This window comes from Onychomys torridus, chromosome 4 (assembly GCF_903995425.1).
Source record: "Onychomys torridus chromosome 4, mOncTor1.1, whole genome shotgun sequence".
NCBI classification, from domain to species: Eukaryota; Metazoa; Chordata; class Mammalia; order Rodentia; family Cricetidae; genus Onychomys; species Onychomys torridus.
This window is the reverse complement of record NC_050446.1, coordinates 105,823,582-105,876,508: the sequence shown is the minus strand read 5'-3', so window position 1 is coordinate 105,876,508 and position 52,927 is coordinate 105,823,582. Positions and strand designations below refer to the sequence as shown.

The 52,927-nt window shown below is 44.6% G+C and overlaps 1 protein-coding gene across 1 annotated transcript; it reads right to left on the bottom strand.

The window, feature by feature from the left end:
• Positions 1 to 957: 957 nt before the first annotated feature.
• Positions 958 to 37,823, bottom strand: LOC118581894. The gene is given in 7 exon segments (XM_036184301.1): positions 958 to 1,221; positions 9,897 to 10,030; positions 34,123 to 34,375; positions 34,564 to 35,670; positions 35,727 to 37,089; positions 37,469 to 37,551; positions 37,689 to 37,823. Coding segments are annotated over 7 exon segments (3,339 nt in total).
• Between the last annotated feature and the right edge of the window lie 15,104 nt (positions 37,824 to 52,927).

Below are 52,927 nucleotides of genomic sequence, written 5' to 3'. Positions count from 1 at the left end.
TCTTTCACTAAAATGGTTGGTTCCTATGTCATCCCAAGGCAGTCACTGAGGTGATGCCTGGAGTCAATCCATCTATTCTAAGCCATATGGATAGAGAGTGAAGAAGAATTGTAGGACCCTGTTTACTAGCAGAAGGTGAACGGGCCCAGAGCTGTGTATGCCAAGCACACAGCAAGTTCCCCTCCAAGAGTCATTAAAGATACACATGTTCCAAATAAGACAGATAAGAAAACTCCACCTGTTCCTGGGCAGGTATTAAGCATTGTTAAAACTCTGTTTTTAAATTGCTATTACTAGCTGGGCATGGTGGCACATGCCTTTAATCCCAGCGCTCAGGAGGCAGAGGCAAGCAGATAGCTGAGTTCAAGGCCTGCCTGGTCTACAGAGCAAGTTCCAAGACAGCTAGGGCTACAACAGAGAACTGTCTTGAAAAACAAAATCACTATTAATAAGTTTTGAAGTTCTTATTGAAGTTCTACTGATGTTTGTGTTCTTGTCAGTTGGGGAATGTGGAGATTTTGCTCCCTAACTAGGAGCTATTGGAGTCTATCTTTATTGGATTCTTGATTTCTTTGAGCCAAAGCCTGCCACCAGTCAGACATCCAACTGGACTACCCTTGGGCCAGTTGCAGCTGTTTGGAACTCTCCATGGACACAAAGATTGCCCTGGTTCCTTGGCTCCTGAAGGCACAAAGACTGCAAGACTGCAAGACTGTTTCAGTTTGCAGCAGACTCTTTTGCTCTCTGAAGCCCAAATGAACTCAGATGATCCCACAATTATCTCCACCCATAACAGAGAGAGCACACTTCCCCTAGTGGCCAAGCAGAGGGACTGCCATGACCTATACTAGACCTGTAAACACAAATGTCCATTTGTGTGTTAAGTGTATCGTTGGTACAAACACAAACCATCATTTGTACATGAGACATGCTGTGATTGGTCCAAATGCTCCTTTCCTAGCTAGACAGCTTTAGTTCTTGATGCATCAGCCGAGAGACACCCTCCTGGGCGGCCTCCACCCCTGTTGCAACATTAAACTCAGTAAGAGGCTTCTCTCGAGTGGCTTTGTCTGCTTTTAGTGGGGCTAAAAGAAGCAGCAGAGACCGTAAGAGGCAGAAACTCTGGAGCAGTGGCAGCAACAGCTCAGCAATCAGCAGGCCAGGCTGCAGAGTGACCGAGCAGTTCGCTGCTTGACTGCTGAAGAAGAGGCGCATCAGCAGCTTTAGAGAATGGCCAGAGCAGGAACAGATGTATGATCAGAGTAGACAGACTGGAAACCCGAGGCTGAAGCATAGAAGGCTGTTAGGACACCCACGGCTCAGAAACTATAACACTGGCTGCTGTCAAGGACTAGGAAATCCCAACTTCTAATCCTACCCAAGAGATATATACTTGTATTAGTCAGGTTTTTCTAGAGTAGCAGAACTCAGAGAATCAATTTTCTCTCTCTTTCTCTTGCTTTCTCTCTCTCTCTCTCTCTCTCTCTCTCTCTCTCTCTCTCTCATAGATATAGATGTAGATATATAGATATATATGGTATTTATTAGAATGACTTACAGGCTGCAGTCCAGCTAATCCAATAATGGCTGGCTATGAACAGAAAGTCCAAGAAACCAGTAGTTGCTCAGTCCATAAGACTGGATGTCTCAGCTGGTCTTCTAGATATGCTGGAATCTGGAAGAAGTAGGTTCCAATGCCAGTGAGGGAATGGACTTGCCAACAAGGCGAGGACAAGCAGGCAAAGAGCAAGAGCTTCCTTCTTCCATGTCCTTATATAGGCTTCTGGCAGAAGGTGTGGCCTACATTAGATCTGAATTAAAGATCTGGATTAAAGATGTGTCTCTCCACCTCAAACATCCAGATTAGAAATAGATCTTTTCACTTCTTGCTCACAGGTGTGCCCTCTATTTTGGGGTTTTACTTAATTCCAGATGTAGTCAAGTTGACAACCAAGAATAACCATCACAATACTTGCAAAGCAGAAGGTCCCCTAATGCCCTGCAAGAGCACTGTAACACTATAGGGCACCACTTACTGTGTCTCCTACCTACCTCAGCTTTACCTATTGTTGTCAAACATGGGGGGGGGGGGGTACAAAAGCTGCCAAAGATCACAGGTGGAAGCCCTTACCCATGATTTCTCTCTGGGTAAAACAAAAGGACCCCAGCCAGAGGATGAAGGCATAAGGTGCCAGTACTTTTGGAATATTTGTCTATGTCTGAGGAACTTCCCAAGCTACATATCCTCCTCCACGTCCTTACTTCAAGGCCTGAACCTCTCTTTCCCAGGTTCCTTTGAAGCTAAGATGTGTTGTAGGATATTTCTATACTGTGTAAAAATGGATTGCCGTGACTGGTGTCAAAAAAAGCTGAACAGCTGTTGGGCAGTGGTGACGCACGCCTTTGATCCCAGCACTCGGGAGGCAGAGGCAGGCGGATCTCTGTGAGTTAGAGGCCAGCCTGGTCTACAAAGCGAGTTCCAGGAAAGGCACAAAGCTACACAGAGAAACCCTGTCTCGAAAAACAAAACAAAACAAAACAAGGCTGAACAGCCTAGAAAGAGGTTAAGCAGGACTTCCAGAGACAGAGAGGACTCTGGGAAGAAGGGCAGAGATGCCAGGAGATACAGAAAGGAAACAGGAGGTGTAAGATGGAAGAGAGGTAATGCCACGTGATAGAATGTAGATTAATATAAATGGGTTAATTTAAGTTATAAGAGCTAGTTAAAAACAAGCCTAATCTAAGACCAAGCTTTCATAATTAAGTCTCTGTGTCAGTTTTTTGTGAGCTGGCAGCCCAAAGAAAAATCCATCTACATATGGCATCCAATGTGGAGGCTCAAATATTCAAACATAGCGTCCGAGAAAACTAAAAAAAGTTCTGGACAAGGAGCCAGATGTGGCTTCCTAGTCCTGCAGTCTCCCAAGCAGGCTGGTGCTCAGCATACAGAGGCACAGCTATCGGCCACTGCCTGCCGTCTGGAGCTAGCCACCAGTGCCATGCGCCAGCACCATGCACTAAGCCCAGTCACTTGGTAGCTGACATGGCAGTTTAAGATTTGTCTCTCCAGCTGCCCTGAGCTAGTGGGAGCTCAGACTCTGGATTGACAGCTGGGGAACCTGCATGGGACTGAACTATGTCCTCTGAATGTGGGTGTGTTATGACCAGATGGTGGGAACCCCCAAAAGACCACCATGGAGATCAAGACAGAATCTCTATGTAAAAGCAGAGAGCCTTTATTTTCAAGCTCAGAGCTTGGGTCAGCTTATGGCTTTTCCTGGGTCTAGGTGTTGCTTCCAGAAGCTGGGTCTGGGTCTCTAAGTCTGCCATGGCAGCTGTGTGGTCAAGCTGTTTTGGGCCCCACTCCCCAAAGGTGACAGTTGTGTGACTTGGGCAGTTTGTAGGGTCCATGGCAGCAGGACCAGGATTTCTCCCTAGTACATGAACTAACTTTTTAGAGCCCATTCCCTATGGAGGGATACCTTGAAGCAGGCGCTTAGTAAAGCCAGGTCCAGACACAGAAAACCTCTAAAAAGGTACAAGATGTTTATAAATGTGCTTAGCTATTAAAGAAAGAAAAGAAAATTATTCTAGACAGTCAGAGAAAAAAACTAAATAGTTTAAAAATAATAAGTAAAGTCCCTAAAGAAAAAAAGCAATATAAAAAGAACAAACCACGTAAAGATAGAAAATACACAGGATATCTGGATCCTGTATGGTCCTTTGTTGACTTTGAATTTTATAAATGCTAATGTACAAAAACCGGTAGCTGCTGAGAGACATTGGATTATGGAAACTGCTAAATTAAGCCAGCCTGTACATTTTTAAAATGTCTTAAATTCAAAATGAAAGTCAGAAAATATGTTGCATTGGGAGAGAGGTTATACCTGTGCTTCCACAGGAAACAAAAAGCTATGGTTCTCTTCAAAGGTAATGAATGTAAGATAAATAAGATTTGATTGAGGGAGACCTTCTGAAAATCTTGGCTACAGACATAAAAAAGAAACCGAGAAAGATTACAGGACAGGTGCCTTATATGCTGATCCCTCCTCATGGGAACATCTCTGAGACTGGATAAGACATGATAAATCTTGGTTGGCTACAGAGTCCTCATGACTTATCATTACATGCCATCCTTTCATATGGTATGGATAAAGGTTTGGTTATACAGTCCAAACTTATAAAGTTAACAGATGCCTTTTATCTGCTCAAACATAAAACAAAAAATCATCTTTAACTGACTTGTGCAAACTGCACATTCCATGCTTAGAGATATATATGTTATCTTTAAAAGTTTATGTGTTTTCAGAAAAAAAAAAAAAAAGACCAGATGCCAATAAAGACAAGTAGTCCAGATGATCCAGCCTTTCAGTATGCCTCTGTTGCAGTTTCCTCAAAATTCTGTATCCAGAACAACTTAGAGATGGTCCAGCCTCACAGACTATACAGCCAAGACTTCAGATAAGCTCTACACTTCCCCATCACACAGAAACTAAGCAAAAAATAATACAGCTAGCTCTCCCAGGACTTGACCATTATCTCAATTTTCTCAGGGTCCCCTAAAGATGTCATTACCCCCAAACAATGGGAAGCAGTCTAGAGAACATGACACCCACATTCCCAACAGGTGGGGTGGGTGGGTTTGGGTCATTAAATGGATTATGGGTGTTTCTCATTGTTCACAGGGTTGGTTACAAGTTGTTGCTGGTCATGGTCAGGAAAAAAGCTGAACAAAAGAGATTAGATTCAGGAATCTCTTTCTGAAGGGAAAAAGAGGGGATATAGAATGATGGAATAAAAGGGTGAAGTGTTGAGTCTACTTTTGAGCAACCACTATTCTCAAATTCTTTCTGATGGTATATTTTTATATGCTGATACAAAATTAAGGTTATTTTTGTTATACTGTATGTGTTTCTATTCTTGTTTAAGGTATTGTACCTAAGCAGCTCATTTTAAAATGTAATGTAGTTCTTAGCTGGGCAGTTGTGGTACACGCCTTTAATCCCAGCACTCGGGAGGCAGAGCCAGGCGGATCTCTGTGAGTTAGAGGCCAGCCTGGTCTACAAAGCGAGTTCCAGGAAAGGCGCAAAGCTACACAGAGAAACCCTGTCTCAAAAAACAAAAAAAAAAAAAAAAAAAAAAAAAAAAATGGGGCTGGAAAGATGGCTCAGAGGTTAAGAGCACTGACTGCTCTTCCAGAGGTCCTGAGTTCAATTCCCAGCATCCCACATGGTGGCTCACAACCATCTGTAATGAGATCTGGTGCCCTCTTCTGGCCTGCAGGCATATATGCTGTATACATAATAAATAAATAAATCTTTTTAAAAAGTGTAATGTAGTTCTAGTCCTTAAAAGCTATTATTATAAACCACTTAGGACAATTCAGAAACACAGGTTAGTAGTTAGTCTATAACTACTAACAATCTATACTTATAGCCATGTTAGGTATATTTTCAATGTCATACAGAATTATATTTTAGATAAATAGATGAGCTCCAAACACTTCAAAGACATACAGATTATGGCATTTGAAATGTTATAATAACATAAGGCTTTTCATGACAGTGAGACATGTCTGCTCCTGGCAGCACCAATTTACTTCAAAAAAGAATGATGGGCTGATCAGTGGTAGTGCACACCTTTAATCCCAGCATTTGGGAGGCAGAGCCAGGCAGATCTCTGTGAGTTCAAGGCCAGCTTGGTCTACAGGTTGAGATCCAGGACAGGCACCAAAACCATACAGAGAAACCCTGTCTAGAAAAAAAAAAAAAAAAAAAAAAAAAAGGAATGAACCTCCATTTGGAGTCTACCTTTATTGTGGCCAAGTTATCCACTGGGCAAGAGACTTCCCTTGCCCTGACTTCTGACAGTATGTTGTCCAAACTGGACAAACAGGACACAAAAGAAGGCAGCTGCCAAACTTTGCCAAGACAAGGTAGGACAGCCCTTCAAAATCCTGCTTCTCAGAAAAGATGGCTGCCCCAATGTTGCAGAGGAACCTTGGGTGACTGTCCAGCCAGCCAGCTGTCTACATCATTTCTATAGTTTAGGAAGTTGCTTGCTCTACACTTCCTGGTACTCAATATTATATCTTTCTCAGGTCTTCAATGGGGTTAAAGACTAGATACTTATAGTTTTACAGTTTTCCTTGTTACCAAATTCCAAAAGGAAACTTACATAAGAAATGTAAAGTTTATAAGGTTGAGAAATGTAAAAGCTTAAGTTGTTTATCTAAGAAGATGTTTTTAGGTCTAAAACGATATTTTTAGGATGGTAATACAAGTTATGATAGAAAATGGTTTAGGTATAAAACTTCGGACTCATTAAGATAGAGATAGATAACAATTTCTCCAAATTTGACAAGTACAAATGAACTGGACATTGTGATTCTTACTTGATAGTTATTCTTATTATATATAATTTTACTGTATTAGAGTTAAAACCTTTCCTTTTTATTTAGACAAAAAAGTGAGAAATGTTGTGGGATATTTGTACACTGTGTGAAAATGGATTGCTGTGGTTTGTTTAATAAAAAGCTGAGCAACCAATAGTTAGAAAGAGGTTAGGTGAGACTTCTAGAGGCAGAGAGAAGACTCTGGGAAGAAGGACGGAGATGCCAGGAGATACAGAGAGGAAACAGGAGGTGTAAGATGGAAGAGAGGTAATGTCACATGATAGAATGTAGATTAATATAAATGGGCTAATTTAAGTTATAAGAGCTAGTTAAAAACAAGCCTAATCTAAGGCCAAGCTTTCATGATTAATAAGTCTCCATGTCAGATTTTTGTGAGCTGGCTGTCCAAAGAAAAATCCATCTACAAAGATGATCACACAATGCAGGCCCTGCCAATAAGAGAAATCATTGAAAATTTGTATGTAAAAGGAAGTAATATGAAGAGCCAGAAAACTCAGAATCTATTCAGAAGGCGGCTAGCAAGGTGTACCTGGAGGCTTTGGGGCTACACTGGGAGAGGTAATGGAGTGTTTGCCATAATAAAGGAAAATGCACTTTCAGGTGTCTATTACTATATGACTTCCCCAAAACCTAGTAGCTTAACAAAAATTCTTATTTCACACAGTTCTTTGGGTTAACTGGACAGTTCTGTTGCCATATGGTATCAATTAGACACAGCAAATTGAAATCCCCAGCTGCAGCCACACAGGATATCCCCAGCCGAACAGTCTAGACTTCCTTACAACATGGCTCTGGTTTCTCAGATGAAAACAGAAGCTGCCAAGCATCTTAAGACTCTGGCCCAGGTCCTGCAAGTAATCATGTCCACCACACTCTATGCCAAAAGTCAGAAAGCCAGCCAGGACTCAAAAGAAAGGTAAAAAGGGAGAAATAATGTAATTATAATCTCAAAATGGAAAGAAAAAATAAGAAATAGGAAAAACAAAGGTAAGCCTACTCTACCACTTGTAGTAGAGCTGAGGGTTCTCTAGGGTGCTCCATTATGAAATAGCACAGATTAAGTGGCTTAAATAACAAAACTCACTGTCTTAGAGTTGTCGTAGGTGGAAGTCCACTATCAGGATGCCAGCAAGGTTGGTGCCTCTAGGAGGGAGAATCCATTCACACTACTCTCCCAGCTTCTGGAAGGTGCAGGCGGTCTTTGCCATTTCGAGACTTCTAGAGGTATTACCTTGGTCTTGGCTATCATCTATAAATGGTCATAATAACTTCATTTTATTACATTTGATTGTATCTGTAATGAATAGGGCGAAGTGGCGCACACCTTTAATCCCAGCACTCAGGAGGGAGGCAGAGACAGATGCATCTCTGTGGGTTCAAGGCCAGCCTAGTCATCATAGAGAGTTCTAGGATAGCCAGGGCTATGTAGAAAGACCCTGTCTCAAAATAATAATAATAGCAATAACAATAATAAATTTCCAATTAATGCCAAACAATGTCAGGCTTGGAAGTACTAGAGAATAGGACTCCAACATATCATTTTGGGGAAACACAAGCCATCCCGTAACAAATATGCACACAGAAGTAGCGGGAGACCTTGGCAGCCATCTTTGCAGGTAATAAACAAGAGAAGAACATTCTCTTTTATCATCAGGAACAGATTTCTGGGGCAGGCAGGGTCTTTAAGGCCTGGAACTTTAACCAGTCCTTGCAAGAAATACCAGCGGCGGCTGAAGCAGCCATGGGTGTTGACTGTTTCTTCTTCCCTACCAAGGGAAGCAGGAGAGAAACACAGAGTGGATTGTCCCTCCTAGAAGGAAGACAGAACTGTTTGACATTTTCCCTTCATACTTGATATGCAACCAGGCCAGAAGACCAGCTGCCTGGAAACTTCTGGATGGCTGGAAATCCCAGACCTCCCTCAGAGTATTCAAAACCCCTCACCCAGATTATTCATTTACATGAGTGTTGTTTGTTTCCTGGCTTTTTGTCTCACAATCTTTGTATGTTTAGACCCTTGGACTCAGAGTTTAGGAATTTGGTCTTAGGCAAGAATCATGCCTCCTTGTAAATACCCATCACCACCACCATCTAACCTCCCATGGGCATACTCACTTCCTGCCATCAACCCAGAAATTTTCATCCACATACAGCCTAAGCAGTGACCATTACTCAGGACTTAGGGAAATTAAAAAAAAACAAAACAAAAAAAAAAACAAGGGCAGGTACCTCAGATCACAGGCATTAAAGAGAGTCTGAGTCAAGGGAGGCAGACAGAGAGGGGATGTGGGAAAGACACACTGGTGTAGCAGGCTCCTTCACTGCTGTGTACCTAACTACCTCATGAGAAATAGACACTGGGATGAGGTACCTTTCAGCATTCCCACACCATGCACAGCCCTTCTCACTGCTGAGACGTCCCCCACTTTCTGAAGAGCTGGGCAATGTGCCCTCACTCCGAAGGTCTGTTCTGAGTCCTGAGCCATGCCCAGGATGCTGGGTCATTGACGTGAGCAGCCCAGCTGACTGTCCCAGACATGGGTGCAGAGAGAACACTGAACCCCCTTGGCTCCAGTGAAACAAACAAATCTGGTCAGTGTGTATCAGCATCCTGGTCCTTCCCACACTGGGGGGCCCTGGGTAGATAGGTTTGCTGACCACAATCTATGTGTCAGCAAGGAGTAAACAGGATGGACTCATGGTTGTCTCTATAGGCAGATGCCACATACCAACTAAACAGGAAAGGAAGGACTTAGCCCACACGTGCTCCTTAATGTCGAAAGGAGAGGGGAGAAGAGGACAGGGGGACATACAGGGGCAGGTCGGGGTGGGGTGGGGAGTAGTAACACATGGAGAAGAAAGACAATGAAGACAGAGACACATGGGTGGGGTCCCAAAACCAAATTCTTGGGATGCTCTGACTGTACTTGCCAAGCTCCTCTGTCTCTCACTGGTCACTCAAGACCCTAGTGCTGAGTCCCTAAATCTGACCTCCTCGTATCCTGTCCCTGTTCCTTGTCTCCTAGAGACCCCCATATGTGCTTCGTCTACCATTTACCAGGCCTTGCTCAAGCTATAGATTATCCTGGAAATTCTCAGTGATTAGATCACCCAGGACGTCTCCCTTTGGTACCAGAAAGTATCTAGAGTCAGGATGATTCCCAGAGTCCTGGGTTTACCTTGTCTCTTTGGGATGGCTCCTGAATCTGCTACTAGTTTAGGTTACACAACATCCCCATTTTCACATGAGAGCACTGAACCCTTTGTCAGTCTGCCCAAGGCCACCAGCAAATCAGGAACAAATTTTGCCTCCTGAACTTAAGCTTCACCCCTCTTCTGTTTTCTTGAACCCACATCTAGTTCATCCTTTTTTGGCTCACGTTCCTGGCCTTGGTGGTAATTTTGCCTTGACAGGAGCACCACAGGGCTCATGACTCAGGTAGGAAGATAGAGCTGTCAGCTTCCTGGGAGAAGCACTTACCGGTAAACAGACCATGGTGTGAGTCACTAGCAGGACTGGGAGACTCTGAGTCATCCTCCATTTCAGCCGACAAGGAAAGCGTTCCTCTGGGGTAACAGCCCCTTCGTTGCTTTCTTCCCCAACAGCATTGGAAGCTGGAATTGAACCATATGGAAAGGTAGGCCAGCCTCCTAGTGCCTATCCTGGAAGGAGAAACCTGGGAAGACCAGTCCAGAGGCCTTTCAGAGCACAGTGGGCAAGGGTAAAGAGCAGGACACAAAGGTCAACGTTCAAATTCACACTCAAGAGACAACACAGATGGATGCATTTGAAAAAAATGTTACTTGTCTTCAACATACTTCCTTAGAAAGATTTGAGAGTTCCTTTACATGGCACTCCATTCCCCGTGTGGATTTGTAGATCAGGGAGAGAGAAGATTGCCCAGAGTTCAGAGCGCTGGGAACTCCTTCCTAGAGGGACAGCCAACCTCCCGCTTGCCTGGACTCGCTCGTGCATACATCCTTGGCTCCTTTCCCCACCACCCCATTCAGTGCTTCTAAGCTTTCAGAAACACTGGAGGGCTTTTGAGAAACTGAGCAAACCAGGCCTCACCCCCACAATTTCTGTTCCAGTGGGCGGGGGTGGGGCCTGTGGTCTGCCTTTCTGAGTTCCCAGGTTGCTGCTGGACCATGAACTAACGCACTTTGAGAGCCACAATTGTAGGTGGCTTCAGCCTGGGTTCTCTTCACATCCTCAAAGGACTGGGAAGCTTGCTGTATATTCAGGCCCCAGGCTTCCTAGAGCACTGCCCTGCTGGCCCACTGTTCTTGTCCTGGGAGTTGTCTTTCTCAGTTCCCACTGTGACTTCTTTTTCCTTTCCCAAGCCTCTTATACTCCCTAACCAGCCCATCTGGTGACCTAGCTTCACACTTCACTGAGAAAGCAGAAGCCCCTTGTTAGTGTTTCTACCGCAGTGCTAAACACCATGACCAAAAGCAACTTTGGGATAAAGAGGTTTATTTCATCTTAAAACTCTCAGGTCACAATCACTGAGGGAAGCCAGGAACTCAAAGCAGGAACCTAGAGGCAGAAACAGAAGCAGAAACCATGGGGGAACACTACTGACTGGCTTACTCCCCCATGGCATGCTCAACCTGCTTTCTTACACAACTCAGTGCCCATGTGCCCAGGGGAGTCATTATCTCTAGTGAGCTAGACCTTCCCACGTGAATCATTAATCAAGAAAGGTCTCATAGGCTTGCCTGTAGCCAATCTGATGGAGGCATGTTCTCAACTGAGGTTACACCTTCTCAGATGAGTCTTGGTTTGTGTCAAGTTGACAAAAATCAACCAGCACAGCCATCCTTTCCTCATCACCACATCTCCAACCTCACTCACATCAGGAACCACAGTCCCTTCTGGAAGGAACAGGGAGTGTCCTGCTTCCACCAAAGGTCCTTACACCACTCACGTTCCTCCTTCAAGTCTCTGGCCTCTCTCCTGCTTAGTCCATCATTTCTTCCCAGTAAGTCACTCCAGATATGCAAAGTCATCCCGAGCATGCACAGGAGTGCAAATCAATAAAAACCACTACCTGAGACCACCCTCAACCTCCTCATCAGCCTCTAGCTGCCACACCACTCTCAGTCCAGGGAAGAACTTCTTCAAAGATTATGAGGGGTTCCTATCACCCATTCCTTCCCAACCTACTTCAACCTGGCTTTCATCAGAAGCACTCTGCTGAAACACCAAACACTTTCACATGGCCACATCTGGTAGTTGTTATCTCCCTCAGTCCCCAAATATCTTCCTCCACTAACTGCCGCCTCCCCAGGGTAGGCTTTCTGCTTAACCCTATACTCTCTCGTATCCTCTTACTTCCTGGACACCGCTCCACTCTGTCAGTATAGCCTGACCACCACTTCCTCTTCCCTACATTCTCTCTGGCCTCGTGGTTCCAATACGGCACCTGCTCAATCTTTATTGAGAGCTTGGGTCCCTACCTGATCCAACTGCCTGATCATCTTAATCTTAGCATGTCTCAAATCAAACTTTATTCCCTTTCTGTACACATATTACGATATATATTATATTGGGGCAGGTGAGATGGATCAGCTGTGAAAGCCTGAGGGCCTGTGTTACAACCCCAGGACCCATGGAAAAGTAAAAGAAAACCAACTGAACAAAGTTGTCTGACAGATAAACACACACACCATAGTATTAACACCCCCACAATTATAATACTTAATAAAGTTATTTATATATATATATATATATATATATATATATATATATATATATGCCACATTAAAGATAACATTTCAAGTGTATAGTTCAATAGCATTGGATATACTCACAGTTTGGATAACTATTATCTCTACCCACATCTCGGTGTCAGCCTGCCTGACTTTTAAGTACCTCAAGTTCCACCATCCCCCAACAGCCCAAAAACATTTCCCCAGACAAGAAAATTAGCTTCTCTAAGAAAGTTTCTGGGCTGTTATTCAATTTTTTTCATTAGTTTCTATGTCTTTTTATTTTTTAATCTTTAAATAAAAAAGGGGGGGCTAGAGAAATGGTTCAGCAGTTAAGAACTCCTGTAGAAGACCAGGGCTTTGTTCCCAGAACCCACATCTGGCAACACACAACCACTTGTAACCCCAGCTCTAGGGGATCTGATGCCCTCTCCTGGCCTCCATGAACACATGCACATACAGAGACACACACAGTCATAGACAGACAGATACACACACACACACACACACACACACACACACACACACACACACGTACACACACAAAAAAAATTAAATTTTTTTTAATGAAAACAGAAAGAAAAAAATAATTCCCAAGAAAGACATAATACCCACTTGTCAGATTTGAACATTGCCGAATTTTATATCATTTGCCCTGTTGGCTATTAAGAATTTTTTTCTGAGAGTTGGGGGTCGGGAGGTCAGGATCTACCGACAGAGTGGAGCCCCAGTGTCCAGGAAGTTAAGAGAGAAGACAGGTGAGAACAGGGTCAAATTAGCCACAATCAGAAAGGCTGCCCTGTGGGAGGCAGTGGTCAGTGTACTGTTCGAGGGACTGAAAGGCAATAACTGCTAGATTTGGCCATGGGAGAGGGTTTGGTGTTGTATCAGAGTGCTTCCACCAGAAGCAGGTTGTAGCAGCTTGGGAAGGAAGGTTGGGTGGTGCAAACCCCCTAGTCCGTTTCCTGTGTGCATGTGGTTTGGGAGCTGACACCAAATGTAAGCAGAGATCAGCAAGAACGTGTGGGCGTTCCGGGGATCAAACTCAAGTCACCAGGCTTGCTGGCCAGGGCATCTACCACCTCGCTAGCCCTGCCTCGTCATGTTTGACCACAAGAGGTAAAACATTCGAAGTCAATTATGACCCCTTCGGATCACTGTTGCCGTAGTTTGATGTTTAATCTCACCAACTTGATTGGTTGAAAACTACCAAGGATATTAACAAAGCTCACCCACCTCTGGGTATGTAGGAGGGCACTGACCTAATAATACATCAATCCTTCTGTTGATTCAAAATTTAAATAGACTATTTGCAAGTATGAGAGCTATGGAAAGTAGGCCTGGGTCACAAAAAGAAGGTCAGTAGGGCGCGTCCCTGGGGACTGCATTTCGCCCCGGACTTCCGACTCTGCTTCCTGTGTGCTGTGCTGTGTGCTTCTCCACCATGCTCTCCCACCATGAAGGACGGAAACCACATGCCTGAGAAATCTTCCCTTACATTGTTTATGCTCTGTATTCTGTCACAGTGATGCAAAGTCACACAGAGACAATAATCCATCAAGTCCACATTCGCTCATTTTATTTTATGATTTAAATTTATACCCCATTTCGTCTAACATGATTGGTTTTATGATACAAGACTTGCCATTATTTTGAGGCCTGTTGAAAAGAAATCTAGGGGTTGGGGATTTAGCTCAGTGGTAGAGCACTTGCCTAGCAAACGAAAGGCCCTGGGTTCGATCCTCTGCTCCAAAAAAGAAAAAGAAAAAAGAAAAAGAAATCTAGTGGGCCAATAAGTTGGCTCAATGAGTAACACGTGAACACACACACATAATTTTTGACATAAAAAATATAAATATATAACAATAATTTTTTAAATGTTGTCAGTGAAACATGATACTCCACTGACTTTACCTGTTTATTTCGAGCATGTGAGTGTGTATGCATGTACATACTTACGGGACTTATGTGAAGACAAGAAGGTAACGTAGGGGGTCAGCTCTCTCTCTCCCTCCCTCATGTTGGCCCTGGGGACAGAACTCAGGCTGTCAGACTTGGCAGCAAGCGTCCTAAGCTGTGCAGCTCACAGCTCCATGACATGACCCTTACTAAGTTTACATTTTTATCTCATTGCAAGAACTCTTCTTATACTTATTTAAACAACTGTACCTCAAAGGATAGTGCATCAAATCTAAAATGCCTTCCAGTGTAACTTGCAGCCTCATTTCAGAGATTTTTAAAACCAGTAGACTTTTGTTGTTGTTTTAGAAGTTTTAGCAGGTTGTAGCAGCTTGGGAAGGAAGGTTGAGTGGTGCAAACCCAACCTTTTGTATAAGCAATATACAAAAATGAATAGAAAGTAGAGTTTTCATACACCCCCAGTTCTCCCTATTTTTAACATTCTTGCAGTGGGATGATGCATTTGTTAAAGCCGATGAGCCCAAGTTGATAATGAAGTCCAGTTTCTATGAGAGTTCATTCTTCATATTGTTGATTTTATGAGTTTTGACAAACATGAATAACAGACATCCAGTGTGCTGGCTACCCTCATGTCAACTTGACACAAGCTAGAGTTTCTGACGGGAGGGACTCTCAATTGAGAAAATGCCTTCATAGGTATTTTCTTAATTAGTGATTGATGGAGGCAGGCCCAGCCCATTGTGGATGCTGCCATCCCTTGGCTGGGGGTCCTGGGTTCTGTAAGAAAGCAGGCTGAGCAAGCCCTGAGGAACAAGCCAGTAAGCAGCACCCCTCCATGACCTCTACATCTGCTCCTGCCTCCAGGTTCCTACCCTGCTTGAATTCCTGTCCTGATTTCTTTGATGATAAATAGCAATATGGAAATGTAAGCAAAATAAACCCTTTCCTTCCCAACTTGCTTTTTGGTCGTGGTGTTTCATCATGGCAATAGATATCTGTCACTGTAGTTCTTACAGAATAACAGTTTTGCTCCTAAAATTCTGCTGTGATCCACCCAGCATGTCTCCCTACTTTAGAGCCCCTGGCTGCCACAGATCATTTCACGTCTCTATAGTTTTGCATTTTTCAGAATGTCACATAGTTTGAATCATGCCTTATCCGCTTGGCTTCTTGCATTTAGCCTCAAAATGGCTACATAGTCCTTACACAGTCCTGAAATGTCCTGATGTGCAGTTTCTGTTCATCCTACCAAGTCATGGTGCGTTTGGTAAACTTATTGTACTTTGTAATAGTATTTGAAGTTATTTTCCACACTGGAACGCAAACTTCCTGAGCTGTTTGGGGTTATCTTGTATCCTCATATTCGGGAGGAAGTTTGAGATGGGGGAGAGGAGGGCTAAATGTGTTCATCTGATCCAGTACTTAGCCAAGCAGGTGGAGAACTCATCAACTACCGGGAGCACAGGACTGAAAGGAACAGTCCTGGGAATCCCACTCGACAGCCACAAATGTATCCGGTGTGGAGTGAATGTGTTCGGGGGCAGGGAGGGGGTCATAAATTAAACTGAGCAAATGTGGAATTGATGTATTGCTGTCTGTGTGTGACTTGGCATCTCTGCAATAGAATATGTGTGTTTCTGTATCAGAGACTGGGACTGCATGAGACGGAAGACTCCTTCTTCTTGGGTTCCTCATTTACATCTAGTGACTCACCCTTTCAATACAGAGTTCCACAGCTCTCAGCACATCACACAGTTGTATTATTTCCAATGTAAGCATCATACAAAAGTTTCATCACCCCAAAAGATTCCCCTTTGTCCCTTTGTAAATACCCCATACCCTTGAGATCACAGAGTATAAATGGTGCCGTGCAGCAAGAAGTCTTTGGAACCTGGTCTTTTTCACCTAGAAAAGTGTGTTTGAGATTTACCCATTCTGATATGCCTGTTGGGAGTTCTTAGAGTACACTATCACTGAGTTAGGTCTCCAGCCTGTTAACAGCCTTAGAGTGTGAAGTAGCATGCAATTATCCAGATATACTGCAATTCATTCTCTCACAGCTGAACATTTAATTGTTTTTTTCCCAGAAGATTATGAGTCAGATCACTAAATATTTAGATATAGATTATGTGAGGATAGCAAGGGGTTTTGTTATTTTTGTTGTTACTGGTTTTTGTTGTTTTGGGATTTGGGGAGAAGGTTCTCATTAAACCCAGGCTGGTCTGGAACTAGCTGGCCTTGAACTCCTGATCTTCCTGCCGCCACATCCCAAATGCCAGGATTACAGCCAGGTGCACTCATGGTAAGTTTTTATTTCGCTTGGATGAATCCTGAGAGTTGATCTTACAGTTGTTATATGAAAATATAAATTATTTCTCAAACATTCATTAATACTCTTGAGAACATTAGGTCAGCTTTAATGTAGTAAATTTCAAACTATTTTGGCAATGGCTCATGTCAAGAAATACTTTTTATAACATAACCCAGTTCCACATGCAATCACATATATAACCACAGTAGACATTCCATCAGATAGCACTACAATAAATTCTATTATTTTCCTGTGTTACAATTGTTTTAATCCTAGACAATGTCACCAAATTGATTTAAAGGTTCACTAAGGGGTCACAAGTCTGTAAACCTCCGGCTGGACGTATCTTCTTGTATTAGTTAGATTATCTGTGCTGTGGCAGTTTCACATGTGTGGCTAATGCTTTCCTCCCACTCTCCCGAGCCTGACCACCTCCTGCCCTGTTCTCCCCTTCTCCCCATCACTGTTTCCTTCCTTTCGAATCCCAGAGTGGCAAGGGACCCTGGGCACCCAGGCACATCCTCGCTGTCCTACATCTTCACCAGTGAATTAAAACTTTTATCTACTCTGAGGGTGGAATAACTTCTTATCATCGAATTTTGATCATTCTTTTTCATATCTCAGGGTTTTTAAATGGAAGAGCCATGAAATGAATCCATCATTGAGTTTCTTTAGGCATATGGTTCTGACTTGGTTTCTGTCACAGATTTCAAAACGGTCTTTCGGTTGACAACTCAGGTTCTGGCCTTGAAAGTACTTTTATCTTGGAGTGTACGGTAGCAGTGGCTTCATTTTGCTCTGCAGAAACTCCCGAGAGTTGGTCAAGTAGCAAATCTATGGGGGGAGCAGAGGTATGTTTGGCACTAAGAGATTAAACAAAGGGCAGACACATCTGGAGCTCTCCCTACACACCACTTGGCACCTCAGCCCCGTTGGTGATCACTTTACTTTTAAAGGTTCTTCAGGCTGGGTGGTGGTGGCACACACCTTTAATACCAGCACTCGGGAGGCAGAGGCCGGCGGATCTCTGTGAGTTCCAGGCCAGCCTGGGCTACCAAGTGAGTTCCAGGAAAGGCGCACAAAGCTACATAGAGAAACCCTGTCTCTAAAAAACCTAAACAAACAAATAAATAAATAAAGGTTCTTCAGAAACATTTGTAGGACTATTTCATCTTCCTTCATTGAGATATAAATACTTCAGACTCCCCCAGACACACTGAAAACACCATCCTCACTCTCTCCTCCCTTCCACTACTAATCTAATAAAAATGTCTCTGTCTCCCCAGCACAAACCAGCTGTTCTTAAGAACTGGTCGAATAGGACCAGTGAGATAGCTCAACCTATAAGGGCACTTGCTGTGAAGCCTGAGGACCTGAGTTTGATGCCCAGAACTCTCATGGAAGGAGAGAACAGATTTTCCCTAAGCTGTCACACACACACACACACACACACACACACACACACACACACACACACACACAAATTAATAAATGTAATTTAATTTTTTTAAAGAATTGATAAAAATAAGCCAGGCAGTGGTGGGGCACACCTTTAATCCCAACACTCGGGAGGCAGAGGCAAGCAGATCTCTGTGAGTTCAAGGCCAGCCTGGTCTACAGAGGGAGTTCTAGGACAGCCAGCCCTGTTTGAAAACAAAAACAAAAACAAACATTGATACAATATATAAAACAAAACTGACAACAAGAAAACAAATTCATGAATTCTCTAAGAATAAAATTTTAAATGATTTTCATAATCAAGAATGTAGATTAAGTATGTTTAAGCAATATAGATTATTTGAATAATTCAGTTACTTCGCTGAAATTGAAGGACAGGTTTGTAATTTTGCAGCCATGAAAAGAAAACACCACCATCCTTCTTGAATGCCTACATGATATTTATAAAACTAACCACATGACGACCATATAATTAACCACATTAATTGACTAGAGAGTGATTTGCAGCCAGTAGCAAGGAACAGGCACCAAAAATGTTTTCTCGATAGAAAATAACTGGACTAGGGCTGAAGAGACAGCTCAATCTCTTCGTGTGTGTGTGTGTGTGTGTGTGTGTGTGTGTGTGTGTGTGTGTGTACATATATATGTGTGTATATGTAAATGTGTATGTATGAGTATATATGTGTATATATCTATATGGAGTTTCTTCTTAACTCTGAAGAATCCTGATGAAATCAAGGCCGTTTGCACTTTGTATGTGTTGATGTGTTGGCTGCCACAGTGCAGACAAAGTCACAATCCAGCCATGACAACTCCTGGGCTGTACCCACGAGTGGCAGCAGTGAGTTCCACGGCACAGTCAGGACAGAGGAGGTGGGCGGGTGAGAAGTGGAGAACACGAATGCCCATTCCGCGTACCTGGCGCTTCATGGCCTCGGCTTAACCCTGTTGAGTGTTCTGAATGAAGCATGAGTGGCCACAGACAGTGTCCCCAGCTTAAAGCAAGTGTGTTGGACTTTTGCATCCATGTTTAAGTCAATGAGTGGTTTTTGGATCACCATGTGAGTGACTGGCAGAAGCATAATCTTCCAGGTGAGGTGGCTGCCACCATTGACTGGGCAGCTCTCTTGAGCAGAGACAGTCATAAGCTTCTAACAGTAAACACTCATGGCAGTTAAAAGATGGCCAATGGCCAATTTATTACATGTAGCATGGCCAGGGCACGAACAGCAGCTACTATATCAATAGTTTGGGGTGTTGTTCTTTTGTCAAGACAGGGTTTCTCTGTGTAGCCCTGGCTGTCCTAGAACTCACTCTGTAGACCAGATTGGCCTGGAACTCACAGAGATTCACCTGCCTCTGCCTCCCAAGTGCTGGGATTAAAAACATAGTCATCATCTCACAAATAATATTTTTAGCTAATTAATTTATTTATATTTTAAGTTGTAACAGGGTCCCAGAATTTAGTAGGCCCCCAGATCTCAGCACAACTGATTCCATGATGGAAGTGCATTCAGGCCATAAAAGTCACATAGACATAGACAGTACCACCTGTCAAAATGGAAAACAAAGACCTAATCCGTTAAAGTCCACCGTTTCTGGAAAAGTCTCTAAACCCTGCATTTTGGCTTCTGTAGTTCTGCTCTGGTTAACTGTTCTTGTTAACTGAAGTATGTCAACCCAGGACATGGTTTTCGTACTTAAAAGCTCACCCTGAGAAAGGCTCAATGCTATACTAGGATCTCAAACATCCAGAATAGTCACCAGCTTTGTATTGGCTTAAACTCATGTCCAAGCAGTCTTCTCCAGTGCATACCCCACAATGATGTGTTTGAATGTTTGCCTGAAAGTATGGACACCTTGTGTTTGCAAAGCCTTGGGAGGCTAGAAGTGGGTGTGGAATCCCCTGGAACTGGATTCACAAATGGTTGTGAGTATAGATTGCAAACTTCCAAATCATTGTACTTCTTTTTTTTTAAAGACAGGTGTTAATCCCATTGGGGAAAAATATGACCACTACCACAAATTTGAGCCAAATTGAAGCAAGCTTTAATTAAATACTGCCAAGATGATGGACTCAAGCCAGGTCCATTCCGGGGTTCCTAGAAAATGGCAATGAGTCACATTTTGTAGAGGCTTATAAAGGCAAACCTATCAGGTCCAATCAGGAGCAGGCATGCATCCTGACATATTTCCTGCCTATGAACCTTCCGCCCACAAGTGATCAAGCACATCTGGTGCAGCTGGGGCAAACAAGCTTGTTTAGGGGAGTGAAAACATGTGACTTGTTATTCCCCATAAACAACAGCCTCCAGCATTTCAGAAAGTGTCTGTCCTTGGGCAAGAGGCTTACAGGTTAGAGGCATTTTGTTTTAAGGATCTCTTAGGCACAGTAATTAAAATTTACAACATAACTTTGGCTTTCACACAAGGTCTATGTAGTACTGGATGTTCCCAGAACTCACTATGTAAGCCAGGCTGCCCTTGAACTCAGAGATCCTCCTGCCTTGGCCTTCAGAGTGCTGGGATTAAAGGATGCCACCATACCAGGGCCTTTATACTTTTTTGGCTGCTTCTATACTCTTTCTCAGCCTAAAATATAAAGGAATCTCTGTCTCCCTGGTCCTTCTCTGTCTGCTTGAGGAGTTAACACCCAGCTGTCTTGTGCTTCTGTTTTTAAACTATAACAAAGACCCAGTGATACATAGTCAGAGGAATCCAGAGACACCTGTGTGGTAGTCTGGATGAAAATGGCCCCATTGGCCCACAGAGAGTGGCACTATTAGGAGGTGTGGCCTTGTTGCAGTAGTTTGGCTTTGCTGAAGGAAGTGTGTCTCAGCCACTTCCTGCTACCTGCAGATCCAGACGTAGAACTCTTGGCTTCTCTCCAGCACCATGCAGCCATGTTTCCCACCGTGACAATAATAGACTAAAACTTTGAACTATAAGCCAGCTCCAATTAAATGTTGTCTTTTACAAGAGTTGCCTTGGTCATGGTGTCTCTTCACAGCGTTAGGAACCCTAGCTAAGACAACCTGGAAGAGGGACACCAAAGCTGGACAGAAGGTTATGAAGGGTTCAGGATGGTGACATCTTGCCCAGGAAAAGAGATAGGTAGACATTGCCTAGTCTAGGTTGGGAATTCAAAAGCACAGTGAGTATCTCAGGTCTGTGTTATACTGCCTTTGTCTCTTCCTTTCTTTCTTCCTTCCTTCCTTTCTTTCTTTCTTTCTTTTTATTATGTATACAGTATTCTGTCTGCATGTGTCCCTGCAGGCCAGAAGAGGGCACCAGATCTCATTACAGATGGTTGTGAGCCACCATGTGGTTGCTGGGAATTGAACTCAGGACCTCAGGAAGAGCAGCTAGTGCTCTTAATCGCTGAGCCATCTCTCCAGCCCCCTTTGCCTCTTTCTTTTCTTCCTTTTGGATGTAAAAACATCACAGGCTGTGTATCAGCCTCACTGTGAATTAGAGAAAAAACTTTGAGGTAATATGGTATAGAGATGGGCATTTCATCTGGAGGGCAGCTCCTTCTCTGGTATGTAGTCCTGGGACAGGAAGGGACATGGCTTCAGATCTGTGGGACTTACTTCACATTTGACTTTTATGTTACCAAGTTAGATCAGGTTAGCCTCTGTATTTGAGATGTAGGATTTCTGCCTAGTTCCTGGCAGTGAGGTGGGGATAATGTCAGGCTTAGAGGCCACTGAGGAAGGACCCCTCTGTCCTCTCCCTCATAGTCTTGATCCACCTCTGTGCCCTGGCAGTCCTAGGAAGGAAAACATCAACTGTGCTACTTCTTCAGACTTGAAATTTAATATGAAAGGGAGAAAGGTGATGGTATCTGACCTTTGTTATTTCCTCAAAAGAATAGAATCTAGGTTCTACCCTCTGGCCCTGGACACCCTAAGCTGCCTCAAACATTCCAACTACTGTCCCCTCCCATAAGAGTTAACCAATCTAGGCCTGCCAATCATTCTGCAAAGGGACAGTGTTTAGTTGGGGTTTTTATTGCCCTGAAGAGACACCGTGACCACAGAAACTCTTATGAAGGAAAACGTTTAAGTGGGGCTGACTTACAGTTCAGAGGTTTAATCCATTATCATCCAGGTGGGTGGCATGCAGGCAGACACAGTGCTGGAGAAGGAGCTGAGAGTTCTATATCTTGATCTGCAGGCAGCAGAAGTAACTGTGTGCCCCACTGAGAGTAGCTTGAGCAAATGAGACCTCAAAGCCCACCCCCACAGTGACACACTTCCTCCAACAAGGCCACATTTACTCCAACAAAGCCACACCTCCTAATTGTACCACTCCTATTGCTAACTGGGAGGTCCAGCCTCCAGTCAGCACCAGGGTTTGCAAAAAAAAAAAAAAAAAAAAATCCACAAACTTTCTGATGGTAGCTTTCTCTTTTACTTCATCTTTAAAAATCCCCTCTGAAAATCTCTCTTGCTCTCTCTCTCCTGCCTCGCTACTAATCCTCTCTTTAGCACCCTCTGCACACCCACTCCCTCCACACACCCCAACACACACACACACACACACACACACACACACACACACACACACTCACTCACTCTTCCTTCTCCTCTCTCCCACAGCCAAACTCTGGACAAATATGAGTTACATTTTCAGGGTCACAAAGCAATTCTTGAGTCAACAATCAGAGACAGAGCCAAACTGATACACATAAGGAATCACATAGTTTCTCTCAGGCTAGGAAGGTCATATTGACTGGCCAGTGAGTAACACTTGGCCAAGCACATAACCTGAGTGGTTAGCATTCCAAGAAGAGAATGACATTTAAAAATTAGGACTTAACAATAACAATTAGTTGGCTGAACCTTGAGTGGTTGGGATACGTGCAGAAAGAGAATTGCAGGGGATTATGTCTGCCAAAGTTGTTTCAAGTCTGACTTTGATTCAGCTACAAACACCTGGAACTTACGTTTGTGTATTCTCTGCAGGGGCAGCTAGTCTGTTCTGAATTTGTTCTGAAATCTAAAATTAGCTGTCTTTGTGACTTAAAATACTGTTACTTTCCTGTGTCAGTTATGAAAAATATTCTAGTATTATTTCTATTCATCAGAATTATACAGCTTAAACAGAAATCATCTTCCTGACCATCCACAGCTATAAGTGTGCCCAAAGATGGAATATTTTTATGAGATAAACACACAAGCAGTGGGGAAAATACCCATAGCTGTTATGAGGGAAGAAATAAAGTGGCAGGGCTGGGGATTTAGCTCAGTGGTAGAGCGCTTGCCTAGCAAGCACAAGGCCCTGGGTTCAGTCCTCAGCTCTGGCAAAAAAAAAAAAAAAAAAAAGAAAGAAAGAAAGAAAGAAAGAAAAAGAAAAAAGAAATAAAGTGACACGTGAGAAAATTTACAGACAGAAACAACCAGTCATTTACAGTCAGTGACTCCTTAGCCTTGCCAGGTGGGGCTCCCTATCAGGTGGGTCTGGTGGGTCAACCTGTTGAATACTAGTTGTCACCTGCTGTATACTCCCACAGCCTCCTGTATACTCCCTCTGGGGCTATTTTCTTTCAAACCACCACAGACAGCCTCCCAGGAAAAAACAGTCTAAGGCAATGAGAGAAATAATTATCCTCTTAATGAGATATCTCCCAGAAGCCCCTCTAGTCTACCACCCAGGAAAGAAAAGGGTTTATCTGGTTATATGTCCAGGTAATAGTCTCTCACTGAGGAAAGTCAGGACAGGAACTTGAAGCAGAAACCATAGAAGAACACTACTGGCTTTTGCTTAGCTAGCTTTTTTCTTTTTCTTTTACATTGCATTTATTTATTTATTTATTTATTTATTTATTTATTTATTTAGTCATCTTATTTCTTTATTTCACATGTGTGCCACAGAAAACCTGTGAAATCAGAAAACAGCTTATAGAGATCTGGTTCTCCTACCACATGGGTCCCGAGGACTAAACTCCAGCTCTTCAGGTTGTGTGGCAAGCACCTTTACACACTGAGCCATTTTGTTATCCCTTTAGCTATATTTCTTGTATAACCCAGTATATTCCGCCTCCAAAAATGGTGCCACCCACCATAACCTAGACTATCCTACATCAGTTAAGGCAATCATGACAGTCCCTCACAGGGGCTGGAGAGATGGCTCAGCAGTTAAGAGAACTTGTTGCTCTTCTTGAGAATCCAGGTTTGGTTCCCAGCATTCACATATCAGCTTACAACCATTTGTAACACCAGTTCTAGGGAATTCAAACTCTCTTCTGGCCTCTGAGGGCACCAGGCATGCATGTGGTGCTCACACCTATACATGCAGGCAAAATGCTTAAACACATAAAATTAAAATAAATATTTTTTTAAAAAAGATAATCCCTCACAGACTGTCAACAGACCAACCTGATAAAGGCAATTATTTAACTGAGACATTTTTTCCTAGTATTTCTAGGCTGTGTCAAGGGGACAGATTCTAAATAGGACATGGTTCCTCAATTGCTTAAGAGATCATTACTGTTAGGCCTGACTGCCTCTCTGAGTTCTAGCTCAAAAAGCATAACTTGTAGATACCAGCCAAGAACCTAAGCATTTAAATGTGAAAGAAGATTCTATAGTTTTTTGTTTTGGTTTGGTTTTGGTTTTTGTTGTTGTTGTTGTTGTTGTTTGGGTTTTTTTTTTTGTTTTGTTTTGTTTTGTTTTGGTTTTGGTTTTGGTTTTGGTTTTTCGAGACAGGGTTTCTCTAGGTAGCTTTGTGCCTTTCCTGGAACTCACTTGGTAGCCCAGGCTGGCCTTGAACTCACAGAGATCTGCCTGGCTCTGCCTCCCGAGTGCTGGGATTAAAGGCATGCGCCAGCACCATCGGGCCGATTCTATAGTTAAGTAGCTGAAATATTTAATTTTCTAATGCTATAGGCAAAGCTCTGAAATCTCTTTTTAAAAATTAGGTATAAGCTTATCTTAAAACAGAAAGAAATGAGCCACTCAGTGAGCATGTGGCTAGTGGGTTTAACAAGATACCATTGCCACAAAAATATCATCTAAGAAACCTGGAAAAACAGACATTAACTGCTCTAGTCACCCATGCCTTTCAGAAAAACAGATAGTACCAAAAAGTACTAAGGCCTTACCTATCTATTCTTCCTCTGTATAACCTTCCTCTGATAACCCAGGAGGAAAAACGAAGCCACTTTTGTTTGACATAGCACAAAAGACAGAGACAGTCGTTAAAATAGTATGCAGCGGGCCCTCTCTCAGGAATGACTTCACCTTCAGTGCAGAGACGTTTGGCCTTGATAAAACAAGTGACCTCATTTGCCTACTTTTGACAGAAACTTCAGGATTTCTTGCAGCTTGACTGTATTGTTAGGATTTGCTAAAGCAATAGACCTTACAGAATGACTCTCTCTTATATATAGAAAGGGGGTTTATTAGAATGCCTTACAGGCCCAGCTAACCCAACAATGACTGCCTATGAACAAATGTGACTTATGCTAGGCATCCATCTTGCTACCCACTGGCCATTTGTCTCTGACTCCCAGAAAGGTCAGTTCCCGGCACCCTGACTCATTGACCCTCACCTAGAAATGATATGACTAACTACGTCTTTGGCTTCTGTAACTTGCTTACACTGATACCCAAAGATTATCTGGGGTCACTTACCCTGACAGAACAAATCAGTTTTTTCTTGCCTGCATTGGTATTGTGGGTCCTCTCCCCTTCCCCCAGCAATCTCAAATTTGGCTCATAGATTGTTTGTCCTGCCAGTAGCTAATCAATACATCTTTTAATTATAATTATATTGAGTCTCTGGTCTTTTCCCTGGGGTCTCAAACTCCATAGCACAAAGGTCTGAGAATCTCATAGTTGTTTGGTCTATGAGTCTGGATGTCTCAGCTAGTTTTCAGTATTTTCTGGAATCCTGAAGAAACAGCCTTGAGTGCCAGTTACAGAATGGACTTGCTAGCCAGGTGAGGGCAAGCAGACAAAAGAGAGAGCTTCCTTCCTCCATGTCCTTACACAGGCTTCCAGCGGAAGGTGTGGCCCAGATTAGAGGGGGGCTCTTCCCACCTCAAAGATATGGGTTAGAAGTGGATCTTCCTGCCAGGTGATGGTGGCCCACGCCTGTAATCCCAGCACTCGGGAGGCAGAGCCAGTCGGATCTCTGTGAGTTTGAGGCCAGCCTGGTCTACAGAGTGAGTTCCAAGAAAGGCTTCAAAGCTACACAGAGAAACCTTGTCTCAAAAAAAAAAAAAAAAATCCCTTACAAGTGTGCCCAGTCATTTTGAGTTTCAGTCAATTCCAGATGGGGTCAAGTTGACAACCAAGAATATCCATCACAATGGCCACATGGGTTTTAGATGCCTCTACTTCATCCTCTGGACCTGATATTGAGACAGTGGTTCCAAGACACAGAGATATTCAGCCAGACAACTGAGGATTGGTCTGTAGAACAAGTTCCAGGACAGCCAGGGCTACACAGAGAAATCCTGTCTTGAAAAACAAACAAAAAATTCCCCTTCAAGAAGTCATGTAGGAGCTAGGCATGGTGGTTACATATCTTTGATCTCAGTAGTCTTTGGGAGGCAGAGGCAGGTAGATCTCTGTAAATTTGAGGTCAGCTTAGTTTACATAGTGAGTTCAAGACCAGCTAGGGCTACACTGAGATGCTGTCTAAAAAAATTAAGAGGGGGGGTGTCAAATGTCAAATAATAAGCACAGAAAAGCCTTACTTCAGAGCTTGATCCCTCTCCTTTGTCCTTGTGATGGCTCCTGGCAGCCAAGAAATTGGATAGGTCCAGTATCTGGAGGGAGCCACAGGCAGGTTCTCAATGCCTAGATTGTGAGAAAAGAGGCATCAGAAAACCTCTGGAGGTGTAGGTAAATCTCCTGTTTGTCTATAGCACACATTTGTGGAACTAGTGGAAAATCTGGATGTAGCATTAATTCCACTTGAACTCCACTGGCTCTTGCTGGAAAAGCTGAGGTGGAAATTGGCTGTTGGGTATACTAATGAAGCCACCAAATGTTTGCTTTTGTCTGGTCCCCCTTGACTGTATGGATGTTCCATCTTTTTAAGTTGTTATTTGATTCGTCTGTGTTTTCTGGTGTGTCCATAAGTCTGTTGCAGATGAGGGAGCCAGGAGCCAGACTGAGCAAGTGAGGGAGAGAGCGAAGGAATGGGCAAGCTGTGGTGTGCACACACTCCCCAATGGCTAGTGTGTCTCAGCTCTCTCCTGCCATGTCCTCTATGTCCAGGGCTCAAATTTCTTATCTCTAAGCCTTCTTTGCTCTCAGCTTACTCTGGCCCCTCTCCCTGGTCACTGGATTCAGTTTTACAGGGATTCAGGTTATCTTTTAGGTATGGATATTATTAAAATGATGTTTTATGTTGTTCTACTTCAGTGAAAAGCTGGCTCTGGAGTTGGGTTAGGCTTCTCTTCCTCTAGACCCAAGCATGCTTGTTTAAAAGTTTCCTCAAAAATCTCTCTCCTGTGCCAAGCAGGGCACCTGACTATGTGTCACAGAAGGGAAAGAAACAAGACAAAAGGGTAGACTGTTCCCAGTGGAGATTATTACTACTCACCCCATACTCTTGCTGGTTTGGGTTTAACTCTAAAATTTTTGCTAAAATATGAATTGTATCCCAAGATTTGTAAGACTATTATGAAAACTTTTCTGTACCTCAAGATTTATAAGTTAATTTGGTATGGTTAAAGATACGTAAAATCTATAATAAAAGGTTAACTTAAAACTTAGAGCAAGAGGGTTGATGATTGAAAATTTATACATAGGTAATAATCTTAATTTACAACAACATACTATATGTATAACTTGGACTCAACTCTTGTTTTAAAGAAAATGGGTGTTTTTGAATAACAGTGGGTCTCCAAGATATTTTGGATTGGGATGAATCTTTGTGTGGTGGTTCTATCCTGAGAATAAAAATAACAGATGAGGGAAAAATGATTTTTTAAAAAATGAGGTGGATTTTTAAAAGGGGGTGGGGTGCACACCTTTAATCCCAACACTTGGGAAGCAGAGGCAGGTGGATCTCTGGGTTGGAGGCCAGCCTTGTCTACATAGTGAGTTTCAGGATAACCAGGACTACACAGAGAAACCCTATCTCAAGAAAAAAAAATAGGATTTAAAAACAGCATATGTTTGATAACTAAGATATTAAAGCTATACTTACATGCTTTTATATGAAAGGAAAAAATACAAATAGAAATCTTTATAGATGGGGATTATAGGGAATTCTCTCTTTTACATTTGTAATGTTCTTTGACATAATGCCTGAGCAACCAGAAAATTTTGGAAAAAAACAACACTAAAGAGGCTATGATGATTAAAAATATAATCTTTTTTTTTTTTTAAGCTGAGGATCGAACCCAGGACCTTGTGCTTGCCAGGCGGATCTCTGTGAGTTCAAGGCCAGCCTGGTCTCCAAAACAAGTTCCAGGAAAGGCACAAAGCTAAACAGAGGAACCCTGTCTCAAAAAACCAAAAAAAAAAAAATTTATATATATATATATATATATATATATATATATATATATAGAGAGAGAGAGAGAGAGAGAGAGAGAGAGAGTCATTTTTATTTCTCAATGAAGGCAACTTAAATGAGGTTTTGTCCTCTTTAAAAATATGGCTAAATAATAGGTCTTCTAGATGTCAGTTTTATCTCAGAAAAATGTCACGTGTTAAACCAAAATGTTTGTTCTTGAATGTTCTCAACATTCACTGAGTCTGAACACATCATTGCTTTGATATATGCAAAGATTTTTCTAGTGGTTTTTTTCCAATTCTAGTTTTCCTTTAAATAGAGGGCTATGACCAGATACATACCTGTGCTAACAGAATACACCATCTCAGGACTCACAGGACTAGGCCTAAGAAATCCCTTTAAAAGGGCCAAGACAGAAAAGGTTGCCAGAACCAGAACCATGCAGGAAAACTCTAGAAAGGAAGCTGTCTAAAAAAGAAAACAAAATCAGCCCAGGTCACCTCCTGGCTTAGGGCTATTGCCTTGGGCCGGGTTTGATGCCAACCTGACAGTCACTGCCAGGGACCAGCATCCCTAGTTGGGTCTTCTGATTAAAAATATGACTTTAAAGAGATCGATAGAGATAGCATCTGGCCAGTGTTTGGGGCAGGCTGGGATGACAGAGAGCTGTATTATTCTAGACAAAGAATAACAGAGGCTCGAGAATGGTCACTAGGATGAAAAGGGATAAAAAACACACATGGGGAAGGAGGTAAGAAGCTAAAAAGTCAGAGCCACAGCTATGAGCGTATGATGTACAAGACAATGGCCTAAGGAACTTGGAAAAGAACCTATAGAATATCTCTCCTTGCCTAAGGTCTGTCCAGGCTACAGAAACTGATTTGAACTGTATATCTGGCCTCTTCGCCTCTGCTAACTTTATTGAGCTTTAGCATTTGGATAAACTGAGTCCTACAAGAAACTGTGATATTATAAAATGATGCACCATGAAAGGATCAGAAAATGAAGATTCCCAGTCTCTCTATAGACTGCATTTATGAGTTGAAGTTTTATTTTGATACTAAAAGAACTTCCATTCAAGAACTGTAATTTTTAAGGCTATAATTAGGACCTGTAGGTTAATAGTCAGTCATCCTATAAATGATCAGATTGTTTGCTGTGCTCTGAACCATGCTTGTAATCATGCTAAGAACAAACGTAATTGATTGACAAGGATAAGCTTTACTTAACATTCTGTGTACGGTTTCAAGGTTAAGCCTAAAACAAGTAACTAACAACAAGGAAAGTTTATGTGAAGTCAGATATACTTAATAGATAGCCTTCAAAAACTCCTCAGAGATCTGTTGAATATGGTATTTAAAGTGTTTAATAAAAAAAAAAAAAAAAGGCTCCCTAGGTTCAGTCCTCAGCTCCAGAAAAAAATAAAAAATATAAATAAATAAATAAAGGAAGGAAGGAAGGAAGGAAGGAAGGAAGGAAGGAAGGAAGGAAGGCTTCCTGTGATAGACAAAAAACAAAAAACAAAAAAAGACTCCACCTGGATTGTGGTAACCAATAGGAAAAACTGCTCCAATGCCTCATCAACCTCCAGGACCCTGCCAAGACGGAACAAGCAGGACACTGGAGAGTTGACTGTGCTTCTTTGCCTTGCCAAGGCAGGCCAATCTCTCAAGTTCCTCATCCACAAGAAAGTCACTCGGATTGTTTAGATTTGGCAGCTGAAGGCTGATGCTACCCTGTGTGGCAGTCAAAAAGTTAATGCTGTCCTGTGTGACCGCTGGAGACTGAAGCCAGCCTGCCTTCCCTGAGGTTGCTAAGAGAGAGCCTAGGGTAATTGTCCAGGCAACTAGCAAGTCACTTCATTTTCTTGTTACAAAGACCATTTGGTTTATGCTTCTTGCTCAGATCTGTCCTTCTGAGATCTCTGGTAGTGTTGATGGCTAACTGTAGCTTCATCAGTTTAGCAGCAGCTGCCTGCTCAATTTCATATGTGAAAATCAGGTCTTGATTTTTTTTTCTACAGTTTTTTTTCTTAGAGTTTTTAGGTCTCCTGATGAGAAAGGCAAACTCATAAAACAGATTTCAATGTAACTTTTTACCATTTTTCTATTTAAAAGAACTTGCTTTGCAATGATCAGTAATCAATCACTTGTGTCTCATGGTAAAATACTGAAGAAAAATGGGAGGTTGAGGTTGCTGGGTTGTGGTGGTACACACCTTTAATCCCAGCACTTGGAAGGCAGAGACAGCTGTGAGTTCGAGGTCAGCCTGGTCTACAGGGAGAGTCAGGACAGCCAAGGCTACACACAGAGAAACTCTGTCTCTGTGAAAAAAAAAAAAAAAGTTTTGAGGTTTATGCAAGTTGTAAGGATCTGAGAAAATAATTAAAAATAATAATAATAAAACTTAAAGATGATATATGGTGTTAAGACTTCAAAGGTTCAGAGTTTTAACGAATTAATCAATGGAGTTCTGATAAGCTGTTAACATGGCTCTGGTACAGTGCTGGCTACTATAGTCACAAGCTCAAACTCTAAAATTTCCTTTGGCTGTTTTCCAAGTATAAACTAAAAGGTGCTTTTCATCCTGCTGAAAACATCTCTGTGCTATAGGGGTGTGTGTGTGTGTGTGTGTGTGTGTGTCTGTGTCTGTGTCTGTGTCTGTGTGTGAGTGTGTCTGTGTGTGGCTGTGTGTGAGTGTGTGTCTGTGTGTGTGTCTGTGTGTGAGTGTGTGTCTGTGTGTGTGTCTGTGTCTGTGTGTGTGTCTGTGTGTGTGTGTATCTCTGTGTGTGTCTGTGTCTGTGTGTCTGTGTGTGTCCCTCTGGACAGAGGAAAATGTGTTAATGCTTTTAGTCCAAAATCATTTTGGGGGTCCCCAAGCTTTTACTATGACTCAAAGGTGTGGGTCCCCTGCCTTTTCTACACTGTGGATTTATGTAAGGATTACAAAGAGTGGTAATGCTAATCTATCTCAAACTTTTATAACTTTTAGTGAACTTTAAGTTCATTTAAGCTTCAGAGAATTTCAACTGGGATCTGCCTGTTACAGGTCAAATGGACTCCAGGAAGTACTCCTGTCAATTAACAGCCTAAGCTTCCCCACATAGTGATAACTCCTAGAGGGAAGTTCTACATGTAAGATTTTCTTTTAAGTTCCTAAACTTTAACTCTGTCCCATATCTGTCTCAGCAGATTTCCCCATGGCTGACAGACAGCATCCTGATATCAGCTGCAAACTGCTCTCTTAGTTCAGGTTTGCATTGCTGTGAAAGACCTCATGACGGCAACTCTTATCAGCAAAACCTTTCATTGGAGTGGCTCACTTTCAGTTTCAGAGGTTTAGTCCATGATCATCATGGTGGGGAGCATGGAGGCATGCAGGCAGACATGGTGCTGGATGAGAGTGCTACATCAGCAGGCAACAGGAAGTCACTGACAGACAGTCACACTGGGTGGTATCCTGGGTATAGGTAGTCTGAAAGCCCACCCCCACAGTGACACACTTCCTCCAACAAAGCCACACCCACTCTAACAAAACCACACCTCCTAATAGTGCCACTCCCTTTGGGGGCCATTTTCTTTCAAACCACCACATTCCTGATCCCTAAAGCCATATCATAATGCAAAAATACATTTAATCCAACTTCAAAAGTTCCCGTAGTCAATAACAGTCCCAAATTTGTTTTAAAGTCCTAAGTCTCTTCTGAGATGCACGGAAATATCTTAACTGTAATCCCCAACTTCACATTTTCATGCAATAGTTTCTATACTAGGCCTCCATTCAGGGACACCCCTGACACGTTTGACCTCAGTGGCTTTCCGTAGCTGAAAAGGAAGATTCTATAACCCCTTTCTTCTAGCCTTAACTCCAAAACCAGAACCACATGACTGAAGCTGCCAAGTTCTGCTGCTTACTGGGGCTGGAACATGGCCCCCTCATTCAATTACATCTTCACCAGCTTTCTGTCCTTCACTGCCTAAGTTTGGCAGTCCTGAAACTTGCTCTGTAGACCAGCCTGGCCTTGAACTCACACCTTGTCATCTTGACCACCCCCACGGCTGTCAAGGCAGACCATGTCCACACCTGGATAGATCACTCCCAGATCAAGTGTATCACAGGGGATGAAGACCTGGCTATAGAAAACTGGACTATCACCAAGGCCTGCAAAGATCCACTAAAGATAAGACAGATGTGGGTTGTAGACTTATAATGTTTTGTCTATGTCCCTTCCTGCTCTTTCATGGGATATATGTCTAGATCCCTCTTTAAGAGCAAATGCAAACTTGCCATAAATGTCTCACAGCTATGGCCACCACTTCTTCAGGTGGAAATTACGTCCTTCACCTCTTGGTTGAAACTGTTTGGTTTATGTATGCTGACAGGCTGCACCCTTGCTTACCTATTTGACAGATGCATCGTCCCTGAAATTCTGTATCTTGGTATCCCTGTTCTCCTCAAAATACATTTATCATGGTCCAGGAGATAGAAAACACATGTATCCATGGACACAGGTCCTTCTAGCTTCCATGTTCGGGGAAAACATGCAGTTCCCCTCCTTGTATTAGCTCACAGACTAAGCTTTAGTTTTGGTTTCCTGTAGCCATGCTGGCATTTCTTGGAGGGACCACAGGCTGGAGCAGGTCAATCAGAAAAGGGCAGATCCTGAACACCTCCACTCCAGCCCCCTACGATTCTGGAGTACTACCTCAGAGAGAGAGGTTAGGGACTTTTCTAAGGCACTTATAGATTCCTCCAGAGCCTGTATATCCTGGTTCATAGCGGCTTGGAGCTGTAGGATGTGTTGAGTTTCAACTAGGGCAGTTGCTCCTGTTCCTATCCCAGCCGCAACTCCCCCCATAGTGAGACCTCCTAACATAAGGGCTAAGGTCAGGGACACAGGTTCCCTCTTGGTTCGGGCGGGTCCCATCTCAAATTGAGCATAAATGTCTTCAGGCTCATGATAGGTTATCCTGGGAAACAGTTCTATTAATACACAAAAGCTGGACTCATTGCCTTGTAGTAATGACCAGGATGCACAGTGGGTGAGTCCCGTGTCGCATGCCCAGTAAGTTCCATTAGGACTAATGGAATTTCCGGTTCCCGAGGTCACAGTGGTATTACAGAGGCCACGATGGGATGGGGGAGGATTCCCCAGGCATAATCCCTGTCCAGATACTTCTGACAGAGTCAGCTTATGTTGGGTCTCTCTCAGGCATCGAGCGGGGGGGTGGGGTGGGGTGGGGGGTGTCCAGCTGGGAGTGCAGGCCCTGTACTGCTACCCCTTCATAATAGGGAGGGAGGGAGAGTAAACATAGCCAACATTCCTGAGTTCGGTTAGGCTGGGTGGCATTTAGGGTGGAATAGGCTCCTTGCAGTAGACCAAGGAGTCGATCCCCTGTTCCTAGGCGGGTCCTGGCGGGGGCCGCAGTTGTTGGGGCTGCAGTTATGTTGGGAACATTCATATTGGGTGACATAGTGGGAGTGGGGAGTTGCTTACCCTGTCCTGTCTGGGACGGGGGGTTCTGATCTGAGAGGACCGAGTTGGGACCAACTGACAGGGGGGTGGTTTCTGCCTTGAGCTGAATTTTGAAGGTCAGGCCTTTGTTAAACCCTGTCATATAAAACCTGAGTCCCCAAGTATGCCCGGACTGCCATCCTCTGTCCTCCTTGCCCTTTTCAGTGAAAGAGATAACAATGGGTAAGGGGACAGTTCCCTCAGTGCTGACTGTACATTTGTTGGGGCTGGAATAATTTTTAGACACCGTTATCAGGTCCCAACTAGAGCTGGGCTTCCAATAGGCCCCGCCGGTGGTCTCACATCCCCATTGTTTGCAGAAGAATTCCTCATATCCCCCACATCTACGGGCCTCATTCCGGTTGCGGCCATCATGGGGACAGACATAAAAGTCATAAGTGGACAAGGAACAACGGGTGTCTGCATTGATACATCCAGGTCCCCTCTGTGGGAGATGGCCTCGTCCTCCCCCAGGTCTGATTGACCGGGCCGTGCGAACCGGGAAGTCAGAGTGACTCAAATGAGCAATGTCCCAAGCGTCCAGGCCCGCTACCAGCTGGCAAATATTGGGAGTTAGGGGGGGCCACCAGGTGTGGGGGGAATGGTTAGCTGTGGTTGACCATATGGTCTCCCCGGTTTGGGATATAACTTGCCAAATGAGCCTTTTAACCTGGTGAGGGGACCCTGACCCCAGGGTTGGGAGAGGGGTAAGAGTAAGGAGGAGAATCAGGCACGAGAGAGTCTTATCTTCAGTGGATTTTGAGTGCGCTGTACCTTCCATGTGGACTCCTTGGCGCTGGTCGGGTCAATCTCCTTAGCAGCCTTCACGTGGGAGGCGTGGACCCAGGCAGCAATCCCGTCGACCTTAAGAGCGGTTGGTGTGGTCAGCAGGACGGTGTATGGTCCCTTCCACCGTGGTTCCAAATTCTTGGTCTGGTGTCGCCGAACCCAGACGGAGTCCCCGATCTGGAAGGGATGAGGGACTATTGGGTGGTCCAGTTGCTCTCGGTAGGCTGCTGCCAGAGGTTTCCAAACTTCCTTCTGTACCAGCTGGATGGCCTGGAGGTGTGCCTCTAAGGTAGGGCTGGTAGCGAAGGACGAAATGTCAGGATGAAGGAAATTCACAATAGGTGGGGGGGGCCCATATATAATTTCAAAGGGAGTCAAACCATAGGGTCCGGGGGTATTCCGGGCCCGGTAAAGGGCTAAAGGGAGTAGGAGCACCCAGTCTCTAGAGCCAGTTGCAAGTGTTAATTTGGTCAAAGTCTCCTTAATGGTTCTATTAGCTCGTTCTACCTGTCCTGAGCTCTGGGGCCGGTATGCACAATGAAGCTTCCAATCAATCCCCAGCAATCTGGCCACCCTCTGACTTACCTGGGAGACGAAGGCAGGCCCATTATCGGACCCCATTACCTGGGGCATCCCATATCTGGGAAAAATGTCCTCCAACAGCTTTTTGGCCACGACGTTGGCTGTTTCCTTCTTGGTGGGGAATGCTTCCATCCATCCAGAAAAGGTGTCCACAAAAACCAGGAGGTAACGGTAGCCATAGAGTCCGGGCTTTACCTCTGTGAAATCTATTTCCCAATGAGTCCCAGGGCGATGGCCCCTTAGGCGGGTTCCCTTGCCTAAGTGGGCCTTTCCGGGGTTCACTTGGGTGCATGCTGGACAGCTAGAGGTCACTTGCTGGAGTATTTGGTCCTGGTTCAGTAGTATAGCCCCAGAAGTCTCGTCGGCCAGTAGGGCCTTCATTTTGCCCTTGCTTAGATGGGTCAGTGCATGAAGGAACTTGAGCATGTATTGGGTATGGGAAGTAGGCATGACTAGTTTGTCTTCTTTTGTATAAGCCTGCTTCTCAGAGTCCCATTCCGCCCCCATTTTCTTTGCTAGCTCATGGTCCTCAGGGCTGTAGGGCATAGGGCCTCTGCCAGGCAGCGGGTGACCCTGAGGAGCATCAGCTGCCCTTCCTTGGGTGGTTGGGAGGCTGCGGCTCGGGCAGTTAGGTCAGCCAGCCTGTTTCCCCGAGCCACTGCTGTGTTCCCCTTTTGATGCTCTGGACAGTGCATTATACTGAGCTGCCGTGGGAGGAATAGTGCTTGTAGGAGATCCAGAATCTCCTTTTTATTCTTGATTCCTTTACCTTCTGAAGTCAGGAGGCCCCTTTGTCTGTAGATTTCTCCATGCATATGAGCAGTGGCGAAGGCATATCTGCTGTCAGTATAGACTGTGAGTCTCTTACCTTCTGCCATCCAGAGGGCCTGGGCGAGTGCGATCAGCTCCGCTCTCTGGGCCGATGTTCCAGCCGGCAATGGCGAGGCCCAGACCACCTCTGACTCAGTGGTGACAGCTGCTCCTGCTCTTCTCGTCCCTTCCTCGAGGAAGCTGCTCCCGTCCGTGAACCAGACATAGTCTGAGTCCTTTAATGGTTGATCGGTCAGGTCTGGACGGGTACCGTGCGCTTCCGCCAGGATCTGGAGGCAATCATGCTCCCCCGAGGAGGCAGGCAGGGGTAGTAGGGTGGCCGGATTGAGGGAGACTGTGGGGCCGAAAGTCACTCAGTTGGTATCTAGCAGCAAGGCCTGATAATGAGTCATTCTGGAGTTGGAGAGCCATCTGTCTGGGGGCTGCCGGACTAGGGCTTCCACCGCATGGGAGGATAGCACAGTCATTGGCTGACCCAGAGTCAGTTTACCCGCATCCTTGAGCAGGACTGCAATAGCGGCCACCATGCGTAAGCAAGGGGGCCATCCAGTGGCTACCAGGTCCAATTTCTTGGATAGATAGGCCACCGGCCTCCTCCAGGGCCCCAGTTTTTGCACTAATACCCCTTTGGCAAAACCTGAGTTCTCATCCACGAATAGTTCGAAGGGCTTAGTTAGATCTGGTAGGCCCAGGGCTGGTGACTCGAGCAATGCTCTCTTAATTTGTTGGAAGGCCTGTTGATGTTCTTCCTCCCATCGGAACATAATTCCCGGCTTAGTGAGAGGATACAGGGGGGCAGCCAGTTCAGCAAACCCAGGAATCCAGAGGCGGCAGTAGCCAGCCGTGACCAAAAATTCTCGGACTTGCTGAGGGCCCTTGGGAGGGGGGATTGAGACAATTGCCTCTTTTCTGGCCTCGGTCAGCCATCTTCGCCCTCCCTCCAGGGTGTAGCCCAAATAGATAACTTTGTTTTGGCATATCTGGGCCTTTTTGACTGAGGTCCTGTAGCCCTTCTCCCCAAGCCTGGTCAGCAGAGCCTGAGTTCCTTCCAAGCATTCGGTCCGGCTCCTGGCGGCCAAGAGGAGGTCATGTACGTACTGGAGCAGAGTCAAGGTTGGGTGCTCTACCCGGAATCCGGCTAGATCTGCATGGAGGGCCTCATCAAAGAGTGTTGGGCTATTCTTGAACCCTTGAGGGAGCCGGGTCCAGGTCAGCTGTCCTGAAAGCCCGATTTCTGGGTCCCTCCATTCAAAAGCAAACAGTAGCTGGCTCTGAGGATGCAGTCTCAAGCAAAAGAAAGCATCTTTTAGATCCAGCACCGTATACCAAGTATGGGTCGGTGGGAGGGTGCTGAGGAGGTTGTAGGGGTTAGGTACTGTGGGGTGTATGTCTTCTACCCGCTTATTGACCTCCCTTAAGTCCTGGACCGGTCTGAATTCCCCCGTGCCTGGTTTCTTGACGGGTAAGAGGGGAGTATTCCAGGGAGATCGGCAGGGTTTGAGCACTCCCTGGTCTATTAGCCGCCGGATGTGGGGTTTAATCCCCTCCTGTGCTTCCCGAGACATGGGGTACTGTCTGATTGAGATTGGGGCTGCGGAGGCCTTCAATGAAATGACGAGGGGCGGCTGGTCGTGCACAAGCCCCAAGCCTCCTGTTTCTGCCCATACCTGTGGAAACCTGTCTAGCCAGTCCTGCATCTCACCCGGTGGTTCTTCAGGGGGCTCAGGCTCGAAAAGGCGGTATTCTTCTTCCAGATTTAGGGCGAGGACTTGTAAAGGGGTTCCCCCAGGCCCCGTGACCATGGGTCCTCTTTCATCAAAGTAAATCTGTGCTTTTAATTTGGTCAGTAAGTCCCGGCCCAGCAACGGGTGAGGGCAGTCGGGTATATGTAGGAAAGAATGGGTTACTTGCCCCGACGCCAACTGGACTTTTCTTTCAGTCGTCCACCAGTATCTCCTACTACCGGTGGCCCCCTGGACCAAGGCGGAACGGTCACAGAGGGGGCCCCCAGTATGGGTCAGGACCGAATGTTGGGCCCCCGTATCAACTAGGAAGGTTATGGGTTGCCCCCCGATCTTGAGGGTTATCCGAGGCTCAGGGGGGGCTCCTGGCCTGGACCCCCCTAGTCTTCCAGATTAAGGAGGTCCACAGCCTTGGGTCTGGGTCATCGGGGTCCCTGTGGTCTCTGTGGGCATTCCCGAGCCCAATGTCCTTTTCCCTTGCAGTATGCACACTGGTCCTTTTCCAAGGTGGGTCGCCTTCGTTCTCCCATCCTAACTCCCTCTCTGTCCTGACCCTGCAACACTACAGCGGCCAGTGTCTTGATCTCCTTGTGTCATCTCTTGTCCCTCTCATCCTGCTTCTGCCACATCCTCTCCTCCCTTTCCTCCGGGGTTTCCCTCTTGTTAAATACTTTCTCTGCCTCCTTCAGCAGATCCAAAATATTCAGTGTTGACAGTCCTTCTAACCTCTGTAACTTAGTCCTGATATCTGGGCTCGACTGGTAGATAAATGACAGGATTACTCCTGGCGCCTGCCCTGGGTCCTCTGGATCATAGGGGGTGTACATTCTATAAGCCTCTTTTAGCCTTTCTAAGAATGCGGCAGGCGTCTCCTCCCTTCCCTGGATGGTGCTTCTTACCTGGGCCAAATTAGTGGGCCGCCTAGCAGCGGCACGGAGACCCGCTAAAAGCAACTGGCGATAGAGACGTAGGTGTCCCCTACCTTCATCGGTGGTATAATCCCAATTCGGGTGCGTGAGGGGAAAGGCTATGTCAATGAGATTGGGGAGCTGGGTAGGTCTCCCATCTTCGCCAGGGACCAGCTTCCGTGCTTTCAGGAACACCCGCTGCTTCTCCTCCACAGTCAGGAGGGTCTGCAAAAGCTGTTGGCAGTCATCCCAGGTTGGCCGATGGGTCACTAGGATAGACTCAATCAAGTTGGTTAATGCCACGGGATCTTTGGAAAACAGGGGGTTAAATTGTTTCCAGTTATAGAGATCAGAGGCCGAGAATGGCCAGTACTGGAGATGGCGGCCGGGCCCTTCTCTGAGGGGAAAGGCCTTGGATTCCAGGGGGGTGTCATCCCGGCGGGCCCAAAGGCGACCGGCGATGGGTGAGGGAGCCGGGGTCCCCCCTGTGTCCCCGCCAGTTGCCATCTTCTCAGGGGCTGCTGCCCCTCCGATGGCCGTCGTCCCTGTTTCCGGTCCCGCGGCTGGCGCGGCCAGTGCCGCGCGATAAGGCGGCGGCTCAGCTGTTAGGAGGTCAATGAGGGGAGAGTCTAGGTCGGAGGGGAGGATGGAAGGCTTGAGAGCCTCTTTGCGGGGAAGTATAGGGTATAAAGAGGAGGAAGAAATCGCAGGAGGTGCAGAGGGCGGGGGAGAAGCCAAAGGGGTTGTGGAGGGACCTAGGAGGAAGGGCTTGACCCATGGAAATGGGTTTTCTACCAGGGATCTCCAGATGGCTATGTAGGGGACCTGGTCCGGGTGCCCGTGGGGTTTGGGGGCAAAAATCTTCCCTTCAACCTGTGAAATCAAAGAGAGGTTAAAGGAGCCCTCTCGGGGCCAGCCGACATCCATCATAACCCATTCGGCCTCGCAGAGGGTGGTCCATTTATTCTTTTTGATGATGACTCCTTCATTGTTCCCACGGCCTTTTACGTCCGACCAGTGGTCGAGGGTGAGGCTCAGGGGCGTAGCGACGGTTTGTCCCATTCTGGTGTCTAGATAAAGAAGAATTAGGCAGCAAACAAGAAACAGACAAACAACAGACGTGACAACAAATCGCGCTGCTCGGCTTCGGTGCAAAACCGAAAGCAAGAACTCAGTCGGGGATTGGGAGGCTTTGCGCCCCCCGTCCCCTGCCAACACCACGTATCCCTCGGATACCTGGGAGGCCCCAAAAAACCGTGCCCCAAAGGGGACTTCAGACTCCCGTGGAATGTCTTCCAGGGTTGGTGAGCGAAGTCCGGGCTCGTCAGCCCCTTCAGCCTCATCCCGATACAGAGCACTAGGGGAGATACCCTAGTGCGGGACTCAGGCGGCCCGGCCTCACGGCAAGTCTGCCTGCCTCCTCTCCCGGCACTACAATCAGGCGGCCCGGCCTCACGGCAGGCCTTGCCCGCCTCCTTTCCTGGTCCCTCCCGACGCTGCGCAGGAACAGAACTCAAACATAGAAACAGACAGCACAGAGACAAAACGGACACAGGATGGCTCGAGCTTAAACACAAATACCGAGGCCGGCCGGCTTACCTCCTGATAGTGGGTTGGTGGTCTGTGAGTAGAGGGTCTCTGCTCCTGGCTGGCTCGCCAAATGAAAGACCCCCGGAGAGGTCTCCCCTCAGGAGAGACCCCCGGCTCAAGGAGCACGCAGAGACCACGGATCAGATGCAACAGCACGAGGTTTATTTAAACACAGGTACCTAGGCCAACCAAGTCTCTCAGAAAACTTGCGCGCCTCTGGGTTGGTAAGATGGGTTTTTATAGCAAGAAGCGCGGGGAAAGCATTAGTCAAAGGGTTCTGATTGGATAATTTAAACAAGGCGCGAATGGTTACAAAGCTCTGATTGGACAATTCAAGTGAGGCGCGAATAGTCAAAGGGTTCTAATTGGACAAAGCTCTGTCAAAGTGAGGCGAATATATGAATATAAATCAAATGGGGCGTGAACTCAGGCTCAGGGTGGTTTGTGGGTTTTTCCCTTGGTAACCAGATATGTGTGTTGACTCAACCCCTATCTAGAATTCCAGCTGCTCTGGCCCTCCCGCACTGACGCCAGGCAGTCTGCCCCTGACATCCTGCTTATCTATCGGCTATCTGGGCTGCGGTGGGGCCATTCTATTTCCTGGAACTGTCTTTTGTTCCCTTATAAGCCTTGCAAACATAGCATTACTATAGGGGTGCCGGGGGGTCTTTCAGGCCAACCTTCAATGCAGAATGGTCAAAAGGGGTACCTTCCACCTCTTTACCATCTGTCTGGTTAAAGATACTGTGTATGGGAAACTCGAGCATCTTGACCAGGTCCCATACATTACCACTTGGCAATATCTGATAGAAAGCCCCCCTCTTAGTTGAAGCACTTCCTGCCACTGGTTCCAGTGATCCTGCAGGTGAAAAAAACAGAGCTGCCGAAGGACCATAAGCCAGCAGTCCTGCCCTCTTCTGGACCAGAGGAAGATCTCTGCCTGCCTCCCTATGCTCCATTGCTGGCCCTCACACCAGTGACTGCTCCTGCCCCACAGATAGGTGCTGCTGAAGTAGGCCTGGGAGAAGGGGAGGAAGGCATGGGGAGTCCCCTTCACATCTGGTACCAGACCATGAAATAGGCATATTCCAGTGAAGTGGCCCTGCCTCTTTGGGCTTCCAGGCCACCAGATCAGGCAGATCATCAGTTTGTGTCTCACATTCCCTTTGCTACTCCAACCTGTACAATTGGAAGATGCAGAACCCCAAATTTTCTGAAAAACCATCCACCTTATTAGACCCCCCCCCCAGATTCTGTAACAATTATTTACTAACCCACTTGGGATGATTGTGAGCAGTTTTTACAGGTACTTTTCACAACTGAGGAGTGAGAGCAGATCTTGGCCACCACCCAAAAATTGGTTCCAGGCTGAATGGCCGTTCGAGCCAACATTGACGAAGCATTTCCTTTAACCTGCCTGGAGTGGGATCATAACAACACCACATGTAGGGAGCAGCTGAAGGTCTACTGCCAGATTCTGATGGGGGTTCTCTGTGAGGCAGCAAGATGGCCCACAATTTTATCCAAGGTAGGACAGGTAGTTCAAGGTAAGGCTGAGACTCCAGCAGCTTTTCTGGAGTGGCTGATGGATGCTTACAGAACCTTCACTCCTTTTGACCCAAAAGCAAGAGAAAAAATCAATATGGTTTTTGTCAACAAAGCAGCTCTAGACATCTGACGAAAGCTACAATGACTGGATGGATTCACAGGTAAGCTATTGGCTGAGCTCATGGTAATAGCAGAAAAAGGTTATAACAATAGGGAAGCTCCTGAAGAAAGACAAAGAGACTTGCCAAAGGATTACTAATGGCCACAGGGAAAGAAAAGCCAAATGCAAAGAAGTTCAAAAGCACATAGGGGAAGAGGAACTGGGACAGGCCCCTCTGTGAGGGTGAGATGGAAACTCATTCCTGCCTTCAGAAAGACCAATGTGCCTATTGCAAAGAGATGGGACACTGGAAAAATGAATGCCCAAAGAAACAAGGGGGAGGGGCCAAAGGCCTTAGAGATAGAGGAGTTCAGTGGCGGAGGCTATTGGGGCTCATGTCCCCTCCATGAGCCCTGGGTAACTTTAAAGGAGGCCAGTAGACTTTCTAGTGGACACAGGGGCACAGCACTCTATTCTAAAACAGCTAACCCTCAGCTAACAAAAAGACCTGGGTGCAAGGGGCCACTGGGATTGACCAATACTCATGGACTACCCAAAGAAAAGTGGACTTGGGAGTGGGACAGATAACCCACTTATTTATGGACATCCCTAGATGTCCGTACCCGTTGTGGGCAGTAACCTTCTGACAAAAATGGTAGCACAGATCCACTTTGGCCCTGAAGGAGTGCAGATCCTAAGTAAAGATGGCTCCATATCTGTAGCACTGGAAGAAGAATACAAACTCTATGCCATGTCCCCTCTAGACACTGACAAAAAATCCATTCCTGGAGAGACTGTGGGGTGAGATTCCCAGGGTATGGCTGGAGAAAAATCATATGGGACTGGCTAAGCATGAGGCTCCAATTGTGAAATTTCTTGGACTGGGACTCCTAAAATGTATGAGGCCTTCCGTAAGCTAAAGGGCCCTCCTGAAGGCCCCTTCCTTGGCCCAACTAGATATCCATAAACCCTTTCACCTATATATAGATAAAAACAAGGGCATAGCTAAAGGGGTATTAACACAAACTCTGGGCCAAGCTGTGAATTGGCAGCTAAAGGCCAATGCCAGTTCAGCCAGTGTCCACCAATAATCCATGTCCTGAGAGGTCAAAGTGGGAATAGCACCATGAGAACAAGGGATACTGGTCCCTTACCAATAAGCCTAAAACACTCCCCTCCTTTCAGTGAGAAAGCCCACTCCAATGACTACTAATCTATATAGGACTTGCAGGAAGTTAACAAAAAGGTAGAAGACATATACACCATAGTACCCAACCCATACACCTTATTAAGTAGCCTGCCATCTGAATGGATCATTTATACTGTACTGGATCTGTAGGATGCCTCCTTCAGTCTCCCACTGGCTCCAGCCAGCCAGTTCCTGTTCACTTTTGAATGAAATGACCCAGACTGTGGCTTTAATGGACAGCTGACCTGGACCAGGCTACCACAAGGATTCAAGAACTCATTTTTTATGAGTCCCTCCATGAGGATTTGGGTGAGTACAGATGATCTCACCCCCAAATAAACCTCTTGCAATATGTAGATGACCTCCTTATAGTGGTTTTGGATGAGGAAACCTGCCATGTAGCGACCACCAACCTGCTCCAGGAACTGGACCAAATGGGGTACTGTGTGTCAGCCAAGAAAGTACATATTTGCAAGACAGAGGTGATGCATCTTGGGTACACACTCAATGGGGCCAACATCTGTTATCCTAGGCTCAGAAAGAGATGATTTTTAACATCCAGACTCTCAAGACTAGGAAACAAATTCAGGAATTCTTGGGGTCAGTAGTATTCTGTAGACTCTGGGTAATTCTGTCTGTACAGGATGTACAGAAATTGCTAAACTCCTCTATGAGGCCACAAGGGGGCAAGGAAATTTCTTGGACCAGACTCCTAAAATGGATGAGGCCTTCAATAAGCCAAAGGGGCCCTCCTGAAGGCCTCATCCCTGGTCCAACCAGATATCTGTAAACCCTTTCACCTATAGGTAGATGAAAACAAGGGCATAGCTAAAGGGGTATTAACACAAACTCTGGGCCCCTGGAAAAAAACAGTGGCCTATTTATTCAGGAAATTAGACCCAGTAGCCCAAGGATGGCTGGCCTGCTTTCATTGTGGCAGCTTCATATCATTGGTTCAAGATGCCAGTGGTCATGTCAGAGGAGCATCAGGTGGCAATTGAAGTTAAAAGTGTCAGCACACCAGGAGGAAACTCTCTGATGGGTCAATCTCATTTAGGCAAGGCCATGGGACTCCAGACTCCAAAATGTCTTTTGCTTCTGCTGTGCCTTTACATGTTTGCTGCTGCAATCTTTCTCTGGTATCTGGCATGATATGAGTAAATACGTATATCCACTGCCTATAATGTAGTGTGTTTATCTCATGAAAACATCATGATCTATTGAGCATTTATATCTGTGGATTGTCAAGAATATGATTCTTCCCTAAGCTGTACTGTCTAATTGATAATGATAATAATAATAATAAAATAATAGCCTATACAGAGTTTTGATAAATAAAAATAAATGCAAGGATACATTTCACAGCTAAGGCCTATGAGTTCTATCCAGGAACTGCTTTGATCACAGCTCAGGCTGACAATTAAGGAAAACAATTAAATCCCCCAGGAGCCAGGCTGGCTTTAATTCTCTTAATACTGAAAAGATACAGTCGTGGGTTTCAGTATGCACTGTTAGCTGAAACAAATCTTCAAAATAACTTCATGTTAGACCAGATGCCTTCCTAATGTTTTTTTTTTAAGATAAATAACCCCAGAAAAACAATCTAAAGTTCACAAGAACACACAGATGAGTTGTATGATTCATTAGCCTAGGGTCATAAATTCAAAACAGCCCAATTGTTAAGTCCTTTCACCCATTCCTGACCTCAATTTTCTGATATGGGTATGCACCGTGGAGATTTAAATTTCAGTTGACTGTTTTTTTACATGTAAAAGTTTAGGTTTGTTACTCATATAAAATTCTTATATGATTACCTCTCAAGATAGATAATAAAATGATTGATTCTTTCTTTGTAACCACAATTTGCAGCCTGTTAACAAAAGGCTTGGCTGAGAAAATATGCTCCTTGATTGCTCATGATCTATTAATCTATGACAAATTACTTAGATATATTATATGTGGGTTATCAGGATGACTCTGTTTTTAATCATGTAGGGGAGATTTAAAAAAAAATGTTTTTACCTATAATCATTCACTTAAAAATGGAATGTAACCTCTTTGTGACTGCTGTACTGTCTGAAAGAGTTTGTTGGGGTATATAAGCTATAGAAAGACATGAACAAAGGGAGAACAGAGAATAAAGAAGGGAAACATCAAGAAAGCATATTAATGTCTTTTCCCCTAACACCCTCAGATAGAAGTCTTAGATGATGCCAATGCCATGGATTTTTTTCAAGCCCTGGACTGTCTGGAGGCTGGCCCCCCAGGCAGCAATAAGGGTGCAGTAAAAGTCACCATAGGACAAGAACTTACCATTACTAACCCACATGCCATCAAAGGGACTCTCAACCCACCCCCCAGATCAATGGATATCCAATGACCAGTTATTCCATTACCAGGCACTGCTCCTTAATTCACCCCAGATTTGATACATCTTCTCCTCTGCCCTCAATCTGTCCCCCTTGCTGCCTGATCCTGAATTGGATGTAAACCATGACTGCTCAGTAGTGCTGACCATGGCCAGATGCTGAGGGAATCTACTTCACAGATGGGCGCAACTTCATGCAGAATGGAATCAGGTATGTGGGTGCTGCAGTGATAACCCTTGACTCCATAGAATGGGCCTCTGCCCTGCCACTGGGGACCTTGTCCTAAACTGATTGCCCTGACACAGTCCCTTAAGATGACCAAATGCATAATTGCCAACATTTCCACAAGCAGCCAGTATGCCATTGCTACAGCTCATGTACACACTCACATCCACAGACTCATCTATAAAGAGAGTGTAAGGAAAACCATTAAAAACAAAGATGAAATTCTGGCCTTACTAGAAGTAATATGACTACCTGTTAAGATAGCCATCATCCACTGCCCAGGGCACCAAAAGGGGTCAGATGACAGGGCCAAGGGAAATAGATTGGCAGACAAGACTGCTAAAGAGGATTGCTGTGCACTACCACTACTGCCCTTTTAACCATGGTCCCACTGGAACTCCTCTCAGCCCCTTACTATAGCTCAGAAGATAAGCGGGACCAAGAGAAAATGTCAAGGACTTTACCAAAAAGATGGATGGCTCCATACTGCAGACAGTCGCATAGTCCTTACCTTGTATTTCATTAAACAACTTATTTACCAGATACACTAAATACCCAGTTAGGACACAGTAAGCTTAAAGAACTGTTGAGAAATGCCACCACAAGATCTTTCATCTGGGACCCCAGTGGACAAAATGATTTCTCACTGCCCTACTTGTAAGGCAGTGAACCCCTTGACTAGGGGAAAAGGGACCCTAGGGACCAGGCTGCATGGAGGAAGGCCAGGTGCCAACTGGGAGATAGACTACATGGAAATCAAACTAGGTTTGTATGGGTATAAATATCTCCCAGTCTTCATAGATATGTTTCAGGTTGGGTTGAGGCATTTCCCACTAAGAAAGAAACAGCCAGCCAGGCAGTGGTGGCACACACCTTTAATCCCAGCACTTGGGAGGCAGAGCCAGGTGGATCTCTGTGAGTTCGAGGCCAGCCTGGGCTACCAAGTGAGTTCCAGGAAAGGTGCAAAGCTACACAGAGAAATCCTGTCTCGAAAAAAGAAAGAAAGAAAGAAAGGAAGGAAGGAAGGAAGGAAGGAAGGAAGGAAGGAAGGAAGAAGGGAGGGAGGGAGAGAGGGAAGGAAGGAAGGAAGAAAGAAAGAAAGAAAGAAAGAAAGAAAGAAAGAAAGATAGCAAGCCAACATAGTGGCCAAGAAGCTGTTGGAAGAAATCATTCCCAGGTATGGACTACCTACACTATTAGGATTTGGCAATGGACCTGCTTTCATCTCTTAGGTAACACAGTGAAGATCGTGGGGACAGATTGAAACTCCATTGTGCACATTATCCTCAGAGTTCAGGGTAGATAGAGAGAATGAATCAGACATTTAAGGAGACTTTGACTAAATTAACCCTAGAAACCAGTGGTGACTGGGTAGCCCTCCTTCCCTAAGCCCTATATAAGGCAAGAAATGCCCCTATACCTGGAGTCTGACCCCATTTGAGACACTTTATGGGAGTACCCCCCCTTCTGCCTAACTTCCAATCTGAGATCGTCACAGAATTCAACCACCAAAGATTCGTGGATTCTGTACAGACCCTACATAGGTTTTAGAAACAGCCAGATATATGCTAGATAGACCCCTTCCTGACCCCCAGTGCTTTGAACCAGGTGAGGAAGTCTGAATTAAGAGACATAACAACAAGGCCTTTATGCCTCATTGGAAAAGTCCCCACATGGTGATCCTGCCAATGTCCACAGTGGTGGAAATTGACGGGATAAGGACTTGGATTTGCCACTCTCACTTCAAGCCTGCAGGGTGAGAAACAACTCAGCAATCAGGCCACAGGAGGGCAAGTTTTCCAGACCAACCCAAGATATTAAGATGGAAAGTCCAGCGACAGCCCTGAGACTCACTAAAGCTAAGACTCAGATGCTTCTAATCCTCCCTCTGCTATATTGTGCAATTGTAGATTCAACCCACATGTTCCTTTTAACATTACCAGGGTACTGTCCAATGCTAGCATAGTAACAATAGTCAACACCACTTCAAAGATAGCCCCCCCTCAACATGTGGTTCCCTGATTTGCAAACTGGTCTATGATTCCTATCTGATGGATTGGTACATCCTGTCAGGCCTCAATGGAGACACTGGGTGTGACCAACAGGCGATCGTGTGTTATTGAAAAAACACACCTTGTATGTTTGTCCAGGGAGCCGGCAGTCCTGAGCCCAAGCCAATAAATATGGAGTCCAAGCAGTTGATACCATACACAATGGGGAATAAGTTGACTGGGTCAAATCTCTGCTTACTTGGTCTACTCTGGCTCACCATGCTTCTCTCTGCAACAGTGGGATCTGTGATTTTGCTATTGTTCATTTTAATCTGTGGCCCCTGAATTCCTAAAGCACTTATAAGATTCATTAAGGAACAAATTTCCCCAGTTCAGCTAATGATTTTAAAATCCCAATATCAGCCCCTTGATCTGAGACGGGGACAGACTCAAGGTGGCAATGAGAGCCCTAAACTTCCCCCATTTTACAACCAGATCTAAGTTTCCATTTCTTAAGAGCAAACAAGTTTGTTTGTTTGTTTGTTTTCCAACAAAGGGCCACTAGTCAACAATACTCCTGACAGCAGGGAGGAGGGAAAGAGCACATACCAGGGAGAGAGCACATACAAAGCCTGAGCCAGTCCCCACAGTATCTCAAAGCAGTAACCAAAAATGACAGTTCCTATAACCCCCTGAAACATGCCCAGACTTACCCAAGTACATCCAAAGATGAAAAAACTAAAACCTCAGCCTATCAAAAATGTACGAATATAATTGCTGCCTGCTTAACCAATTATGTTTGAGATGACCTAACTATTCCTGGAATTCCCCTAGCTGTGCTTAAAACAAACCTGCATGCTCCTCTCATGGCCACCATTTGGACAAATAGTTGGCCCAGCATGCTGGTTGTTTCTAAAGAATAAACACTCTTTGTTTTTGCATACTATTCAAGTCTGGAGTCTTCTTCAACATTTCTCAGACCCATACACACGATGACAGATAAATTTGGTGAGCCAATGAGTTTTATTGGGGTTACTTACAGGACTATAGGTGAGAGGTTATTAACAGGAGCAGAAATGACTCAAAGACAGCTGCATCACCAAACCCTGCCCCAGCATGGGTGACAGTTCACCAAGCTGGGAACCTGGAGCACCCTGCACAAGCCTGCATGCACCTCAATATGTTGGAGAATGTCCTTTCCACATCCTCATTTGGTCTAAACATCTTACATGCAGTTCACTGGTTTCTGCTTCTTTCAGGCACCTGTCTAGTTTCAGAATCCTCTGTGCAGCTTAGCTTTTTCTTCTAAAAGAAACAGCTTTTATTGTTTACTCTGGCAGGGAGTGGCTTAGAGAGTCTGTTCAGTTTTGGGGACTTCCTAGAGCTATTTTGAGTTGTTTACCTTCCTGTTGAAGGAGCTTTCTTACCAGATGGTAGGTTTCAATCGTGGAGGAAATTGTCACACAACAAAAGCTATGCCTCTGCAGGGCCAATACCAACCTTGAGTGGGAATAAATGTTGGTATCCTCTACTTGGGGATTTTGATTTGTAGCTTAATTAGCTTGCAGGTTTTATAGCTGGTTCCTTCTGAGTACAGAGTTTCTCCCTTGATTCATAATCTATTTTTAAATATGGGATAATAACTTCTGGTCAACTCTTCTCACATTATGGTAACACATTCTGCCAGGAAAAAGCCTCTGGCCCAATAATTCAACTGATCCCTAAGCAGACCTGGCTCTTTCCTTTCCTAGGTGCACTGGTGGCTATTGTTCTATTACTTCCTTTTGTCCCGTGTGTGATGTCTTAGTTTTTTAGGTTTTTTTTTTTTTTTTCTGCTTCAGTCACAAGATACCCTGACAAAAGTCATTTAAGGGAGAAAGAGTTTATTCTAGCTCACAGTTCCATGTTACAGTCCATTACAGCAGAGAAGTCACAGCAAGAAGCAGGTGGTCAGCTATTAACTGATTACATCACATTCATTACAATGGAGAACAATGAAAGCATCCATGCTACAGATCAACGTACTTTTACCACTCATGTACAGCCCAGGATCCCCTGCATAGGGTAGGTGCCACCCACAGTGAGTGGGTCTTCCCTCCTCAACTAACATAACCAAGAAAATCTCTGATGGATATGCCCACAGACCAATCTAGTCTAGATAATCCTTTGTTGAGACTCCTTTCTAGGTTGACAGCTAAAACTACCATCAAAGTGATTAATATCATAGCTCACCTTACCTCTTTGACACTAGAACACCCTGCATTCTATCTGACCACCACTGATTAAAGTTAGTTATCAACAACAGAGACAACAGAAATCTTACAACTCATTGAAACTCAACAACTCACCAATGAAAGAAAAATGGGCCAAGACAAAAATTAAGAAGGAAATTAAAAGGTTTTTAGAACTGAATAAAAACAAATACACAACCAACCCAAGCCTATGGGACATAACAAATTTCAAAGATGCAAGTTCATAGCAGTAAGTGCCTATAAAACAATATGGAAAGCTCTCATATTAGCAACTTAATGGCACACATGAAATCTCTAGAACAAAAAAAAAAAAAAAAAAAAAAGGAAATAACACCCCAAAGTAGTATACAGCAAGAAATAATCAAACTTAGGGTTGAAATTAATAAAGCGCAAATGCACGCACATGCACACACACACACACACACACACACACACACACACACACAAATACAATCAATAAAACAAAGAGTTGGATCTTTCAGAAAATCAATAACATTGGTGATCCTTTAACCAAATTAATAAAATCAGATAGAAAAAGCAGAGCATCACAACAGACATGGAGGAAATAGAAAGAATCACAAGAATATTCTTTAAAAATTTGTGTGCTACTAAATTGAAAAATCTAAAAGAAAAGGATAGATTTCTTGATATATAACACCTACCAAAGTTAAATCATACTCCTTCTCCTGACTGAGGATCAAGATGTAGAACTCTCAGCCCTTCTGTAGCACCATGTCTGCCTGCATGCCACCATGTTATGCCATGATGATAATGAACTAAACCTATGAAACTGTAAGCCACTCCAATTAAATGTTTCCTTTTTAAGAGTTGCTGTCGTCATGGTGTCTCTTAATAGCAAAAGAAACCCTAAGACAGAAGTTGGTACCAGGGACTGGTGTATTGATGTGATAGTCCTGATCATGTTTTTATTTGGAGGAACTTGGACTTTGGTACTTTGGATTAGAAAAGCAATGTAGGGCTGGAGAGATGGCTCAGTGGTTGGAAGTGCTGGCTGCTCTTCCACAGAACCCATGTTCAAGTCCCAGCACCCACATGGCTTCTTACAACTGTCTATAACTCCTGTTCCAGGGAGTCTGACATCCTCACACAGACATACATGCAGGCAGAACACAAATTTTCATAAAATACAAATAAATAATTTTTGAAAAAAGAAAAGCAGGGTTGGGGATTTAGCTCAATGTTAGAGTGCTTGTCTAGCAAGCTCAAGGCCCTGGGTTCGATCCTCAGTGCCAAAAAAAAAAAAAAAAAGAAAGAAAAAGAAAAAGAAAAAGAAAAAGGAAAAGGAAAGCAATCGAATGCTTTAAGTACTGCTTAATGAACTATACTAATAGGAGCATGGAAGATTTGAACTGTGAGGGCCTGACTCGAGAGAGTTCAGAGGAGGTGAATTTTAGTTTGTTTTCTAGAGATTATTCTTGTGATATTTGGTGGAACATGTGGCTGCTTTTTGCCTTTGTCTGAAATGTCTGCTTGAGTCTAAAGTTAAGATATTTGGATTGATTCCATTGTCAGAGGAAATCTCAAAACAGTATAGACTTTGACATGGGGTTATTAGTGTTAATTCTAAAGAAGATTTATAACAAAGAGGAGCAAACTGAGAAATTAAAAATACAAAGTGTACAATTTGAGCAGAAAAAGAGCACTAGGGAGTGAGATGGAGCTGAGTCCTGTGTTCAAGGAGATATTCAGATTAAGAAATGGAATAAAGGGAGCGGTGACCTTGGGCAAGAGCCCACCCAAGGTTTCCAACTCGTGAAAAGGAGTTAAAGGAAAGCTTAGAGCCTGGTGTGGTGGTACATGCCTTTAATCCTAGCTAGGTTTCCAACTTGTGAAAAGGAGTTAAAGGAAAGCTTAGAGCCCAGTGTGGTAGTACATGCCTTTAATTCTAGCACTGAAAAGGTGGAAGCAGGCAGATCTCTGAGTTTGAGGGCAATCTAGTCTACAGAGAAAGATCTAGAGCAGGCAAACTTAGGTAGTGGAGGAAACCATTGAAAACAGAGAGCTGGTGAACATGTAATTGAACAAGGGGGCCATGTTGCAGCCCCAGCAAGCAACAGAACTTTGCAGCTTCAGCCACATGGTTCTAGCTTTAGAGTCAAGAACAGAAGAAAGGGGTTATGGAATCTTCCTTCTCAACTGAAAAAAGCCACTGAGGCCAGTCATGTGTCAGAGGTGTTCCTGAATGGAGGACTAGAGAAGCTATTGTGTGAAGCTGTGATGTTGAAGCCTGGATGGCCTTGGAAACCCCAAGATGTTGGAGATGCCAGAGTTGTGGGATACCTTCCAAGGAAAGCTACTAACAGGAAATGGAACCAGCCCAAGAGAAAGAAGTGTATTGCAGTCAACAAAGCTAAAAGGAGTTAGAGATCCAAAGAGCATTTTGATATTAGACATGGAGATGCAGTGTCTGGAGTTTGCCCAGCAGGTTTTTGGTCTTGCTTTGGTCGAATATTTCCTCACTATCCTCCCTTCTCTATGTTTTGGAATGGATATGTATATATGTATGTATGTATGTATGTATGTATGTATGTATGTATGTATGTTTGTGTGTATACATATATTCTGTGCCATTATATGTTGGAAGTATGTGATCTGCTTTTTTATTTTGATTTCAGTTAAAAGATTACATGGATCTCAGAAGAGACTTTGAGCTTTAGACTTTTAAATAAATTTGAAACTGTTATAGACTATGGGGACTTTTGAAGTTGGGCTGAATGCATTTTTACATTATTATATGGCTACATACCTATGGGGACCAGGGAATGGAATGTTGTGATTTCAAAGAAAATGGCCCCCCAAAAGTGTGGCACTATTAGGAGGTGTGGTCTTGTTGGAGGAAGTGTCACTGTGGGGGTGGGCTTTTAGTAGAATCCAAAGTCTCTTTACTTGCGGATGACATGATTGTATACATAAGTGAGCCTAAAAGCTCCACCAAGAAGACTCTGGACCAAAGCAAGACCAAAATCCAGCC